This window comes from Zychaea mexicana, assembly GCF_025766255.1.
Source record: "Zychaea mexicana strain RSA 1403 chromosome Unknown BDB00scaffold_132, whole genome shotgun sequence".
Lineage (NCBI taxonomy): Eukaryota > Fungi > Mucoromycota > Mucoromycetes > Mucorales > Lichtheimiaceae > Zychaea > Zychaea mexicana.
This window is the reverse complement of record NW_026516795.1, coordinates 52,193-113,301: the sequence shown is the minus strand read 5'-3', so window position 1 is coordinate 113,301 and position 61,109 is coordinate 52,193. Positions and strand designations below refer to the sequence as shown.

The window sequence follows — 61,109 nt, the reverse complement described above, 5'->3', positions numbered from 1 at the left end:
CCTTGGGGAACCCATGTTGGCGATATATTTCTCGTAAAAATAGATGAGCTACATCTTCGGCTGTATCTGTTGTGTAGCATGGTGCGAAATGTGCTCTCTTGGAAAATCGATCGACAATCACCATGATGGCATCATACCCATTCTTGGTTACTGGTAACTGGGTTATGAAGTCCATTGATATCGATTCCCATCGACCTTGGGCTGGTTCCAATGGCTGGATCAAACCTCCTGGCTTCTTGTTGGTACCCTTGTTCCTTTGACAGCTGTCACAAGCACCAATGTATTGACGAACCGACTTGGCGATGTTGGGCCAATAGAATTGGCGTTCAATCCTTTCAATAGTTGCATCTATTCCTCGGTGGCCTGCTGATGGTGCATCATAGGTATCATACAAAATGTCTTTCAGGATCTGTGGCATCCTTGGTACTACTAGCTGACGATGATCTTTTCCTTCAGGATGGCGGTACAACCACTGGTCTACTAACGTGATGTTTGGTACATCGATGCCACAACGGAGCTTGTCCCAAAGATCCTTAGTGTACTCGTCCTTGTCGTACTTGTCCTTGATCTCAGCTTCTATAGTATCTTGCTTTTGGACCCGGTAGACTTCTTGTAACTCCTTGTTGGCATCTGGGTTCGACGGTTTTGATGGAGGACGCTTGCTCAAAGCATCGGCCCCATGATTCTTTTCTCAGGGGATATGATGGACATCCCAAGAGAAGGACATAAATGTCTCTAACCAATGAATTTGTCGTTTATTCAGATTGGTGTTGGTCTTGAGAGATGATAGTGCCCGGTTGTCTGTAAAAACAGTAAACTTCTGCATATCCAAATGATGACGCCATTTCAGTAAACAATGCTTGAGCGCCAACATTTCTTGCTCATAAATGGAATAGTTCAACTCGGCTGGGGTCATAGATCTTGATGTATAAGCTATAGGGTGCAGCTTCCCATCTTCTTGTTCTTACGATAGGATACCTCCAATTGCTACAGTTGATGATGCATCGGTATGGACAAAGAAACGTTTCGTTGGGTCCGGCAGTGCCAGCACTGGCGCAGAAACCAAACTTTGTTTCAGTGTATCAAAAGCATGTTGTTCTTTCTTGGTCCATTGCCATAGAGTATCCTTGCGTAGCAACCGAGTCAGGGGGTGTACAATGCTTGAATAACCCTTGATGAACCGATTGCTGTGGACCAAACCATGACTTCCCATAGATGATTGGGCCGTCGTGTCTTTTGAGTTTCGCCTGAATCGGCTGGGCAATCGCCCCACCCAGTATACTCTCGTGCATATCTGGCATCAAAACCAGCCTTGCCAATTTCTTTTCACCATCCAACTCGTTTCAGAGATCTACAATCTTATCTCGCTGTGCCATTCCCCATAGGATGTCACCCGGCCACTTTCCATCCTTTAGTTCCCTGTACACTCTGGACGCTTCAACCATGGCGCGGTCATAGCCTTGTTGCTTCGTTTGGTATCCTTTTGCTTTGTACTGGGGTCCTGGGTTTGCTTCGGGATTCGACATATATGTAAAAGCGAGATGCTGTTGCTGGTGAACACTAGGAGACCTAGGGTCTTGTGGTTGCTCCATATGGTCCACCCCAGGCGATGTCACAGGAGACATAGAATCCGAACGAGCAGACCCAGGGGAGCTTGGCAGAGACACCAAGGGAGTAGGAGGGGTATGCCCTGTGGTAGTAACCTCAGGTGCACCCAAGGAGCCCTCAAGAGGTGACATGGACCCAAGGCGGAGTTGGTAGTCAGTTTCATCACTAGCCAGCTCATCTACCTCTTCAGCATACTCAACCTCATCATCAGTCTCTACCAAAGGACGAACACGAGCACCAGCCAAACGACCAGAACGACGCAAGCCACCAGGAACTGCAACTGAGCCACCACCAGACCGAACAGAACCAGGAGGACTAGCCTGAAAGACAACAGGACCAAAGGTACCCAAATCTAGGACACCACTAGTAGGACCAAAAAGTGGCAACTTAGGAGGAGCCAAGGAAGGGAACACCTCACTACCAGAACGCAATTGGCCCAAGGAGCAGACCAAACCCATTGGCTCACGATTGCGCCGAGACTGGAAGACCCGGGACAAATACCAAGAAGGCACCTGCAGCTCAGGACCAACAAGGATGTTCTGGCCTAGGAGCCAGACATGACTACGGGGAACATCCTTACCTAGGAGGTACTGCTGATCAGCACAGTGACCTCTCTTGTTGAGTCTGCACTGATCACAGTAGTGTGGCGACTGTTCCACATCTTACAAGCCACCATCAGGCATAAAGTTAAAGCAGATCCGTGACAAACAAAAGCAGCGCTAACAGACATTGGCTGGACGTTCAAAGCCATACGAAATCTCTGGATGCAAATTGGTAACATGACCAGTGATGCAAGTGCGTCCAATGCAGTCTCGAGCAAAGGCAGGTTGAGTAAGACCACTAGTATGAGTAGTGGTGCTAAGGTGCGAAGTAAAGACGGACATTGGTTGATAAGCAAATAAGTAAAGGCAAGGACTAGAAGTAGATAAAATATGCAACTGGAAAAAGAAGCAAGGAAATGGTATACCCCTGCTCAATGTTTGTAAAAATTTTACAGCGGTGTTTCACATTAGGTCACCGCTAATACCTTCACCCCCGCAATATTAATGCATGTTTATTCTCCTACCCCCATGATTTTCCTCATAGCACCCAAGTACCCCCGATGTTTCTCATGACACCCAAGTACCCCCAAAGTTAAAAATCTGTAAACCCTATCACCTTCACCCCATCATACACTTCCCTGTTCCCATTAATATTATTTTACTGTATTCATTGATCGTTGTAAATTATACTCCCTAGTATTAGAGGGGGAGAATGTTACCGACTAGGTAGCAGTTAGTCAAGGAACCTGGGCCCCGGCCTGGGTTGTACAAAGCTTATTAGACCCAGCAGTATATAAAGGCTGGCTGGGCTGGGAAAATAAAAAGTAACCTCTTTTCCACTGAATCATTCACTGACCTGGATAAACGTTCCCTATAGACAAGGCCCTAGTCTATAACATTCATCACATGCAATTGCCTTTTCAATTTTATAACCAATACAGTCATGTTTAGTAAACCATTCTAATATCTGTTCTTTTGTTAAATGGAAATTTTTACAACTATATGTGAACAAGCCCTTATGGTGCATACTGACTTAAATCGTCACTGTCGAAAATCGAGAATTTTTGAAATTCCGCTGGTAAATAGTATAGCCGATACTGTGCAAGAGCCATCATTAAGTGAGATGAATATTATATGTAGAATGAAGAAGTATTAGGCGTCATGGCTCATTTATTTAGTGTGATATACAATTTAATCATTTTTTCTAAGTGTTCGGTGGGATTTAAATCTTTTCGAGGTAAACTTTTCAACAAGCTTAAAAGCATCGTTTCCAGCTTTCATATCATTGTATGCGCGAATATAACGCCAGCAGCGATTGTAATAACGGCGGATTTCTAGAGGCTTAGCATCAGGTGGAGAGACTTGATCTAGAAAGCTATCAAGGTTATCTCTTAGTGACGAGAATGTATAATCGCATTCACTTCTTGCAATGCGCTTGGCAGCACTCCAGTATCTCTCGATCCAATTAGTTTCGCAATGGTACTTGGGATAAGAGGCGAACAAATGACCAGCCTTGAGAACAGTCTCGTGTAACGCGCTCTTCTGCGCAACAAAGTCGGGTTGACCCTCTAACATATGGTAAGGGCAACAAGTGCGATCAGCATTCGGTGGCTGATCGCAATTGGTTTTCCAATGCTTTTTTTTTGCCTCAAATTCCTTCCAACGTCCTAAGCCACGCTCTTCCAAGATGGTTCTAATGCCCTTCAAGGTCCAAATGCGCTCTTCTTTCACACCGCTTCTTGTCTTCTTTTTCTTGATCTCAAGAGTGTAAAAGTTCTGGATGACCAAATTCCCATCTGGACCGACGTACTTGCCAGGCAAAATCACGCGTTCTTCAATACCCTTGAGGACTTTATCTTTCAAGCCAAAACGGCTCACAAGTTTCGCACTTGCTGCATAAGCATTATGATTGCTTGATTGATCAAACAAAAATAGCGCTTGACAGCCTGGATGAAGTGCTTCAAACAATGGTATGGCGTCTTCTTTCAGTTGCTCCATCATATCCTTTGACGTCCAATAACCGTCACGGTTGGCACCAGCGTAGAATAGTCTGCGAGATTTCCAGTTTTTAATCCTCATGGTTCCATGGCAAGGGCATTGGAACTCGCTGACCATAATGGATCCTCCTGGACTCTTTTTACGGATGGGATTTTCACCCTCATACAGCCAGAGGTTGGTCTTGCAGTCATTCGAATAAAAAGTTGATTCATCCTGCGTCACCATGATGATCTTCTTTTGGTCGTCTGGTAGAAGAGGTTGTTGCTCAATTGAAACGTCGTCGTCGTCGTACGTTTCCATAAAGCGGCTGTATTCAACCATTTTAGCAGCCCACTCTTGTCGGTACTTAACAACATCATCGCGCTCATGGCCATCGTAATAAACATCTTTTTTGTTGACTCGGTAGGTGTAGCCCCATTCAATCAAGTAATTTCGAAGTACTGAAGGCGAGATGTGTCCTGGAAGAGCAAGAAGGTCTGGAATAGCGACTTCGTTCAGATATTTGAGCATTTCGGGAAGTCCTCTTTTCTCTGGCTTAGTCCTTTTTAACCATTGTAATGCTGCTGCTTTAACATCTTCGTCGCTCAAAAACGAAAGGCGTTTGGTGTGTTTTCCTTGCTGATGAGATGAGATTTTACCGAAGCGAAGATATTCTTTGGCATATGATACAATAGCACGGGGACGATAATACTCTGATGGCTCAATCCATGCAATTACAGCTGCCGTTTTGGATGCTTGCATTATCGACCGGCCGTTCAACAGCTCTCGAAAATAGATGTGAACACCAATATGCTTTCGCATTTCATAATCGTTAAGGTCTCGTTTATCGTTCTTTCTTGCATTTGCGATTGGAGTGACGATTGACGTAAGGCGTTCGAACCCTTCCTGGATGGTCATCAAAGGGATGATATCATCCACTATGGCTACTTCGTCATTGTGGTCGTCGTCATTTCCGCGTCGCTGATCCACTGATACTGAGGAAAAGAAGTTGGTGATTTCATAGCTGCCCTTTTTCTTCTCTGTAGCCATATCATTTCGGTAATACTTGGTAGTTCTACCAGTACCCCAGTATCTTCCGCTTCTGCGCTTCGATCCCTCTGCTACATTATTCCATTCAATAGGAAAGCTGGGAGGAGGGGTGGCCAATGCTACTGTTTCGGCTTGCAAAGAGGCAAGAATCTCAAAGTCGTTGGGTTCGGTTTCAACCATGACTTCTGCGATCGGAAGCTCGACAAGTGGTTGCTGAATTGTTGGGACTAATTGTTGAAAACGGCCATGTGTTGCTTGCTCTTTTGCCCGTTTTTGTTTTTTATTTGGAGGAGGCATGCTTGAAGTGGTAATTCAATTTAAACAATGTTTGAGATTCGATGATTATATTCAGTACAATCTGAGCTATAGGAACTATCTTCTTTTATACCAAACTTTCAAACATTGTTTAAGAACTCAGTCTTAACGGAGAAACAGATCTGAAGGTGAAAAGCTTATCAACTTCTTTGTCAGCAAGGACCCTATTGGTGCTCTGCTGTAAGAATGTATAAAAAAACTTTTTATGATGGTGTGAGATGTGTTCTTGGACGGCTGTTTCATACTTGGTTTCTTTACTGGGTTATATGAAGGATTAAAATTTCAGTCCAACTAGGTGCATGTGTGCAATTAGATCCTGGTGCTGTAAAGAGAAACTTTCTATCAAGACATTTTCTGTACCAGATTTTAGTTTACCACATTTGAATTAGTGAAAAACCGTAATAACGCGACATGCGCCCTAGCAAAAAGTGTGAGCTTTGTGCAACCATGAGTCGTTCAGGTTACACACTGCTAAAAGTACACTTCCACCTTTCGAATCTCACCTCATGGCCATCAATACCCCTTGTCGAAATCTGGGACCTCTCTGCTAAAATTTCATTTTCCGACAAAACTTCAAGTTGTATCAGAGGCTCGAGAAATGCTTTTTTTCAAAAAGTAAAACGCAAGATCTGTTCAGAATCCATCAATAAACATATCTTGCGTTTTAGTTTCTGTAAAAAGGCAAATCTGCCAGCTCTGATACGATTTGTTTTTTTGGGTCGGTAATTGAATTATTTTGATGGTTAAAGTCAGTATGCACCATAACATCAATTCATTCGTTCAAGGCACACGCTGTGGTAGTTGCCAAGGATAAGCCATTTCTTATAAATAGTGAGAACTTTTGTTATCATAATAAACCAGTTTCAATTCCTTTCGGGTCTCGTTGACTTATTCTGTCTCTTTTGGTTTATTGGATATTACACTGAGGATAACCAAGTTTTTAGTGGCTCCTCAACCAGATTATGTTTCAACGATCTGCCATATTCATAGGCTTGGAGCGGCGTGGCCTAACATAGTAGAGAATAAAATGTCAAACCACAAAATAATTAATAGAGTTCCCGGGTAATAGCTTTTTCTTACTGAGCACCCACCGCCACAATTGCTGCTATCATTTCCTTTATTCTTACCAGCTTTGCAACATCGTCGAGAATACTAGTGATTTCTGGAGATAAGGACGGGAGCAACGGATCCCCAAAAGCCTCAATAGCATCAAGCTGTGCCTCGGAAAAAACTGATGACAAATTGTCATCGCCCAAATCTAGGATTAAGGATTGCGTAGGACTACGGAGATATTCAGAACGCATGGATGATTTAACGCGTCTCACAACTCTTATACGTACTGATGGTAATTGCACTGCAACGCGTAGTCCATTACGATTCGATCTACAACTAATGGTTGTTGACCTTGGGTTGATGCCTCACCATCATTGCTGTCTTTAATCACCCAGAAGGTGCCTGAATCCAATTTTTCCAAGTTCTGCCTTAAAGCGTTCTTATCTTGGGTAGACAGCAGAACTCTCAAACTTGTAGCTATGGACTTTGTCGTTGTTTTGTCCGACGGCGTTATTGGTGTTGCAATTGGTTGATTCAGCGTACCTCCACGCACAAGTCGTTAGCATATATTTACTGTGAGCGGCACGCGTGACTCAAGAGCATGATAAACTCTCATTCGGGGAACTTCCTCCACAAAGAAAATTTATATATACTTACTGTGACGCTCCCATATCTCAAGCTTAATAGCACCCCAATCTGGCTTCACTCTTTTCTTGATCTTTGCAATAATAATAGTTAGTAACATAAGTTTGGATCCATTGTATGTATTGGTCCCTTACCAACTCAATGTCGTGCTTCTTTGCGACTTCTTTGAACACCTTCACCCATTTATCTTCTACATTTTCACCGAACTGTGTGTGTTTCAGTATGAGCACCCTGTTGGTTTCAACGAAGCCTACAATGGCTCTGAGCCAAGCTCATCTACCGGCCAGCCAACGGGCTTCTACCGATCAAGCTGCAAACTTGGCGCGCACACTGTATGGCAAGGTAGTTGTGTCAAAACACAGCAAAGAAGCTGCTTCTCTGGATGCTACTTCCGTAACAGGGTCAAGTTCCCCCTGGTCCTCGCCTGTCGCTGCTAAAAACAACAAGGGAAAGAAGGAGGTCTCTGCTGGCAAGGTCTGCCGAATTCATGGTGCTGGCCGCCATTCGACAGAAGAATGCCGCATGCTGACAGGTTTTAGCAACAATGGTTCGTCTGGCAAGGTTTCGAAGCACACGAGTGCGTCGTCGTCGTCGTCTGGTGTGGTTCCGAGTGCTGGTTCTGCTGGTTTGGGAGGCTTGTCGTGGCCATCGTCAGATGGTAAGAAGTGTTTCCGCTGTGGTGCCCCTTGGGACAAAACGCACAGATGTCAAGTCAAACCATTTGGCTATTCGTTCAGCAACTTTGGCTTCCGAGTCATCGTCTGCTTCTGGCTCCGCACCAGTCACCCCGGCTTCTGAGCCAATCCCTTCTCTTCCTTCCTCGGCTCCTGCGCCGATCCCTGCTGCTGTTGCCTCCGTGGCTCATACGGCACCATCACCATCTTCTGCTCCGTTCTCGTCTCTTTCTTTGTAAGACTCGGTCATGGAAGAGGTCGATGCTTCACTTCACAAAGCTTGTTATGATTGTAAGTTTTCACATGATTTTTCACGTCATCTTTACAAGAATACTAAAGCTTTTTATGTACCGGTTACTATACAGGAGTATGAAACCTGGGCGTTTGTTGATCCGGGTGCCACATTTTCGGCAATCACTCCTTCGCTGCGGTCGTTTCTGGGTCTGTCTGTCACTCCCATGAAAGGAAAAGGTCAACTTGGCTGCTCCTGGCCCGAGCATTAGTAGAATTGGTCATACAAACGAAATAAAGATTTTACACAACGGAATCACTGCCTCACATTCTTTTGAAGTCTTTGAATTCAATGCTGATGCCGAAGTATCTATTGGCTCAGATCTCATGCCTCTTATTGGTATTTACTTGAAAGGGCTCGCCTCTTGCTGGCACCGCTCTTCTCGTCCTAGCTTGCCTGAACCAGAAGATTTACCTGTACCAAACAATTCTCTTGCTGGTACACCAGAGCAACACAAACAATTTCTTGAATCTATTCAACCTTACATACAGGAAAATATAAACATTCCTCCTTCTGCTTTTTGCACTCTTCCCGAATCGGTTGTTCGTATTCACACACCTGAAGGAAAAGTTGTAAATCGGCGTCAATATCCTTTAGCAGACAAATTGATTCCTATTCTTCAAACACAGATAGATCAATGGTTAGCTGATGGTATTATCAAACACGCTCCTCCTGGTAATGCATGGAACAATCCTATGACATTTGCACCCAAAAAGGATCCGAAAACAGGATTGCCTACATCCTATCGACCTTGTATTGATACTAGGGCAGTTCATGAATATCAAATATCCTGTATTAGTAGTTTATAAGAAAGTTTAAAAAATAAATGTAGTTTATCCAGTTGGATACGTCAAAACGAGGATCGTGTAATCGTGTAATGACTACAACTACACGATTACAGAAGGCAGTACACGATTACACAAAAGGCCATTTTTGGTAATCCTGTATAGTGACTACTGAAGGTACACGATGGGTGTCTCCTTCTTCATCATGTAACACACACGGCTCGCTTTCACTGAGCGTCTGTCTCTATTTCTCTTTTATATATTAGATACTCTATCCGAAATGGAAACTAGCATTACATCTTGGCTGTTGGAATTGCTGCAGGAGAAGCAATCCGAAGAGTTATGGCGTGACATTTGTACGGCATTGATACAACCTGAATCAGCTACTTACAGCGAAGATCTCGAGGCATTACATGAACAAATCACTATGGCAAATTCACATAAAATGGGCCATATCGATCGCCCTTATTATTCGGCAATGGCACGTATCTTGACGTATTGTTTTGAGCAAGGTGAGCTACCCGCAAACCTTGTTCAGAATCCCGTCAACCTTCTTCAAGTCACCAATAAGGAACGGTAAGAAACTACTGCTAATACGCTTATGCTTAGAGCGCGTGCGTGCACAGCTTTCATAGTAACATACCTTACTTGCTGATAGATTAGATATGATACAATATGAGCTTTCCACTTTAGAACATTCAAAGGAAGGTCTTCACCGCTTACTTTTCGAGGTATCTATACCTAAAACCGTTAATAATATACTTACTTTGATTCTTCACTTTTGTTGATAATAGCGCTATCCTCATATTTCATCGCTATGATAATATATTTTATTAGAAACTTTTACCGGAAGATTGGAGAATATTTCTTCAAATACGAACGACCACCGGCGGAAGCACTTTTCGCGTCATGCCGCCGAGTCTTCGAGAATGTTTTGAAACCTTTACACGAGTATATCAAAAGACAAATGCTAAACCCCGTCGCCATGGCCAGCCTTATCAACTGACTGTAGGCGCGAAAGCTTTGAGTAAGCATGGCATCGTGATCGTCAAGAGCAATTTTGGGGCGAGGTCACTGGATGTAAGCCTTCTTTTTCTTTAGCGGAAAAGAAAAAGAAAAAGTAAAGTTGATCTAATAGTGTTATACTGGCTCTTTGCCTGGTTTACACAAAATTTGCAACAGCAGAGGCAAAGAAAAACGAACATGCAAATGAGATCCTGAAACAGATTCTAAGTGACCCCGTATGGATCAACTTGCATACTTTGCCGGTAAGTTTAATCTATATGCGTGCTGCTGTTTGCGAGTTTGACACCAGATAATCTTATATAGCATGACCGCAACGTGTTTGAGATCCGTCAAAGTCAAGGATATGGGGTTCGCTGGACAACTGAAGGAGATGGAGTTTGGGGGTTTCGAGGGTTTTTGGAGCCACAGATGGAGGATGGCCATTCATCAAAATGGGTTCACTGATGGTTACATGACGGGTGTACACCTTTCCAAAAGAGATACCGTCTTCTTTGGCTCAATTGGGATATATTAAGCCTGAACAATAGTACAACAGGAGATGAAGAACCACATGCTTTCGCTAAGATTACTAAGGATGACAGCTCGAGAATCATCCTTTAGAAGTTAATGCTATATTCCTTTTTTACGTTTTTATGAACGGAATTCATATTTTGATATACTGGATCTAAACACACTATCTTTATCGTATATGTGCATATAATGAAATAAAAAACAAAATAGAGGGATCAGCGTTATGATAAGCACTAATGCATATGTGCTTACATAATTTTATCACAAACGGGCCTCAAAATCAACAAGAGCAGTGCTCAGCCGCGTTAGAAAAAAGTAAACCGTGTCATGAATACTGTATCGTCCGCTGTATCTCCTTGCTCGTCGTAACTGGTTACACCGATCACTGTATCCTTATTAACGTAGCGATTGTAAACACACATTGGCACCCTATCATAACCAGAACAGCGGTAACAAGACCTTGATACGAAAGTCTTTGGACCTACACTGATCTTTATGAGACATGCACGCTCTTTTGAGTTTTTGAAAAGAATCATCCACTTTTTTTTGCAATAGCTTTGCACAACCCCAAAAATCGCTTGGCACAAGTTCTCCATAATTGTTGTATACAATAACAGGTTCCGCATCATTCAAAGAATTGAAACGTTCTCCTGCTATTTTCAGAGCTTTCAGGACGGCTTCGTACTTTGAACTCGTATTAGAAAGTCTACTCATTTTTCATTCACCAAGTAGCTGACTTGGTTTAACGGGCTTAAGTTGGTTGTAGACTTCTTCGATTTCATGATAGCAACAACGGATACTTAACTTTTCTTCCATCATCATTATCAAAAGGTTAATGGATATTATTCAAAACTAACATAATTAGACCGCCTTGCTGACCACTGCTGCCTACTAATACCGTACTACATGGTCTCGGCCAAGCATGCCATCCGCTGACATATCTGGATATTGATGCTGGTGAGAAGCAGGATACTGAAACCATGGCGGAGATACTCTCGGCTAGTACCAATCTTGTGAGCATACTGTAAATTATGCAACAGCACTATGGACACAATATGGCAGGCAGTTTCTCGCTCTTATCGTTGAAAAATAAGATTGAAGCATCATCCACCCAAAAAGCTGGTGTTGCACACCGGTCTCATTAGTGTTTGGGCCTTTTGAGATCTTGCATGGGCTTGGAAGGTCGTTTTAGGTGTCCGGAAGGCTACAAACGATTGTATTTTTCGGATGATAAGTCAGTACTGTAACTTGTTATAATCTTAAGCAGTGATGATACATTCCATATTCAATCTATCTATGAGTATTACTAGTATACGTGTATCAGTAGCAGTAATGTTGAGAGACAGTAGCATGAGAGATTGGTGGCAAGACCCAACAAGTTGGATTATGTAACTTCCCTAATGAGCTTATGTACTGGGCCTTTTATACTGCAAAGAAATCAAGGCAAACATCATTTAGTTTGGGTTGGCGATCTGGTTCGTGTATATGTGAATATGGAGATGGTCTGTTTGCTTTGCGATACGGTTTTTTATTTTGCCACCAGCAATTTGCAATCATTGTTGGTATAGTCGTGAAGGTAAACCAGCTGTATTGTTTTTGAGAGCACACATGCGAATGCACAGCCTACGGTTTTCTCGACGACTCAAGCACAAAAAGGCTCATTTGCAACTACATAACTGCTCCAGAGAAAGCACCAACAAGTACCAAGCGCAATGGCAGTAGGAAGATGTAAAAATAAAGATCGCGTTTATTACAATCGTCACTCGATCTGCCCAATAGTTACAATTACATTATTTAAGAAAGTACAATAAGAAACCAAGTTTATTTGATGTTGCCTGACAAGTCGACCGACTTTTATGAATCCTTCGTTCCTCAAGGGAGGTTGCCCTCCCTTGTTCCCCGCAAGCCTCAGTTCCCGGCAGAACCTACACCTCTCCCTTTCTTGTCCACAAGCCTCAGTTCGCGACAGAACCTACTCCTCCACAGTTCCTACAAATAAAAGAAATATGATAGCACAAAGGTCTGTCAGCGGCGAACATATACGTACCCACAAGGGAGGTTGCCCTCCCTTGTTTTCCGCAAGCCTCAGTTCCCGGCAGAACCTACACCTTTCCCTTTCTTGTCCACAAGCCTCAGTTCCCGACAGAACCTACTCCTCCACAGTTCCTACAAATAAAAGAAATATGATAGCACAAAGGTCTGTCAGCGGCGAACATATACGTACCCACAAGGGAGGTTGCCCTCCCTTGTTTTCCGCAAGCCTCAGTTCCCGGCAGAACCTACACCTTTCCCTTTCTTGTCCACAAGCCTCAGTTCCCGACAGAACCTACTCCTCCACAGTTCCTACAAATAAAAGAAATATGATAGCACAAAGGTCTGTCAGCGGCGAACATATACGTACCCACAAGGGAGGTTGCCCTCCCTTGTTTTCCGCAAGCCTCAGTTCCCGGCAGAACCTACACCTTTCCCTTTCTTGTCCACAAGCCTCAGTTCCCGACAGAACCTACTCCTCCACAGTTCCTACAAATAAAAGAAATAGCACAAAGGTCTGTCAGCGGCGAACATATACGTACCTCTTTGCACACACTCTCGCTTTCAGTTTTTGAGGAAGATAAAAAACCAAGATGAAACAAAGAACTTTGCAAATGTACAAAAGATGAGCAAGAGCCAGTCGTGCACGACTAGCTCCCTTCAACTATGCACACCCACAGGGACACTCGAGCGGGATGAAAAATAAATGAAAGGTAAAAAGTGATAATGAAAGAAACACTGCAAATGTACAAAAGATGAGCAAGAGCCAGTCGTGCACGACTAGCTCCCTTCAACTATGCACACCCACAGGGACACTCGAGCGGGATGAAAAATAAATGAAAGGTAAAAAGTGATAATGAAAGAAACACTGCAAATGTACAAAAGATGAGCAAGAGCCAGTCGTGCACGACTAGCTCCCTTCAACTATGCACACCCACAGGGACACTCGAGCGGGATGAAAAATAAATGAAAGGTAAAAAGTGATAATGAAAGAAACACTGCAAATGTACAAAGATGAATATGAAGACTAAAGAAAAGAATAAAGGGCAAAACGCGCAGTCGATTCTTTTTTTTCATGAGCCCGATAAACAAAATGACGGAGCTTAGAAATTTTGTTGTCACTACTGCCCTAAGGAGCCAGTGAACTGCAGCAATGTGAAGAAGTGCCTTGATGATAATTATCGTTGTAGTCTGACGACTGTCATGCTAGTGTCTTTTTCTTATGGTGCGTATATGTTTGTTTCACTATGCGGCTCCGCTTGCCGTGCTCCGCTCTGATCCAACAATTGTCGGCGACGGGTCTGTGCGCTTTAATGGAACAAAGAACCGGCGATATAAACAGAGTATGAAATCTGGGGATCATGATGATTTTTATATGTGAAGCAGCAATACTATTGATACTCGATATGACCTTCTTTTCTTAGCTGACGATCAAGAAACGGCCGCTGCCAATTTCATCAGCGCAATTTATAACGGTTTGACAATCTCTTTTATGAAACGTGGGGATCGTGATGATTTTTATAAGTGAAGCTTACCACCTATTCAAGAAGATGCTTGGACTTTGGAGGACCATGCTGCCATGTCCAGTGACGATAACCCTGTCGCCACTACTAAAGGAGAAAACAACAACAACTATTATACCTCGCCAACAATGCAGCAACAGCATCATCCATAACGTGTCCATCGCAATAACACGAGCCAAATTTAATTTTATACGTAGACAAAGTTTTTCTATGCACTGGTCTTTTGATTATGTACAGTGGTCCCCCGCTTTTTGCAGCCCCACTTTTTGCAGATCCTCAGTTTTTGCAGATTTTTTTGGAGCATACCCGCTCATCACTTAATAAAATTGCAGTTTCCTCACTTTTTGCATTTTGCAGGCCAAAAATGGGGACCTGCAATTTTCCGCTATTAACTCGAGAGCCTGGGCCACAGAGTCTTGAACCAGTGACATCTACATGTAATGTTAATAGATAGCGTCCTTTTGCTCGTCAGTAAGCTTCGGGTATTTTGCTTTTACCATAGTGATGTGGAGGTGTCGATAGTGCAGTATATAAACATCAAGAATGAGACGACAGCCTCTTATATAAGAGTTGATTTATAATAAGTAGCCTCAGTACAACACCGATATCTTTTAATTGGTTTACTATCATTTACACTTGATTAACATAATAGACTCAGTCTGTGTAACATCTCATACTCATCCTCACTTTTTGCAGTTCCCCACTTTTTGCAGTTTTTTCCACCAAAAACCGCTGCTGCAAAAAGCGGGGGACCACTGTAGCAATATTTTTATTGTGTAGAAGGAGGCCCTTCTTTTTTATTATATTTTGGCATACGTCACCGGTTTACATGAATATATATTCTTGTGATGCTTCTCGCCGATCAATGGAAATTGCAGTCATAAGTTTTGTATTGTAAAAAAGGTAGACACAATTTCGAACCTGAAATTAACGCAATATGTACAACAATATCAGGGATTGCATCTGTTAGAAGTCCCCTCTTCCATAGTTGCTGATGAGGACTTTGAACGCGCGTTTAATAAGTGGGATCTTGTAATACATAGCCTAGTGAGTCATAATATCGACGTTTTTTTTCAGAGCGTGATGCCCCTCCGTCTTTGCAGCTGCTTCGAGTGCCTGCACAAACTTGCGACCAAACGCCGTTGCACCGAGCTTGTGATAGACTTACTTGGTAATCGACTGAGTGTGTCCACACTACTATCATCTTTGGATCAAACTACTGTTAACGTATATATCCGATCGGGTTTCCCTTATCATCATCCCCTACATTTGATACTTTCGCTAGTGTTGATATCAAAAGTAGCGTCAAGCAAATCAAAAATTATAACCAGAAAACGGACAATTAATGTGATGGTTGACTTTTCAGATGCTGATCCTTCCAACAAGAAAAGAACAGATCTAAATGACACGCACAGATAACGATGACAACATCTCCTTGACGACACGTCCATATTATATTTCCAAGAAAGTACCCTTATTCTTTTGTTGTTATGACGATATAGTTTCAATTCATCCACACACACTTCAACTTACTCATATATATTCACATATATTACTCTCAACCGTTTCCCAAAGGTATTTCATTCACCATTTTTCCTACTCAAGGATCAACTCTACACGTTTTCTTATCTTGTCGAGATTTTATACACCATGTCCTACAATGACGATAACAATACCGCTGAATTATCTGCTATAACATTATCCCGTCAGCCATCCATGATGTCCAATGACGATATCTTATGTAAGATTTTTAGCATGTCATAATCCATGAAATTATTTACGATATTGGCATTCTGTACAATAACAATAGTAACCATAATTACCATATCTTTAGGATGACGAAAACACTATCACTGAAGGCGGCATCAGCTAGTATGTTATCCTTCCAAGGATCCATGATGCAAAGGGAAATGTCAGGTTGAATGCCATTCCTTTGGGAGATGAGTGACGCGTTGCTCGGCGTGCCCTGTGTGCTCGTGGAACATGGAAAGACCTGCGCAAATAGGTGACGCTGTCAACTTCTTTTTGGGTGGGGTGTCCCTGCACAGGCTGTTTGTACCCTGCCACCCCACTGAAGGTACGAACAGGGGAAGCAATAATAGCTCGTATCATAGATACAACTGAGCACAGAGAGAACGACAATGGTACTACTGTACGCTTCTCAAATGGCTGTCAACGTCATTGTCAATCGAGTAAGTTTTAGACTTTTGCTGCTTGTTAGTCCATACGTTCTATACTCGTAGTCTTTTTCGAGGCAAAAAAAGCAGTGGCATGTATCCCTCATACGGTACGTAGGCCCTGACTGGATCGGCTTACGTAATATCGCATATCGTAACCCTCTATTTTCAAGGGCACATATTTTCGACACCGACACGTTTGCAAGCGAGCATGACTTCCATTGTATATACGACGTCTAGAGTGCGACATTGCATGGAAACACAACAAAATGATTTACTGATACGTGCACACAAGACAGATGCTTGTGCAGTACTGTAAAAACAAATCAAGACGGTGATGATTTTCAATTTTTTCACAGCTCAAAGCTGAGGGCTTTTTTAAATGGTAATTTATTTTCATTATAAGGAAAGGGGAGGGGAGATGCGGAAGAAAAGACTATGTATGAAAAGTGTTGGGGAGAGGGAGACTTGGGACGGGAAAGGCACAGCTTACATTGCGACGATGCCTGAAAGCCAGGCACCAACGTTCTCCATTCTCTCCTCCTGAGAGACGTCCACCGGTGCTGCTGCTGCTTCTTGTTCTTCTTCTTCGTCATCGCTGTTGCTGCTGCTCTTGCTGCTGCTGCTCTTGCTATTGCTACTGGCACTGCTACTGTTGCTGCTCTTGCTACTGCTGCTCCTGCTGCTGCTGCTGCTGCTCCTGCTGCTGCTGCTGCTGCTGCTGGCGCTGCTGTTGGTGCTAGTGGCGGTGGTGGTTGCGTTACGGCGATGGCGGCGGCGACTCTTCGCAGTCACTGTCACTTTCTTGACACGACCGTCCCGGCCTATTTTGATCTTTGTGATTAATTTGCTTATGTACTTGTTTCCACTGACCTTTGTAATGAATTTCATCTTGAATGTAGCGAAAGAAGGAATGAGGGAAAAAAAAGGGAAAAGTTATTTGGGCCTTTTTATGTCTTTCTGGGGTTACACAAACACCATTCGGGTTACACACGCACTCTCAGGAGACGGCCAATCTATTGTTATTGTTCGACTTGTTCACCACGTCTCTGTCTGTCACTTTGCTTGTCGTTGCCACTTTCATGACGGAGCCAGCACGTATCTTCATTAGCTTGCGCTCGAAGTTGAAGTAAGTACATTTATACTCCCAAGACTGAAAAAGTGAGCAGAGAGTAAATAATGAGAGAGGAGCGTTTATATCTTATCAGTGATTCTATAGTGGATCAGCTGACCCCCCGAAAAAGGAAGGGATAAAAAGAAAGTTGACAGCATCACCTGCCAACCCAGGTCTTGTCAGGTTACACAAGCACACTGGACACGTCGAGCAACGCGTCGCTCATCTCCTAAAGCAATGGCATGCAGCCTGACATTTCCCTTTGCATTGTGCACCTTCCAGGCTACATGTACACACTAGTCTCGTCTTTGTACACGGCTATTTCAAAGTGTTATGGTTCAACCATCTCGGCATTCAAGTTGAGGGTGGCGAGAAGCGATCAAGTCGTGATTTGCCGAGCTCGGAGACCCTCCGGTACGACAGACACCCAACGTGTGCGTGACGCTACGAGACTGACTGCTGCATAATACGGTGAGAAGCAGCTTCTACATTGATACTGATGACGCGAATAAAAGAATAGAATGACTCACGCACCTGAGATAGCAGCAAGAAAGGTCAATGCCAGTGTTTTCATGGCAACGATGGGCAAGCTAATTCTGGCCACTTTATCTCCTAGATACTGTATCCAACGCGTTGCTTAGAGCGTCATCACCATCGTTGATTCCCAAAAGAAAGGTCAAATGGTCGATAAGCCGGAAAAGGAAATTCATCCAAGATATATAAAAAGAGCCTCTTCCTTCTTTTTTTCTTTACCTGCTTTCTATCCCGTAATCTTCTACGATGACCAGCAACAACAGCTACAACCACGCCACCGGCTATTCCTCATGGGACCATTAGAAGCTAACTTTACTTCTTTAACTTCTATTAGGCCCAAAAAAAGTCAAAAAACTCTTTAAAAAGTAAGTATCTCATATGCGCCACTTGTTTTTTGCACGCGATCACTGACAGAGTTTCTCCTATTCGAACTTATTGTTTACAAAAAAAACAGAAAAAAGTAGTTGAAAAACGCTCTATGATTATTGGTAAGCTGAGGACGCTGCTTTAATGCTGACACAAACAAGGCTATTAACATTGCTATCGATTTGAATAGGTCCTCCTGTCTTCTTTACCGCTGTTCTCGTTTCTCTCCAATCCGTATCCGCTTTTTTTTCGCCCTCCTCTGGTTCCTTCTCTTCCGCTTTCCTCGGTGTTCCTTTGTGGTGTGTGGCACCTCTGGGCCATGTTTGGGTGCATGTAGGGTGCGCGCTCGTTGCGCACGGCGGCTTGGTTGGGTTGTGGTTTCCGTAAGTGATTAAAAGAATAATTTTACACTACTATCACGCTATCATAAAAATGATATACTGATGAAACCGAATAACATCTACAGGTTCTGTGTGGTACGGCCACGGTTCTCGCGGGTGTCTGGCGGTCTCCGCCTTCGTCAGGCGACGGGGAGCAGTCCGAACATCTCGGTGGATGGTTTCTTCAAGGTAAAGGAGGTAAGGGTTCGGGTTGACAGTGGCATTGGCGGTGGCATTGGCTACAGCCACCGGGGGTGAAGGGGTATGGGGGACACACGGGGATAGCGATGATGGTAGAGCCGGTGGTGGGGAGGGGAGCAACGCTCTGGTTGTGTAGGCAGCAGGGACATACCATCGAGTCACATGTACAGCGGCGGTCTTGACAGCAAATGACAACCCAAGGCGTCGAACTTGTATAGTAACGGTACTTATTATATTTTCTTTCATACCTACGACCATCTTTATTAGAAGAGGCTTACTAACTGATATATCCTTTTTCCTTTCCTTAATACCTTCTTCGTATCGCATTTACCTCGGATGTGATGTGAAGAAGGCGAAGAGACGCCAGTTATTAGGAATTTATTCCTTTCCGTTGCCATACCAGTCAGTTCCAGCTCATGTGGAGGGTGTTCCTGCAGAAGCCTTGCAACCAGAGCAGTGTTGTTCCCTCAATCCCCGCCACCGAAAGCTCAACCGGAGCTATCCTCGCACTTTCATATCCTTGATCCCCTACCGGTTGTAGTCAGTGTCGCTGCCATGTCAGTCCAGCCTCAATCATTCGCCTTTGCTTTGGAAATTCCTGAAGCTGAGGTGTCCGGACTGGGGTGTCTGGCGTGCGGTGTGGTGGTACGCCGCGATGGGGGAGCTTCAGCTTTCCAGACTAGCCGAGTAAAAAATCCGGGGGTTGCGAGAATCCCCTCTTTGGCTTGATTACGTCGATCCGTGTGGTCTATATGGATGACAAGCAGTCATGGCGGTTATACTGCTTTCGATAGCGTCGAATTTCTAGGCTAGACGAGTAGTGTAAAGGAGGTCCTTCACTTGGTTTCGATTCGAGGATTGCCAGAATCCCGTCTTTGGCTAGATCGGTCTCTTGTCAAAGTGAACCCATTATCATCCAATGTTTGGCGATTTTTTTTTTCAAAGTAACGTTGCCGGTCTCAAACAACTACAGCCATGTGCGCTCCCAAGACGTTGGTTTACAAGCAAGGACGCCTGGTATGCAAATCAAGAAGGCGCATATTTATCTACTACTGTATTTATGGCGATATGACGACAAAATCTCTCAAGCTCCCACTGGATTCTATTTTCGAGGCATACGCTTGTCGTTGACAGATCAATCGCAAGTTGTGGTGGTCAGACATTTGCACTACTTATTTCGAGCAGACAAATCAGCAACATGTATTATCATATCGTCGTACGGATTATTGTATTATGCCCAAGCAACTACGGACCAATCTCCAACAAAAAATCTTCAAGAGTTTATTTTGTGCGGTCACCTTCAAGATATCGAGAAGCGGACAGGACCCGTCATCGTCATCGTCGTCTTCGAGCTCTACTGTGGCGACCAACTACGTGCAGCATTGAATGTTGTGTCTCAACATGACACCATGATAGAATCAACGAGGATCATCATCGCAGCTCGTAGTAGCAACATATAGCAGGAAATTGTAGCGACGACAAGATATCAACGCGGATAACGATCCAATGTAACTGTATCAGACCATCAAGTTACACATGGCAGTATATACCTGCACAAAGCAACATATTTATAGCCAAAGGCAACGTCAGCGTTAGCAGCTTCTAATACGGAGGCAGCAAAGCGAAACGTACATAAGCGGGAAAGAATTGGCAACAGTGCAAACGGCAACTGCTCAAATGAATTAACGTCAAATCGAGTGGATGTATTCACACTGCTTGTAATTACAAAACAGTGTTTACTCATTCGACAACAGCATAGCAACATTACGAATTGCATCGGCAATAACGACGTCCAAACACGGTGACAATACTGTAATTGCAGTTGTAGGACAACAATCTGAGCGACTCTACATCAAGTCAATTTAATTGGATGACAACAGAACAACGAGGGCTCATGGGAACAACAACAACAACAGCTCAAAAAGAAGGAAGCAGGATTTAATATGGTGATAATCGGGAATGGGTCGAAAATCTGGAAGGCTGATAATAGCACAGCTAGCAACAGTACAAGCTGGTCAACATCATTTTACTGGCAAGACAAAACTTTATGCGTCCGCCGTTGTGGCGATGAGCAAAAAAACTTGGGAACAAACGGCTCTCAATTTGCGAAGAAACAGATTTATCATTGGATTACTGCGTGGCTTCGAGTGTAATGACAGCCAAATACAAGGAGAGGCGATAAACAGCAAGAAATTATGATGATGGGACACTCTATCATTGGGTTCGACAATGTTGGCATCAGATCACGACAAGTACGTCTTTTCGAGCAAACAGAAACATTACAATGACTCCGATATATCTCTACGTAAGGCAACAAAACGCTAAGCGGCAACATCAACTCAGTGAAGCTCGTTTATCTGCATCGTGATGACAACAAAGCAGGATTGGCAGCAAACCTGAGCAACTGCAACTGTCAAAGAACTGCTAGTGCCGACAGTTCATCATCTGCCAAAAAGATACATGGAGTTGACAGCATTGCTTAGTTAATAACAAAATGCGAGCGACAACAAGGACACTGTTTGGGATAGTCAAGGAGTATTCAAGTTAGCTTAAATGTCATCCGTGTCCAGCTTTTCTGTGGTGGCGGCACGGAGCTGAACCTCAAGCCAATGATGTATTATACCGAGTTTACTGACACGGGTAGCAGCAGTTTGAACAGGGGTCACAACAAAATCAACGAACAAATATAAAAACAGAAATTTAGGAATAGCCAACACACATACGACTGTTCGAGTGGGACAACGCCAAATCAATGTAATATAATTTGTATTCACATTTTCATACACATTTGTAATGTAAGGCGGAAGAACAGAGCGTACGGGGACAAATCTGAAGGTGCTCCGCAATTGAGGGCCTTGGTGTAGTTTGCTTTTTTAATTTTGGCATGAGTTCACAATTAGAGCTCTCTCCTTTTTTAAGGATTCACGATGACACGGGGCAACCATGTAATCGAAGCCAAACTCAAATGATTAATCTAGTGCATACGCGTCCTACCATTTGTAATATTCAGTGTATCTTCGTAACGTTTAAACAAAACATCAAGTTGCACCTATTTGATGAATGAGCAAGACCATCATATCAACTGTCTTTGGTATAGACTCTTGGATTCGAAACAATTGCACATATCTACCAGATTTATTACGGCAGAGGGCCATCACCGCATATGGCTTTGCACATCCGTTCATCGTGGAGATTATTATTGGCCCCGATAACGTCATGGGAAAAAAAAGCGGGTATCATATAGCAAGTAAACCCCGGTTTCATTGACATAAATTGTGTGAAAAGAGTTTTTCCAGTACTTGTTGTGTTTTGTGTGTGCATTTATACTGTTTCAAACGGTTGACAAATATAATGCAAGGACTTATATACTATAGATGTTTCCAAGAGTAACGAAAGATTGATATCATACGTGGGATGAGTCTTTCATACTCTTGTTATCAACAGTAGTACTATCATCCGTCTTTTGATGTATCTTTTGTTCTCCAAAGATACAAAGGCAAACAAAAAGAAAGCACCTTTATACAGTAGCCACCAGTTGTTGTTATCTCCATCTTTGACTATCTGTCCATAATAACAACGTAAGCGTATATGCTCTTTATACCACTAACAGTTCACCACCCGGTAAAAATGGCTCACTGGGCAAAAATGCTACCTGTATCTAAGAAGATTTTTATGATATACTGTATACATGGATAAATCTTGTCAAAGAAGTTGTTTACGTGCATGACGTGCGTATCACCCAACAATATCTGGTCTTATATTCCTAATCCCGGGAAGGATCACAAGAAAGCATTATATTCAGGTATATGATAAAAACCTCCTACGATCGTACCTATGGTGCTGGCAGATGTGCCATCTATGCAAACGCTCTCTGCCCGCATCTAGCATGGTTAGAATTATTGAACTTTCCCTGCTTTAGAGTAAACAACACGATGACCAATGGAGGAAAACAACTGTACCATTGATTCACTGCACCAACGATACCAGAAGCTCAAGAACAACGATGACCCACCGAGCGACGCAGTGGAGTTAGTGATCTCCCGAAAGCGGGACGAAGAACTGGCACTTTGACACAGCTCAACCAAAACCATCCATAGTCTCTGGCCATCCAGGATAGTCGACGCTTTACATTTATCTGATCGCTTCTCCAAGAGACCGACGTCGCCTCATCAGATGGAGAATGCATAGGTTTTCATCCTGTCCACTTGAGGATTCGTTGTGGAGCACCCCGTTCGGATACATAGTACTTCGCGTGCTGCGTGAAACCGACAAGTTGAGCCTCTCAGACACTGACGATGGCTCGAATAAACCGGCACCCGAAGAAGCGCTAGACTTGGGCAATGTGGCATCATCATCTCCACATCCCTCATATCACTCATAACACCTATAGACAACTCTTCTCTTTGCCCCCTCTCATTCTTCACCTCTCTCTTCCTTTCCTGTTTTTACACCGTAACCTCTCCTTTTCCAGTATCTTAATCCGGCTTGACTTTTTCCTTCTCTAGAAGGGGGTTTTCAGTTAAAGCATCACCTCTCTTCTTATGTTCATAATTTCTTATTCACCGCACCGCAAGGACCGACAAGAAAAGCGTACCCTCATTAGCCTTCCAATAACTTTAACCTACATGGCAAAGAAGCTCAATGAGACAACGGTGCTGCGATAAATATACGATTTCATTAAACGATCCAGAAAACCAAAGAGAGGACAGTATAATACGAGGGGAAACATTGGCCTACTATATTTGGTTTGATTATATCGACTAGAGAGAGCTTAACAGTAGCAGATTTATATTGTAAATAGACCCAGTATGATAGCCTGCAGAACCCTCGAAAAACAAGAAATACTTGAGCACAAAGACATTGAAAAGATCTAGTAGATAGTACTAGCATTTCTCCAGGCCTTGTATCCAGTTTGAAAAAAGCTATAGAGCACATTTAGCTTAATTCTAGTCCCAACAGATATGCAGGTCTATGTACCGGCACACTTCTTAGCCATGTTAATGATGCACTTGTACTTCTGTTTCCATAATGCAAAGAAGACTCTAAATCAAAACCATATGGATACTCGGATTAAAAAGAACTATAAAAAGAACCTGATCCGTTATTGTGCATAAATATTTACAAATATTGGCAGAAGAGAAATGTTTGTGCTGTTCTCGGTGGCGTTATATGTAGTTACATGCACTGCATGATGTCTGATTTTTTTTATATATTTGGATATATAAATATCATTGCCTGATATGTTCTACCGGTGAAGGAAAAAAGAAATGTATCTATACAGGGACGGCGGCCCGCTAACGCATGCAGCAAGAAGAACGCTCATCATGCCTTGACACGGTTTTCGAACCAACCATTGGAAAAAATGAAAAAGAAGATGAGGATAACGAAAAACGAACGTAAGTGTGTGAATCGATAAGAGGAAAGAGGGAGAATAATGGAAGAGTAAAAAGTAGTTTGTAATAAGAAGGGTATATCAACAATTTAACAAAGGGAATGAGTAGGGCGAAAGGTATGCAGCACATTCGTTTGCTATTATTGAACAAGAGTTCCATATCTCTGCATGCGGTCCTTTTCAACAGCTTCAATGGCATCGGATACTTTGCGGTATAAATGCGACTCCCCAACCAGCTGGAGCAATCCAGACGCTTCAAACAACTTCAAGGCTCGGTCCCGCACCTTGACAAAGTACACCGCCACGTTACGAGCATGATACGCTTGTACGATCTCCAGCAGAATTTGAACCGCACTATCATATCATTACATGTCCACGAATTAATGACCGCTTGCAACGAGGGACTAAGAGCAACCACCAGCATACACGCAAGCGCGAAACGAGATTAATAAAGTTCATACCTCGCATCAATGTATGGCATACTGCCGACATCAAAGATAATGTACGAAGAGTCACTTAGACGCGGGGTTTCGGAGGGATGGATCGACATGTCGCCAAACAGTTCCAGACGGCGCAACCTGTCCTTGAGCTGACCCGTGTTGGCAAAGAACAGGGGCTCTTCCACACGCACAATCAACACATCCTCCAAATGCTCAATCTCGTCCGGGTCATCACGGATAGGCTTGAACTTATTATTGGTTCCTTTGACGCGACCCTGTAAAAGGAAATTGATGTGGTGTTTAAAAGAAAAATCCAGGGGATATCCATAAACATATACGCAGCAGCATAGATCGGTGCCGTGTAAATCCAACAAGTGCTTACCATAATAGAGATGCGTGGGTAGCTGGTTTCCCTTATGGTCAGGAGCAAAGATAAAGTTACAGCAATCAAGGTACCGAACTCTAAGGAAATGATCATGGTTGCGAGGAACGTAACCAGCAACAGGCCCAAGTCTCGCCACGCACCGATCTTGAAGATGAAATGCAGGTCTTCAGGCAGCTCCGCCAGCAAGAACAGTACGGCCACGAAAATGATCGACGACAATACAGCCTTGGGCAGATAGTAGAAGCATGGCAACAAAAACAAGATAGCCAGCAACGCGATCACGCCTGCAAGCAGACCGGCCATCTGGGTCCTTGCACCTGCCTTGTCGTTAATTTTGCTCCGTGAAATCTAAAAAGAGCGAACAGACCTCGTGATGTGAGTCGTGCGTGTGTTTGTGTGCGCGCATGTGTAACATTTGGTTCACAACGTACGGAACCATAAGCGGGTATGCCTTGACACAGTCCGCTGACAACATTGGCAACTCCGAGCGCAACAAGCTCCCGATTGGGGCTGACGGTGTAGTTGTGGCGACTCGAGTACTGCTTTGCGATGGCGACCGACTCGACAAATCCAATGACTGCAATCATGGCAGCTGTAACTAGCATATCTTTCATGTGTTTGTTGTGAGGGAATGACGGGATCGACGGAAGCGGAATGCCCGACGCTTCTGTTGCTTTTCCCAAGATATCCAGTCCGTCCTGTTCCCAATCAAAATATTCCGTCATCACGATCGATGCAATAACAACTATGAGCACTTCGGGGAACAGCTGGATCCATCGTTTGTTGGGCATCTTGGCCTTGATCACGCGCATGCTCAGCAGGATAAAGACGGAGATTCCAGAAACACACGAGGATAACGGATGTGCGTGTTGCACGTTCTGGACAAGGAAGACCATGCGTTCAATACTCGAAGATGCTTCATTGATGCCCTAATATGTACATATTCGTTGAGAAAAAAAAAGATATAAATGTATCTACTGCTAGTTACTGGTAAAGATTCATAGCACAACTTTAAAAATTACCCATTCAGTGCTCCGGTCCACCAGGCCCATTAGGATGATGCTTTGCTGCACCATCACAACTAGCGCCACGCCAGTAATGAAGCCGCGCAACAGAGCTCGACTCATAAGACTGTCCAGAAACCCGAGCCGAAAGATACCGAGCAGAAACGTAAACAGGCCCACAAATAGAGTCATCAAACAAGCCCATGCAAGTGGATCAATTTCGGACGAGTGGAGGTGCTGCTGCTGAGCGATCGAAGAACCAATAAGCAATGCAAGTGGTGCCTCGGGACCTACGGACATTTGCCTTTATTGACAAATAATTTATCATGATCCGTCGTCGTCGTCGTCGTCGTTCGGTAGATGGACATAATTAGCAAACCCGAAGCAGTAAAACCTCGTGTGGGTGTTTTTGTGTGGTTTTTTTTTAAGGTTCTAACCTTGACATGCCAAAAATGGCGTAAGTGATGGCTGGGAATGCAATACCCGTCAGACCGTGTATAGCATCCAATTTACACAGCGCCGTGGCGTACGACAGTCCCTGAGGGATGAGCAAGCATGACAAGGTCATGGCTGCGAGAAAATCACCCAGAAAAAGCTGGAACTTGTATTGTGGGAGCCACTGTAGTATCGGGAGATAGTACTTGGTGCGCATTCGCAGCAAGCTCCAGAAATCCTTGGGTGTGTTATCATATGGATGGGCCGATGGCACTGTAGGATTATCATATACCAGGTAGTAGTAGTAGTAGTTAAAGCTATCTGTATCTATCGCATATCTTTTCCCTCCTTCTAACGCCTTTCTCCGCTTATCTCTCAAAAGACATACATGGTGAGGCAGTCATATACCGTGGAATAAGGTCCTCGTTGTGAAGTAGAACGCGTGTCTCGGAGGCGTTTTGAGGCAAGGTTTCTTCGTCAGTGTCCTCGTCCATTCGGAAGGATCGAGTGCCTAGATTGAATACATGGGGAGATGTGCGAATGTAGTGTTGGAAAGAGAAGAAAAGCCCGAAATGAGGTCAGTGTTTACAAAGAAGTCGGTGGTGGGCTGTCAATACTTACTGCTGTCGTTGGAGAAACCGCGGTCAGCAGACTTGTTCATGGTGTTGGCTTGTTGAGTAGATAAGAAGAAGAAGAATAAGAAGAGTGGTGGGGTGGTCGGTTGGAGGAAAGGGACGATAGAAACAGTGAAAGAGGAGAGGCAGAGAAAGAGAAAGAAAGAAAGAAGGGGATGCTGGTTCATGCCAGTTAGTTGGCACCTCTCCTCTTTTTATGTGTCCGCTTGATTAGCAACCAAAAGGAAAAGCATTGACGATAGTGGGTGAGTGAGCGCTGATCCGCGGGGGTCCATATTTTTGAGTTGGCGGGGGTGGGGGAGGGAGGGAGGGAGGGAGGGAGGGGGGGAAGGGCGGTGTGGGTGGCCTCAGAAAGAGGGGGTAGGTCTGCCCCAATTTGCACTCCCGTCTTCCTATTGTCTTGGTTGCGGTTGTTGGAGGAGTATGCCACCCACTGTGCGCATGCAAGGGTGATGTAAGTACTACGGTAATACGACGGCCTGTTGAAATCCAACAAGACAACCCCATCCCCCCCTGCACCCACTTGCCAAATACGATCTCTTTTCCACTCTTTTCGCTTGTTGGACTGTTTGCCGTCTTTTTTTATTTCTTCTCCCTCCCGTAAGTACTCTTTCGTTCGTTCGTTCGTTCTCTTTCTCTCTCTCTCTCTCTCTCTCCATCATCGATCGAATAAGCTACTATTCGAAAGATATGGACTACTTTGTCCCCGAGAAAGGACACACGCCACCAGCAACACCACCTCCCAACGGCTTTAACGGCGGAATTTCCCAATTCAACGGCGGCAGCAACAATGGTGCCAGCAGCAGCACCAATAACCAGCATGGCAATGGCAACAAATCCCGGCCCACACAACGGTTCCGCTCGTCCTACGTTGATGCTTTTATTGGCGACAGCCAGCAACAGCAGGCAGCTGCGCACAACAGCCTCGACAAACGACACCTAGAATATATCGGCAACGTCACAAAGCACTTTCAGCACTTGTCCCAGGACCAAAAGCACTTGTTTCTTTCCGAGATCCTCAACTGTTGTGACACCCAGCTCTTGTCATTTATTCACAATCTAATCGCGCCGCGATTGAAGATTGACTTTTTAAAGCAACTCCCTATTGAGCTATCGCTCCACGTTATCTCATTCATAGACGACCCAAAGGACTTGGCCAATGCGTCTCGCGTATCAAGTTTCTGGAACTCGCTGTTAAAGGACGAAGCCACGTGGAAGTCCTTGTGCTTGAAGCATCGGTATCGACGGCGGTCTTCATTCTTTGACTTGAACTCAACCTGGCAGCATCAATTCCAGCAACAAAAGCGGCAGCAACAGCAGCAACATCATGTCTCGTATCGCGATTACTTTTGGCACAAGTACAATACCGAAATGGCTTGGAGCCAAGGGACGGGCGAATTGATCCATTGTGAGAACGACATCGGTCGGGCGTTGGTGACCAGTCTGCAGATGGACGACCAGTATTTGGTGCTCGGATGCGATAATCAAAAAATTGAGGTTTTTGACAGCAACACTGGCCAGTATTTGCGCACATTACAGGGGCATGAAGGCGGTGTATGGGCCCTACAATTTGTCAAGCGCCCAAGCGATGGCCTGCGTATCCTTGTGACAGGAGGTTGCGACAGGTATGGGGGGAGGGGGGGGTTTGTGGAGGAGAGGCTTGCTTTTGTTCTCCCTAGAACGCGTGATCTGGATGCTCGGTAGAGTTTATTACTAATGTTCTCTCGTGTGATACAGAGTTGTCATGGTCTGGAACCTAGAGACGGGGCAACTGGTGCACTCATTAGCTGGGCACAGCTCCACAGTGCGCTGTCTGCGGGTACACACAGACGGGCAAAGGGCTGTGACGGGATCTCGGGATGCCACGGTCAGAATATGGGACGTCGAGAACGGAGTTGCACAGCATGTGTGCACGGGCCATCAAGCCAGCGTGCGGTGCATGGACATCCACGACAACCTGGTCGCTACGGGTTCGTACGATGCCACAGCAAAGCTGTTCGATATTCAGACCGGAGAGTGCCTTTTCACCTACTTTGGTCATCACTCGCAAATTTATTCCATTGCCTTTGACGGAACACGCATTGTCACCGGAAGCCTGGATTGGAGCATCAAAGTATGGGATCCAACCGATGGCTCTTGTCTCGGTACATTGACAGGCCATACATCGCTTGTGGGCCATCTTCAACTATCCACGCCGTATGAGTCCTCGCCCCTGCTGGTCAGTGGCGCTTCGGACGGCTGCTTGCGGATCTGGGAACTCCGAACGTTTCGTTGCAAGCATCAGATCTCGGCACATGACAGCTCCGTGTCTTGCTTGCAAGCTGATCAAAAGCGGATTTTGAGTGGTGGTAAGCTTCTGTTTGTTTCTGAAGATGCAATAGTGCGCATAGCTTGAGCCATTGAGACTTTTTCGTATCTTATGTAGGCAGCGATGGTCGAGTCAAACTGTGGGACCTTGAAAACGGACGGTTAATCCGGCAATTCTCGGAACCAGCTAGGACGGTGTGGAAGCTGCAGTTTACCGACGCTAAGGCTGTGGTTGTCTCCCAAAAGCCCAGAGCGGATACGATAGTCCCTGCGGATCCTAGTCTACTAATAGCTAATGTAGAAACAACCATCGAGTTACATAAGTTCAATGTAAATAGCTAATATTTTCCCTTTCTACCCGCACTCCTCTTCGTTCCTCTGTTCTTCTTCCTCTCGTCCTTGTATATCACGAATTCTTCCTTTCTTGTACAAAATGCACGTTATTTTCTCTTGTATGTAAGAGATATAGCAAATGTTTTCGGAAATCGACTCGTTTCGCATCCTCATCGAATGAAGAAATGTCTACGATAGCTCAGTTATTCATGAGAGAAGCTAAGCATTGCAGAAAAAAAAAGAGAAGAGGGCAATGATGTCGAGAAATCTGTTCGGGATGCACATCACTCGTATAAAAGGCTATCCACGGTTGTATCACGTACGACAAATTCTTAGCTGGTTACCACGAATGCTCGCACCTTCTTTTTAAAAGGATGCTCTCCTTATCACAAGATTGATCGATAAGATATTGTATGTATATACTGGGTAAAAGAACCTTCTGCTATGACGTTTGCAGGGGCCTATCTTCACCCTGTAATAGACACGTCAGCTATAGAGAGTGAATCTCACACCATCATCACCTTTACCCTCCTTCTTGGCATATAGACAAACAGCTGCCCGAAAAAGTAAAAAAGCAATTTTAACGTGTAAAATACATTTTAAACGTAAAAAACGTTATATGTGTCTCCAAGCCAAAACTGACCTCCGCTTAAAGTGGAACTGATTATGATGCTGCTTTGGAAAATTTGTATCATGCCAACAGTGACATTTGACATACCACCACGACGTTTCCTTACAGTGAAAGAGTGAATGAGCCGAAAGGCTTGTGCCATGAGCACACGAGCCATTTTCCCTGGAGAATTTTCATGCTTACCGCATACAGTAACCATGATGCAATTGTACTTGTTTGATATTTCACCGGCCGCATCATCTCTCTTTTTTTTTACATGATGGAAGCGAAAGGAACGATCGTACATGTGGCCATCATAATGGTTCTTGTGTGTATGATATCTCTATGAGCATGTCCACTTGATGCTGACACTTGGCTCTCTCGAGGGAGACGTGAGTGTTTTCCGTGTAAACAAAAGGCGAACGGACCACTGGAGAGCGAATTGTGGGGTCCCTCATTTCTTGGTCATCCATCATCAGTTAGATTTCATCATCGGTTAGCCGCTGATCTGTTCGGGATTTGAATGCTGGGGTAACGCACGCACGCACACACACAACCCGTTGACATGCCCACGCCCGAGCCTCGGGTCCTAGCGTTAAAAGAGAGAGAGAGAAAGCTTCTTCTTCTTCTGCGTTTCTGATTTTTTCTTCCCCTGTTTTCCACTTTTTTTATTGATTCCATTCATACCATGACCACCAATCAAATCGTCGACCTTGCACGCGCTTCCCGCCTTGCTTCTGTTAGCATGCAGTCCGTGACGGACGAGCAAAAGAACGAAGCCTTGTTACGCATAAAACAAGTACTTTCTGAACGACAGGAAGAGATCTTTAAAGCTAATGAGGCAGACAAAAAGGTAATGTACAAAATAATACGAGGAGATCAAGGAACGTTGAAACCCCATTGTGTTTTTTTTTTGTGTTGTGGGATCGCTTTATTAACAAGAGAAGCTTTTGTGTGGAATAAAAATATACAGACTGCAGAAGAGCAAGTCAAAGCAGGCAAACTATCTGCATCCTTGTTCAAGCGATTGGATATTTGCAACGGTGACAAGTTTGCTACCATCTTGTCTGGCGTAAGCGACATTGTCCACCTCCCCGATCCGACCAAGAAGGTAACGCTGGCCACCAAATTGGACCAGGACTTGGAAATGTATCGCGTTACTGTGCCTGTCGGTGTGCTGTTGACCATCTTTGAAGCTCGTCCCGAAGTCGTCGTCAACATCTCATGCTTGGCCCTCAAGTCCGGCAATGCTGTTATTCTCAAGGGCGGCAAAGAAGCTACACAGACCAATGCAGTTCTTGCTCAGGTCATCCAGGATGCTCTGGCCAGTCTTCCCAAGACCAATGGTATTCCAAAGGAGGCAGTACAGATTGTCGAGACTCGTGAGGATATCAGTGCATTGTTGGATCTGGACCGTTACGTGGATTTGGTCGTGCCTCGTGGTAGCAACAGTCTCGTCCGTTATATCCAGAATAATACCAGGTAAAGAAAAATGGGGTTTTGTCAATGCCTTTATTGCTGTCGCAGACCCCGTCATTGAACATACATGATAGAATTCCAGTCCTTGGTCATGCCGACGGTATTTGCTCAGTATACCTCGATAAAGAAGCAGATATTACAAAGGCTTGTCGAATTGCAGTGGATTCCAAGGTAAAAATTCCATGGATGGTTAAAGGAACTAGAATAAATGGGGCTAAACATTGTCGTCCAGACAAACTATCCGGCTGCATGCAATGCTGCCGAAACGCTGCTGGTTCATGCATCTCTTTTAGAAGGCAACGATAAGTTCGCAAAGGTCGCAACGGCCTTGTTGAATGCGAATGTGACACTCAAATGCGAAGAGAATGTCCGATCATTCCTCCAGTCAACCGTTTCTGCTGACCTTCAAGCCAAGGTTGTTGCCGCTGTCCCAGAAGATTTCGACACTGAATTCTTAGACCCTATAATGGCCGTCAAATCTGTCAGTGATGTCAACGAGGCAGTGGAGCACATCAACGAGCATGGGTCCAAACATACCGACTGTATCGTGACTGAGAATGAGGCTACATCCGATTTCTTCACTACTCGCGTCGATGCTGCAGGTTGCTACTGGAACGCCAGCACACGATTTGCTGATGGTTTCCGATATGGCTTTGGTGCCGAAGTGGGCGTAAGTTTCTTTCTACTTGTTGCAAAGTAAAAAAAAGCTACTTGGACTCTGAAAACTTACATGATTAATGTGTGTGTGTGGGGGATGATGTTGAAAATTATTAGGTTTCCACCAACAAGACCCATGCTCGTGGCCCTGTTGGTTTGGAGGGTTTGGTGATTTACAAGTACAAGATCCGAGGCAATGGCAACATTGCTGGTGAGTACGGCTCCGGCAAGAAGCAGTACCTGCATGAAGCCATCGCACCCGAAAACTACAGCATCTAAAGTTAGTTCACCCCTTACTTTTGCTCCTCCTCTTCCTCTTACCTGTTAGTTTACCATCAGATCCATCCATGCAAGCTGTATATGATTTGCCTTCCTCCTCTCTCGCTCTATTATTACCCGACAAAAAGTAAAAAGGATCAGTCATCACGATATTTTATGACGTGGTATCATAATTGCTATGGACTTTATTGCTATTATTGCATTAGGCAGTATAATACTGTAATTAAGGCGCATGTATAGCAGTCTTGAACAATTCACTTTGCACAGCATCTAAATAATAAATGTGCAGTAATTATGTGGCATCAACAATAATCAGACAAACATATTACTGTATATATGCCATTACAGATGCAAATGGGTAATATTCAAGCAGGTCGTATTGCCTCCTCTGCAGTAAGTAATCGCTCATAACACGTGAAACTTGTGATACGCTTAGCGTTCAACTTATAGAAGCCAGATATTAATGTTGCGCGGTCGCAATACCTTATACTTGATATACTAATAAAGAGACCGAGATATATGTATCCCCCTTGCTACAGATAGAAAGCATCGACACCGCCTTGCACTCGTTGGACGTTTTCCACTAAAAGGGGACCGAGAAAACATTTGCTGAGGAAACCGGAGCTTCTAGATAATGCTCACTTTTTTTTTCCACTTAGCCGTTGTGTGGTTTTACCAGGCCAGTGCGATCAGCAAGAAGATTGAAGCTGCAAAAGCTATTCACCTCCCAAGCTCCAAGCGATGCAACTGCTGACGAAGCTGTGGCGGCCCGCTGTGGCCCTGGCCGATAAAGGGAGCTGTTCGAACGCATGAAGGCAGGTCATGCCGAAATGGTTGCCAAGTATGGCAAGCGCGTCAAGGATTTACTTTTAAGTTATTATCTTCGCAAAACGCATCACCTGGCAACACTTCCTGTCTCTTCTTAACGATGAAGAGGGTTTATATCGTCCTTTTATTTGGTTCAAGACGCGGATCAGGTATATAGTACACACATTAATAATTAGTAATTTCCTGTACGCTTAGGTAAGGAAATGTTGGAGAAAAACAATTGCCAGACAGGGTACATCGTTACCCAAAAGTCTGAGGATTATAAAAGCTTTGACGGATGATCCTCTAAGCTCAACTGAGTATAACGAGAGCATCGATGTCGTTGAGCAATCGGGCTGCAACATTCAGGCAACTTGAAAAAAAGGAACTGCGGTGTAGAGAGACCCTGTGTCTCTTTTGCGTCTGCAGCAAGGTGACTCCTGCTGATGCAACTGGATCAGGCAACCTCTCTTTTTTTTTATTTTTCGTCAAGAAACCATATACTAAAGACTCAATGCAAATGCTGGGATTGCCTTTTTGGAGAAGGCAGGAGCGGGCTCTGCTTATAAGGTACTTATCCCAAGCATTTATGTGAATGTCAAACAAAGCCTTTGACGTCGTCACTCAGTTTCCAAAGCCGTTAGAAGCGACATTGATGCCTGTCATCAAGACCTTCGCTTCTAGGTACAGCAATTGGTTACATTTTATTTGATTCTTAATCACTGATCAAAACTATTCCACTACACTGAGCTCTATAGAATAGATGAGTTGCAGATAGATGCAGCGATAACTGCGATATCAATCGATGTATGGAATGGAGCTTTATCTATTACAAGGCAATGTGCATGTGGTAGGATTCACTTTATCCATTGTGGCTTTTAAAGAATCGATATAGTGACCCATAACCGTGCCTTTGCTCACAAGCCCAACGTCTTCTTTTTGTATGTATTCGGTGGAGGCTGAGGAAGCATGACAGGCTGCATTTATTCAGAACTTGGGCAGATATCGCGCCTAGAATGGTTGTTGTTTTTTGCTCGTGCTTTGGGAACGGTGATCGCTACCAAGGAGCCTTTCTTTAACCATGCCATACTACGTTTCATTTTAAATTGAAGCGCAAACTCATCAAGGAAGACACAATTAGTCGTCTGTTTTTCCCCAACGGCGACACAAAAGAAAAGCGACAGAACATGGAAACCGCCGACCAATCACCAGTTCCCCGCTCATTCTTATGCGCTTTATGCATTGAGATATCTAAAAGCACCTATTTTATACCGACTGTACGAATGTGCTTTTTTAACTATAGTAGATGGATCAATTAGTGCATGTATCAGCACAAGCCGCCTTCATGAAATTGCTACTTTCTCTTTTCCCCACTTGCTAGTCTGTATAGTTGAAAATGTTAGCAGCAGAATATATGTAGAAAGAAAGAGAGAGTGTGTGTGTTCTATTATTCATTGGTGCTATTACAATCAATAATGAGCCAATATTATGCAGAAGCTGGTGAGGAAAGAGAAGCGAAAATTTGTGTGTATGCTTTTTTTTTTCTCGCAATAGAAGAAAAGTCGGGGGGGGGGGTGTGCCTTGCCGAGTGTTTATAATAACAAAAGAAGTAAAGAGGTAAAAGTTGGGAAATAGGGTGCGTGTATAGTTAGTGAGTGCTTTGTTATGTTTGTTGTGTTTGTGGTGATTGAATGATGGAAGGGTAAAAGAAGGATAAACCTTTCGGATCCCACATGATTTTTTTTCAGTGTGTAGGTTGTTGGATATTATGATTTAAACATGACTAAAAGTGCCACACGTCACAAACGCCATAAACACATGCCAGAATCCTCGATGCTCTTTATGCGGTCCGTCGTCGTCGGCATGGTTTTGTATTGGTTGCACAGACGAGTCAAGGCCAATTGGCGTGCAGGATGATGATAGATGATGCTGTTGCTGTTGCTGCTTAGCGTCCAAATCGGGTTGTAGTTGTTGCTGTTGTTGTTGTTGTGGTGGAGACAATGCATGCTGGGGCATTGCAGGAAGCGTGGTTCCGGTGGTCGCCGTGTTTGTATTTACTTGTGGATGAGGGGATGCTTGTGATGCTTGTCGTTGATGGTTGTTGTTGTTGGTGTTGTTATTGTTGGGACTTTTTGACCGACGCGCTTGGCTGCCTGGAGACAGTGCGAGCCTGGATGTTGCCTCGCGACCATAATGATGTCGTTTACTATCGCTAGTCGAGCGATGCTATATGGTGAAAATCCAATTAGGGACTCTCTCCTTCTTTTTCTTTTTCAGCCCATGTTTTCTGTTCATGGATGCATGAAACCTTTCTATTGAAGAAAGTTTGTCTTTTCCCTCTTTCTCTCTCTATCTCTCCTATCAGCTCCCTGTCAAGGGCTCCGTGTTTGATGCACACTCAACCTGGGGAGAAGAGAGTGATACAAGAGAGAGAGAGAGAGAGCTTTGATGAAGCCTAAACCACCGCAACCCCCCCCCCCCCGCCCCCGCAGCCACACATAGCTGGGTAGACAATATAACATCCCCAGTGGCGTTTCTTGAAAAAAAAAGAGTGGATACTTGCCTCGTACCCCTTGCCATTATTCAACATCATCCAGTCATAAACGCCATCGTCTGTTTCTCCCATACGGCGCAAGACTTTGTTGAATAATTCGCGAAGAAACTCATAATCCGGGCTTTCTTCGAATCCGAGTTTTCTTACATATTGCAAATAGATGCCAAACTCCTCTACATTGTTCAGATAAAAAGAGGGCTGCTAATTAGCTGTTTGTGTTTTTTGATCTACCGCATACACACACACACACACACACTAACACACAGGGAAGATCTAGGATGTAAAAGTTACAGCGCCCACCCCTCCTCCTTCGACTTGCTTTTTTCAGAAAAATTTAAAATTGTTATAGCGCCCCTGAATTGAAGATCTTGTACTTACCAGGAAAGCTATCGCATAGATCCTTGATGGCGGTTGTCTGTTTCTTCTCGCCAATCTTCTCGTACTTTTGCTTATTCGTGGCAGCTTTTAAACCTTGCCACGGCAGCGAGCCTCTCAGGAAATACATAAACACATGCCCAAGTGACTCGAGATCATCTCGTCTTGATTGCTCTACGGAAGATCGAGTGTGTGTGGAGTAGGAAAAAGACAGAAGGCAGCAGGGGAAACGGGCACGCCAACGGTCATAGTAAAATGATGTGTTAGTTTGCTGGTAGGTTGCCATCATCCAAGCCCAATCATCCGCTGCTTGACTGAATTAATCCCGTCCCCCACCCCCCCCCTCCCCGCCCCGGAGAAACTCCCTCACAACCCCCTTTTCCCCTCTTTGATTTTTGGAGACCCGCTGAACGATTACATACCTCTTCCCAAATGGGTATTGATACTCATGTAACGTGCGGTACCCGACAGACTTTTGCGTTCACGGTAAGGGATATGTTGCTTTGTTTTAGGGTCTCGGTACGGTTTGGCCATGCCAAAGTCAATCATGTAGACGGTATTGGCATGTTTACTACCGGGTCGTCCGATCAGAAAGTTGTCGGGCTTGATATCTCGATAGATCAAATTGCGTTCGTGCACATTCTCTACCCGAAGCAGCTATTTTGTGTAATGGTTCAAAATCGGATGGTTGTTCAGCCTTTTGCAGTAAAACCGGGCAGCAACACATGCTTTCTGCTCACTATGTTATATAGAGTAGAGCTTTTTTTTTTGATGTTCCGTTTCTCCCGCCCGACCTACTGACACACACAAATGCACATACATAGAGGAGAGAGAGAGAGAGAGAGAGAGCCATCTACTATTGCTACCACTGCTACTTAAGAAGAAGAAGAAGAAAGAAACCACCATGTGCATACCATTTGTTTCGCTAGCATGGCCACCGTTTTGACGGAAAACTTTCGGCCGCACATGTCAAACACGTCCTCGAGACTGGGACCCAGTAAATCGATCACCAGGATATTATGTTGCCCTTCTTGGCCAAAGTAATAAGCGCTCGGTACGCCCGCTAATTCGAAAACAATGGCGTATCGTATGCGTGTTTGGTACAGATCAATGTGCAAAGAAAAGAGAAACGATGGTGTGAGAGATCCAACCCGACGACGTAGTTCATTGTGAAGGATTGTTTTTTTTTTTTTTTTTTTTTGCATAATTGAATTGTTACGTTACGTAAACCGGAAAGGATCTTATAGGTTCGGTATTCATCTCGCAACTGAGGAGCTTCTGACTTGCGCGCTTCGAACTTGATAGCAACCGACTGATTGTTTAACAGATTGGTGCCTGAATGAAATATAGATAAGAGATAAAAAGAAAAAATAAAAGGGAAAGCAAAGTAAATGGGAGGATTGTTGTTGTTATTATTATTGTTGTTTTTATTATAATTGATGACAATGGATGCTATTTCAATATTCTCTCTTTCTCTCGTATCTTCCTGTGTCTTTTTTTCCAAGGGAATCATCAAAGAGAGACAGACAGACAGAGAGAGAGAGAGAGAGAGAAAGTATAATAGAGAGAAAGTATATCGCACCTTCGTACAATACACCGAAACTGCCTTCGCCTACTTTTTTGCCGACTCGGTAATGGACGCCCACAATGTTGGTTGACGTCGCTGACTTTGTAGAGGTAGATGGCGACAGCGTCTTGCCAGTGCCGGGTATCGGTGCTTGATGCCGAGTTGTCATGGCAGCATGCGAAATTCAAGATAGAGAAAGAGGAAAAGAAGAGAGAAAGAAAGAAAGAGAGAGAGAGAGAGAGAAAGATAGGGAAAAAGAGAGGAAAAGGGGAAGAAGAGGTAGGTTGTGGAAAGAAAGAAAGACGGGAGGATAGAAAGAAAAAAGAGGGGCCGGGGGATAAAGTAAAACGGAAACCTGGGGGCACGTGTTTGTGTGTGCCAAAGATACTTATTTCTGTGGCACCAATTCAATGCAACTTCAGATTAGTCTTTGTTGCAAAGTTAGCCTAGTGTCACTTCTTGACCAAACAGCAGCAGCAATAGTAATAGTACTCTATTATCATCTCTAAACTGCTACTGTCACATCTTCTTTGGTATTCTTTTTACCTGTTGTTCCCCCGGGAAAAAGGTGAGGGAATCATTACACGCACGGGCGGAGTACCTAACTTGTAATGTGTGTGTGTGTGTGTGTGCTGTATGCTTGGGATCGGCCTTGTCCTTGAGTAATTCGAATCAGAAAATCTATCAGCCGGCCAAAGAGAGAAAACAGTGTAGGTCCGATATTGAAATTTCCCATCTATCTCTCTGCCCGAACTGATCTATCCCGTTGAAACAAAAATTTTGACATTTGACGGGAATTTGACAGATGGTCCCACCTTCTCTTTCTCTCATACTTATCTCTCTAGTCCGCTTGTTTTTGTTGCTCCGCAAAAACCCTTGGGCAGCATCATACCCTTTCCTTGTTGCCACCGTGATATCATCTTGGTTGCACTGAAAATGTTTACAAATGGCATGAAGCACACACATCCAATGGGTGCTACTGTGTAAGACTATGAGTAAAAAGTCAAAGTTTTTTCATGCTATACTGCTGCTTGTGCAGATTCCTGTGCGCCAAAAAGTCCTTGATTTGAAACATGCAGTCGTCTACAAAGTATGCATACATGCTGTTCTGCAGCATCATCTCCAAACAACATTGTCAGCTAGCAAGCAAGCAAGCAAGCAACAGCGCGCAAAGTAGGGCGTGATTTGGGTTGATAAAGCCTTTTATTTTAATAGCCCGAGTTACACAGCACGTTGTTCAGCCTTCTTTTTGCAACATGTGTACTTTGAACCCAAAGAAAAAGATTAAGGTGATTATTAGGAAGCGAGAGACTGACTACTTGGTGAAACACACTTACCAGGCTACGTAGCTGTCGTGCCCTATTATAGCACGTTTTTATATGTCCTCATTTATTTCTTATGTAGGACCCAAAAAACTGGGCATGTATCATAGTAGTAGTAGTACTTGATATTTCATCATACCCGGAAAATTTTCCACTGCTTCAAAAGAAGTCTGTCTCTTTAAAGCATACTTTGAACTGGAATGAACTACTTCTTTTAGCGGCTAGCACACAAAACATGCTAATCTTCTTTATATATTAGAATGCATATAAGCGAGTGTACAGCTCGTTTTCTTCACTGCTCCCTTCCTTCATTCTTGATGATAATGGATGTAGATCGTCATTAATAAAGCATCCTAAGGTTGGTTGGTACATGATAGAACGCATTCTTTAAACAAGCATACAGAAAACTTTCTTTCACTCCCTTTCTTCGCCTTTGATAATGCGAATCATTGCACTTTAGAGCGTATATTATTTATGAGGCCATCTTTTTTTTATTATTTGTTTTGTCAGCTAAACTTAACCGAAACAAACACACCTACATACAGTAATATTCGTGGATTAACTGTGTAGCATATATATATATATATATATATATACATTGTATAGGACACATACAAGGCCATTAGAGTGTCAACGAGATAAAAAGTTATAGAGATGAAGCAAAGAATTTAAAAGGTATTATGTGAGCAGTAAACTCATTGCGTTGCATCAGAAACACTCTTACTGCTGATGGGTCCTTTCTTACTTGATTCCAAACAAGTAGTATTTTTACCTGGCTGATGATAAAAAAAAAGTATGTTCTCACTAAACAAAAACGATGCGAGCAGCTTAAATAGAGAGAGAAAGAGAGAGTAAGCTCAATCGTATCTATCGGACGGCAGCGGGTGGCCAACGCGATGCTCGCTGTTTTATGCTGCTCCGCTCTGTATGCGAAATGGCACTGTAGTACGTAGCTCATAGCTATGCAAATAGGGCTACACTCGTACTTGCATCGACTCAATCTTTGTCGAACGCTTCTATTCCTGTGCTAAATACACCGCTAAACACGCTAGTCATCAAGTGCATTGAATAGCCATCGAAAGTATGTGAGCATACAGCGCTACCCCAAAACAACATGAGAACCCCCCTTGTAACAGTCAAATAAGAAGCATATGTACGCAGCGAGCTTTATTTACAATGTATCGTCAAGTGGAAGGAGGTAAAGACTAGAATATCTAATCCATTTTCTTTTCTGGAAACTTTCCGCTACGGAGGTTTTCTTCCGTCACATCAAGCTCTTTGCCAGTTCGGGCCTTGTGAGCATGTGAAGCGCGCTCTGCGTCGTCCAGTGCTGTTTCTGTCTCGTTAATATGATACTGGGCATCGTCGAGGAGGTCTTCCTCTTGTTTCTATCAATAAAGAAATTCCCCATTTCAGCTCACACATTCATTGACATGCTCTTGCTCCTTCCATATTGGTCAAAAGAGTATAAAACCAAGCCCTACCTTGAGTGAAGCAGGATCTTTCTTGGTTTGATATTTAGATGACATTTTTCGAAATAAAGCAGTTAAGCAGGCAAAAAAAAGAAGTTGTGTAGTGTGAATCTTTTTTATATATCCATGATCTTAACACAAAAAACCCATGTTTCAAAAATTATGACGAAATTGTAAAGTTTTTTAAATGAAACATTGAAAGTATTTGCGGTGGTTGGTGGGGGGAGGGAGGGATTTATTTAAAGTTGCTTCATGATGCACTGCAAAAAAGCATATTGTACAATTTGTAGGCCAATAGGCAGAATGGTATATACGGTAACAGCAACACATACATCATGCCAATGTCGCGGATAGGGTTCTTCAAGCGGATCGGCAGCTGAAGCCTATCTCTTCCGTCCGGGAACTGACCTTTATCATAGTAATGAGCCAGCATCTCATCCTTCTCTGCCCATCGGTCAAAGAGCCAGTTTGCAAATGCCTTCTCGTCGTGTAACGGAAGGTCGGGTATCCGAAATCTCCGGATGTAGACGTGGATCTTCTTTGGGAACACGCCCAAAGAAAAGATGCTGCGGATGGTATAGACCTTTTCTGGGATATCCGTCGCCTTGACTCCTTGGTATCCAATTGTAAAGTCATACATCCATTCAGGATCGTCGCCCAGTGTTTCGAGTATCAATTTCAGACCTGTGGATCGTGGAAGAAGTGTAAATCGATTGTCGTTCTAACATGCATTGTTGTCAGTTTTTTTTTTTCCTTTCCTTGACGTATACAGCGTTCACACTTCCGCTCATCGTGGAATTGGGTTTGTCTCTATAGCCCGTGCCCTTTTTCTCTTTTTTTTTACCATATCATTCTTCTTCGCAAAGGCTTTCGATCGTTCGCGGGTACTCTCGGAAATGACTGTTCATGTAAAATGATATCAGATGACACATGCGCATACACGTCGTAATTCGGTTATACTGATTTACCGGTGCCTTCCGGGAACAGGAGAAGCCATGTGGGTATCTTGTGCCGTTTCGACCGTTCCAAGTTGTTGACGATAGTCTCCTTATCCACAGCCAGCTTGCGTTTCAGGAAGATAAAGTCGACGATGGTCATGCTCTGTAATGTAGAGTAAATTTGAGAGACGTTAGCTACGTGCATATTAAGCCCAAAGGTTAAGCCACCCCTGTGGATTCAGTTACCCTGGGAGAAAAAAACCAAAAAAAACCTTTAGTAACATTCTTACACACGCGTCATAAAAAAGTGCTCTTCCGACATAGAAAGTTTGAACTTACAAGCCAAAGACGGGCAAGTATTTCAGCGAATGCTTGAGAATAATCTTCATGGAGCCGTGCGCATTGGCAGCAAATGCTACCAGCCAAATGTATAGCCAGTCTGCATAAATCTGGGGTAAATTAAGAAAAAAAGGCAAACAAACAATACTACCGTCATCAGCACCCTCCTTGAGAGAAGCCTTCATACGCTTTCCAAGCAAAAAAGAGACAAACATGTTCTTTACTTCTTACCTGGTGGTTTGACGTGACAAGAATACGTTTTGGGAACGTTATGCCAGTAGCATCGCCCTGTTTGTTCCGTTGGACCATACGCTCATCACACGAAGAATCGACGGTCAAGACAAAATCGGAGGGAGCAAAGCATTGAATGAGGCCCGCAACCAAATGGACCCACAGTCTCAGAATGTAAGCGAGCGAGTCATGAAATGCAGCGGCAGAGAATGGTAGGAGGAGGAATGCGAGGAACTGACAGAATAGATTAGCGCAAGTGTGAATAAAGACTGCCGAGTTGGTAAAGACGAGCTTGGCAGTGGCTCTCGGAGTCCATAACGCGGCCGTTGCCATGACGAAGAAATGGAGAAGCAGCAGCAGCAGCAGCAAAAAGACAAGTGAGTGTGCAAGACTACTGAAAAAAAAAAAAAAAGACAAACGAAAAGAAGAAGAAAAACAAAAAAGATATTAAAGCTCGTTCATTCTGTGGTGTAATCCTAGGTCTGGCGCGTTTTGCTTTTCCCATGTGACGGCCTGAGTGATCGCTCCACGTGAACCCAAATCAGCGTATATGTGTCTGCGTGGTTGGCTGTGAACTATTCTGCGTAACCTAAAGCCCGCTGTGCATATTCTTACGGATGGAGAGTCGGCTTATCCCGACAGCAGAAAGGCAATCGTCGTACCTGAGACTTAAATTGGACCGGGCGGGCAGGCGATGGGTCCGTCACGCAAAAAAAAGCCCTTTATTCATATTTTCTCAGCCATGCTTCTGGGCCATCTCCCACCTCCGCCCCCGCCACGCTTTAATGTCGACCGCATTGTTGGGGAACTTTAAAAACAGTTGGACTTGAGAGAAGGGACAGGTCCCCGAAACGCACGGGCACCATATTGTGTTGTCACATAGAAAATAGACAAGCTGCGATCGACAGGCTGACTGTACCCGCTGTGCTGTGGTGTATATAAAAAGACAACTGTTTTCTTCCATTCACCCAGCTGCCTTATTTTCTTTTTCTTTGTCCCTTTCCACTCTTTATCTTCTTCAATTCCACTCCTTTCCCTAATCTTTTTATCTGTCACGCACCCACTACTACTATGCTTCCGCTGACAAGAGAAAACCTGACAAAGCTCAATGATCTGATGGCTGCCGACGACGACGATCATCCGTCATCACACGATATGATTGAACGCTACTACGACCATCGTCACCACCCTCCTATGAAGGCCACCAGATCATTATCAAGCCTTTCGCTATCCGATGAAGACGACGACGACGACGACGACGACGGCGGCGAATTCTACTTTGATTACTGCTATGACGAAACGCAGCAGTCGCATCATCATCATCATCAGCAACAACGTCAACAACGCGCATCAACATGGTCCGCTGGATCGGCCAAAAAGTTCCTTGCGCGGCATGGAACACGACTTGTTCCTACTGCGCATCATTCGCATCGGAAAGAGCATATTGATGGTAGCAGCAGCAGCAGCAGCAGCAGTCACAGCAGCCACAGCAGAGGGTTCTGGACAAAAATGTTCAAACGAAACAAGAAGCGATCGCCATCGTCAGCAAAGCAACAAGAAGAAGACGCAGAGCGTCAACAACGACAACGACGACAACGACGACAACGGCCGGAAGCTAGCATTCCGCGCTTGTCAGGCACTGCGCCAGTCTGGTACAGCCAATTCACACTCAATCCGCCACCCCCATCTCCCGACCTGGTGTCGACTTACTCATCATCGCCACGCGCCTAGAACTTATCATGCCTTTTAACTTCTCTCTCTCTCGTTCTCTCTCATTTCCCTCGTTTACCACTAGTCTTATCGCCCCCCTCCCCATAGCATCTTTCTATCTATTGTTTTCAAGTACGTACACCATAACTAAAACTGATACCCAATCCATCTGCTCCTCTAAAATTGTACAGTAAAGTTCTGTTGCTGTTGTTTTTTTTGTTTTCTTTTTTTTTCAACGGCGACACAAAATGCATGGAGAAGAGAAAATCCGACTTTGCTCATTATAGTATCGCCGCTTCGTGCGGTCTTTTGTGCTGGCTCGCGTGGTCATCATCGTGGCGTAATATGACGCTTCAGTTGAAGCAGCAAAGCTTTGCAATTGAACTCTACGGCCAGAAGTGAGGCTCTCAAGGTAGTGTGAGAGTCAACTATCACAGGGCAAGTCTTTGAGGAGAAATGTACTGTGTAGCAAATAGGGCCTGTACCTTTTCTCATTGTTAAGCCTAATTTATCTCAGAGGCGTCTCGATCTTCTTCACTAGTAGTCCCACCCACTCCCCAACCCTTGGGCTTGGACTCAGTTCGCTGTGATATTCATTCAATGACGGGAATGAGTGATAGTAACAAAATTCTGGATCCAGACGTTCTTGTCGATGTGTCATATTCAACCCGTTTCTATAGCTAGCTGACTAGTAGTATTAGTAGTAGTAGTAATAGTAGTAATAAACCGGGAAATAATGCGTTCCTCCACCAACAACAACAATAATGTAATATGAACGCCAAAGATGAAAAGGAAGACTATGCCATAGCAGGTAATTCTGTTCCACAATGCGTCGTTTCATCTGAAGATCGCTCTCTCTCTCTCTCTCTCTGTGCCCAACAAGCCAGGAGGGCCATTTGACGCGAGGCAAAAAAAAAAAAATGTGCCTAATTACCATTTACAAGACCCGTGTGAATGGATTGATGCTCACACCGTAAATACTGAGTGTGTGGACCCCCCCCCAGACGAATGAATACTTTAGAATTCTCCGTTTATAAAAATCGGTTGTCCAGACCCCTTCGGCTTACACGTAAGCTGGGTCGTCATTGTACTGTACTATTGCGGAGACACCAACTCCGAAGGATGAAAAACAAGACCTTTCATCTCAAAACACGTCAAATCCTACCTTACCCTATTTGAGAGAAACGCGAGTGGGGGCCTGGTTTGGAGCGGTGTTATAGGATGCCAACCAGTACGGCTCAGCACACACATACACACACACCGGCCCATTCTTTTTCCCAATACTCGGTCACCATGGGGATCGTAAACCAGCTAATAATGATGCTGATCTTCATGACAACGTGACGGTGAAAGGATACGCGCCCGGTCAATGAGAACAACTCGCTGAGTCTAATTGATATGAGTGCGCTTTTCTATTTCTGCATCAACAAAAAGCGGAGGATGATTGTTGTAAACAATACTGCCTTTTTCGGTAGAGCGGCTTGAAAAGAGTGAAAACTTTTTGAAATGCCGTCCCGGAAAAGCAGAAAAGATCTTGCCTTGTTGCACTGCATGTCTCGGTCAACAATGTATCACGGTGGACAACAGCATCGAGCAGAGTACTGCTGCTGCTCTCTGCTGAGTTTTTCCTTTGCTTTCCATGCAAAAGTACCAATCACCGGTTTTGCATGTGGCGAGTTGTGAGCGAAGAGAAGCGTTGCCCTTCTTTGACATCCGCCTATGCATCATGTTCATGCATAAACAAAAACCTCTTGGTTCTCGTTAGACGCCGACTCCCAGACCTCTTCTTCGGTCTAGACATATGTTATGCAAAAGCAGCATTCCGATAAAACCTTCTTCCGAAACCTAAAAGACAAAACACACGTCGAATAGAAGTTATAACGAGGTTACATACATATGTCCCCCTGTTTACTTTGGGCAAAGATGATATATACACACATACTTCTTCTCCAAAAGGTCTATGGCTGAAATTAGAGGTATGTATCATGACAGAATCTCTAATAGTGATTTCAAAGGGAGCTTTAAAGAGTGTTGACGCAAGGTATGTAAGAGAGACTATATTAAAGGATGTACTCGAAAAAATGTTGAAATAACTGTAAGCTGATCCTACTATCATGAGTGATCTTAAGCCGGGGAAGCCACTGTATTCGGCTGGCAAGCGTCTTGATACGTACTGTAGATCGTATGTTGCGCGAGTATATCAATTTCCACAGATTCTGGTAAAGATGAAGCAAACACTACCGTTGCAGTTGTTGCTACAGTGATAAAGAGATGAGAAGGAAAGAAAAGTGTCACATGAACGATCTCAAGACGTTTCCTTTGGTAATATTGCTTTCTTAGCATTCATACATATATATATATATATATATATATATACTATTATTGAGTATGTACTAAGACTAGTGCTTTACATTGCGTATACTACTATGCACTATCAAGACTTCTTGGAGATGATTTGATAGCATACAATGAGACAATCCTGCCAAAGTATGCTGACATGTCAACTGTAGACCCGAGTTGCATAAATATTATCCCAGTGCTTTGTTCCTCCTACGGATTGTGTTATCATAGTAGTACTGTAGAGTAAGACCAGCTGAGGGGATAGAAGCGAAAAGTAATCACATGGTGCCATGGTCGTCGAGCATCCTGAAATCGAGCACTGACTTTGTTGTTGTATTTGTGCTCACCGTTGTCGCTTTTGGTATCCTTTTCCTTACCTCTTTAGGCAATTGTTCGAAGCATCTACAAAGGTCACCAGTCGTATAATGTACGTGCATTATGTGCTACTGTATAAAGATATATTGATAAATGGCTGTTAATCATTTGATTTTGTTGTTTGCTTGGATATGTACATAAAGACACCACGTACAATTTGTGTTATGAAGTACTGGACTGACACTGTTGGCAGTGTTGTAAATGATATGCGCCTGATGTGGCACTCTTATTACCAAAAGAAAAAAAGCTGAAAGAGCAAATCAGAAACATGGTGTCGTTGATTATATCACAGCTACTAGTGTTACACTTTCTACCTTTTTCATTACGATGGAATATAGGGGTAATACGAGGTAGTCTCCTCTATGACTACACATCTTCAGACAGTGGTGGTCAGAATCGAGAGAACACTGTTCCTGTTGTTTTGATTGTGTGTAGCCCGAGTTGCAGCATGGGCCCTGTGAGCAATTTTCCTATTCCTATTAAGAGTACCCAAGTATGAGGCATTTATCTCGTCTCTCAGACGTCTTCATGCAAATGCCAAAGGAGCACTGTGATTGCTGTTTACGTTGCGTTACCAGTTCGCTGTCGAGCACTCGGATCTCTATAGAGCAATTACTAGAGAAATTGCATAGAACCTTGATGCTTGTGATGATAAAGTACGAAAGAAGCAGACGCAAATTAAGAAGCGTATCTCCTTAATCTTCGTCTCTTATCGATGAAAAAAAAAGAGAGGAGCATTATTACTATCCAAACGCGCGTTGTGTCATGTTACAGCTCAACCAGCAGAATTCAAATTTTGGAGGGAAAAAGAAAACAAAAGAGACAAAGACGGTGGCGGCTAAGATACTATAGTGAAGAAGCGGGAGAGAGAGAGAGAGAGAGAGAGAGAGAGAGAGAGGAGAAAACAAAAAGGAGAAGAATGTAGCATGTGCGTGATGATATGGTTTGGCCCAGTGTTATGAAGTTGGACATCACTTTTTTGGGAGTGATTGATAATGCAGGTCGGTCGGTCATTGATTTAGCGATGCATAATATGTCGCGCGTAATAGGTGGGTGGGATGGTGGGGGGGGGGAGAGGAGGCTTTGCTGTGTATAGGCAAAAGTTTTTCATGTTCCCCACACACACACACACACACAAACATAAATAGTATGATGGAGACAAAGAGAGAGAACAGAAGGATGATGATGATGTTGATGGAACAAACTTCAACGTTAACCCGGACATTCATGTATGTGTGCGTATGCAATGGTCGCTGCTGCTGCTGCTGCTGTGCTGGGCTGGGCTGGGCTTCGTTTCTCAGGGTCGCTCTTCTGGGAACAACTACTTGTTGGATTGCAAAGAACCAAATCAAAACCAGAACATATAAGAGTTCTTCTCTTTTGGGAAGCAAGCGTGGGAGATAGAGAGAGAGAGAGAGACTGTGTGTGTGATGCAAGTGATAGAAAATTGATAACCCTGATAAGGGAGGCAGAGCGGGTCCAAGCACGGCCGAGCCTGAATAAGATAACAGCCGACGAAGCAAAGGTAAAGAGAAGAAAGAAGGGGATAATAATCACGTTGTTGTTGTAGTAGTAGTAGTAGTAGTAGTAGCTGTGCTGCTGCTTCGTCGTCGTCTTGTTCCTTTGTTGTTGTTGTTGCTGCTGTTGTTGTTATGTGGTAGCAATCCGTCTATAAACATAACACACGCCTGGTTTCGTCTCGCCTTTCCCTCTCTTTTCTCTTTTTTTTTTTCCCACTCGATGCAATTTTTTGTATTCCCTCTTCCTATTTTGCTTCAGCTTCATAACTAAACCCACAGCTCCACCTCCCCCAAAAAGCAGCGATACCCTAACGAACAAACGATCACACACACCAACAATGATATTCTGGCCTCGACTGCTGGCGATAGCTCACGCCGTTAGCAGCAGCACCGAGTCGTATTTGCCGCTTTATTTGTGGAACGAGCGTGGACTAGACCCTTTTGTCATTGGCATGTTGACAGCCATTGTACTGATCTTTCGGCTCATGGCATCCTGTGTCTGCATTTGGTGGGTCGATCGCTCCGAGCCTAACACGCATATCCGCTTGTTGATTGGCTTGACGGTTGTCGGTACACTCGCGCTGGTGGGCGTCTTTATGTCACCGGACAGTTACTTGATAGTCTTGGTCTGTCTGATGATGGCCAATGGCCTGTTTTATCAGCCGCTGGAAGCACTTGTCGACAGTGCCACTATCAAGTTTCTGGGCGACTATAAAAGCTGGTTGTATGGTACGTTTCCAAGAAAAGAAAGATGCGCGGACGGGGGGGGAGGATCCACTCTGCAAAAGTGTATATACATAGCCGTGTCCTGATTCTTCTTGCCTCTTGTATATCAAAACTCTCATCTACACAGGGACCGAGCGACAATGGGCGAATGGAGTTTTAGCCTTGGCATTAGTATCGATCGGCTGCATAAACTATTGGTGGTGCAACCTTGATTACACCCTTGTTGGCGCCGTCTTGGTCGGATGCACTATGCTCTGCATCACCCTGACTTTAATTTACCGACACAACGGATTCATCCAGATGGACTACATGACAGACGAGTATGACGATATGGTCGACGGTTATTACGACGATATTGGCAGTAATGGTGCTGGCGGCGGTGCTACGTCTACTACTGTTGCTGCCCCTCGGTTCCTGAAAAACGCGCTATTCTTCCAGCCGCCGCAGCATTATTACAATGATTCGTTGCTACATGCATACAAGCCATACAGTCTGTTTGGTGAGCCACTGTCACATATCTCGGAAGAGGACGCCTCCATGCTCCGTCGAATGGCCAGCAGTAACAGCCACCAGCTGATACGACACAATAGTGGCCACTCTATCAGCTCCACTACAACCACCAGTTCGGCTGCTGCACTCGCCGCAAGTGGTAGTGTACCCATCACTATGTACGGCAGTACTAATACGACCACTACCCAACAGCCCTTTGATTTCTTCTCTTATCCTTGGAGACGTCAGAACAGCATATCGCAGCAGCAGCAGCAGCAGCAAGTACAGCACGGCATGCCTCCAAACGTAAATATGAATAGCGCACTCCCCTATCAGCAACAGCAGCAGCAGCAGCAGCAGCAGCAACAGCAACAGCAACAGCAACAGCAACAACATCAACCACAAGCAGAACAAATAGTACAGATAGTACAACTTGCATCCTCGGCTGAATTGTCACTACTACCCTTGCCGCCACACAACACCCCAATGTCGGTCCTGTTGTTGCTTCATGTGGATGGTGGTGGCACGGTGGTGGATCAGCTGATCCAGTGGCAAATTCAAAGCATGTCTTTGACAACGCTCATGCTCGGAATTGTCAAAGGTATGATGAATACATTACTGTTCATCTATCTGTATCAAGTCCTTGGTTTAGCCATGTGGATGATTGGAATAGCAGCCATGGTACCTGTGCTTTCAGAAATCCTTGTCCATGCAAGCGCTCGTTGGGTAAGTGCTCTCATACTAGATTCGATGTAGTTTGGGAAACCCCGATATGTTACTGTGGGGGGTTTTCAATTTGTATATCTTGAGAAAGATTAAAAAAGGCTTAATGATGAATATGTACTAGTGGATACCTCGATTTACTGTGACCATGACCACCACCATGGTCCATGCGGCGTTGATCATCTGCTCGTTTGTCTATAGTTGGTTACGTACCGAATGGACAGTGCTCTGGCTCCAAGTCATTGTCTTGCAGCTGCTCCAAGGCATGGCATTTCCATTGGTGTGGCTTGTCATGACACAGCGTCTGTGTGCTTTACTATGGACGGATGAAGATCAGCGAGTTGCTCAAGTTGGCAAGTTATCGGCGTTGTTCAGCAGTATTGGGCCTGCTATAGGAGCATTGTTGGCTGGGTTCCTGCTGTCGGGAGACGATAGCGATGTCGGTAGTAGTGTAACAGCAGAAGCGCTCTTGATGGCTGGATATACGCTGGTGTTTCGCTGCAACATTGCCTTGACAGCAGCAAGTTTTGTAGTTTCCTGGGGTTGGTCATCCACGGATTAATCGAGTACACCCCCCCCTCTCTCTCTCTCTCACACATATTTCTCCATTCTTTTCTATTACAAAATTACATTACATACATGAACCCTTTTTTCTCACACACACACACACACACACACACATCATTTAAAAATAGTACCTTATCAACCTTCTTTTCTATGTAGCATATGTCTCCCCATCCCTGATCATGTCCTGTCCTCCCTAGCAAGTTGTATATATAAATATAAAGTTACCCATAGCGCATCCTTCGCACAAAAGCAGTTGAACAATTATGTGGATTAGGTTATTTTCATTTGGATATACATATCTACCAAGTGTGCTGTGTTAAGTGATTCCCGATGAGGAAACGGGGGTGGAGAAATTGTGCGTGTGAAGGTGGAGGGGATGTTGGGAAAGATTGTTTCTTTGTAAGTAAAAGAATCTTTCGCTCCCTCATATAGAACAACAAGATAATATAGAAAGCAGGTACGCGTGATAAAGGAGAAAAGATAGAAAATAAGAGTAGTAATTTTTGGTTTTTCGGGGCATTCACCGAACTTAGTTCTTCAAAGCAAAGTTCAATGTTTCCTTCTGAAGGTCGTCCAAATGATGCTGGCAGATCTCCACAAAATGATTCGTGTTGTGAGCTGAGCAATTACGGAAAAAGTCCAAGAGATAGCCCTTCATATCCGTTTGATAAATAGGATCGTCCTTCAATTCCGGGTTGTTCTCTTCATAGTCGTCATCCAGCTCAGCAAGCATATCTAATAATTCATGCAAGAAATGTCATCAGAAATTTTGGTTCTTCCACCCTGCCAACACCAACACATTTTAAGTGTAGAATCTACTGAAAAACTAGCATAAAATTGATAATTATCAATTTTAATCTTATTTTAGTAAAGACACATTACCTGATAGATACTGGATATCGGCAAGATCAGTAGAAGGCTCATCCTCCCAATCCTAAACAAAACATTAGTATACACGTAGCTTTTCTCGGGTTTCTGGTTGTTCTTATAGTTTGTACGTTTTATCCTTACATCATCACCCACGGACTCCACTTCTTCAGCCTGGCCACTTTGGTCTGTAGTCATGTTGTTCTGCAAATCATCAACCAACAGGCGGATAATCTTGGCATGTACAGGAATGGCAGTGTATTGCTCGGGATCTTTCACAATAATGGTTTGTACAAGTTCGCGTGTGAGTCTGGATGCGCATTTGAGACTTTTGTGTAATCAATGCTGGTTTTCAGCATGATGGACTTACTGCGCTTGGCTTTGGATCGGGTCACAATACCACCTTCAGGGTTAGCAACGATATCGCCACGAACGGTCAAGTTCTGAAGTCGAGGGTCGTTGATCAAAAACAGCTTGGAAAGTGCAATTGCGCTATTTAACCATGGAACAAACACGTGATAATAAGCATACTGATCGTCTGCGTCCTCCCCCTTTTTCTGGGTGTCGTATCAACCATGCTTCATAACGCGTTTTTCCTATTTTCTTACCTGACTTTAAGGGAGTAGTATCCTGAGAACGAGCCAAAATAATCACACCACATGGGCAACAGGATCTCCAGACCACTACGACCCTCAATGTTTGTAGCACAAAGGAATTGGAAGACGGTATCCTGCTGCTGAATAAGTAAATGGGCGAACACTAGCACCAAAGACTATACAGAAAAACTGCGTGTTATTTAAAAGCATTTCGAACACGTTTCTCAGCCTATTCCTCATTTAAAAATAAAAAGAGCCCTGAAAGTACCTGAACGAATGGTTGATAATCGGTGTTTTGGAGACGGATCAACACGGCATTCAAAAGCTCGGGAAGGACACTAGCAATGTTATTGCCGGCCTTCCTGATCAGGTTGACAATCAAATCGCCTACAAAGAGAGCTTCAGATGCAGAGTTTTTGGGCTCCAACAAACGAGCAACGAAATGGATCACATAGTCAAGACCCGACTTTCCAGAGCCGTCATTCCATTGGATAATATGGTCACAGTCCTTGATGATGTATTGCTTCAAGCACTCTTGGACGCTCTGCAAGACATCCTCGTCTTCAGCATTCCAGCCAAGCTGCATCACAATAGGGAACATTTGGTCCGTGAATTCGTTCGGAAGAGGTGAAGGACCGAATCGGACCAAAGCTGTCAATAAGTCAACGACTGACTATATACAACCAATTGCACAGAGAGAGAGAGAGAGAGAGAGAGAGAGAGAGATGAGCGATTACGAGATAAAGCTAGTCTGTTTACCCTAATATACAGTCAAACAAGAAAACTTACAGCAAGGACAGGAGGTACGTTGCCAGGAGTCTTGAAAACTTGTTCAAAGAAGGGGAACGAGCGAGCACAAAGAGCGGGGAAATAGGCTGGATTCTCAGCAAAGCTCTCGAACAGATCCAGAATATAGCTTGTAATGATGGAATCTGTGGGGAACTTCTTCCATGTCTCAAGAACAGCAGGCGTCAGCACATATTCGTACTTGGCGGCAACTTCTTCGTTAATCTTATACATGAACAAGGACCCTACAATTAAGTAACCATGTCTTACTTCAATTTTTCCTCGTAATGACAAATGTTACCTTGACAGCAGAGCACAACGATTGCAACAAGAGCATAAGAGACTCTTCAGAAGCGTCAGGCAACAACTGGCATGCGCCTTCCAGAATGTTCACTTGGTATGGAGCCGAGTATTGAGGATCCAAGTCCTTGCAGTAGCTAAAGAAGTATACATTGATTACGATAAGTTTAGTTACACAAAAAAATCTGTCGGCATGATTTTTTTCTTTGTTTGTCATTGGAAGAGTCACTTACTTGTTCAATGCTTTGAGAGCCGAGATCTTGACAGGGATGCTACTAGCAGGCGATTGCAACGCAGTGACGGCAGCCATCACATACTGACCTGCCATTTCAGTAGGGAGAACCTTGGCAAATTCGGATGCAAAGACGAAGGCTCTACCTTGTAAAAATGGGAAAGCGGTCTGGTTCATGCTTTCCAGCACGATATGATCAAAGAGACTCTTGAGATCGAATTGGACAGACCGAGATTCGTCCTTCAAACTCAAAACCAGTTCTTCAGCTGAGCGACCAATGGCCAACAAACAGGCTTCTTGTATTTTCCACCATGAGTTGTTGCCTTGAGCACGAGCAGCGTTGGATTCACTAATATGACGCTGGACAGCTGTTTGAAGAGCAGCAGCAAATGGATCGGGAAATGCTTCTTGCAATGGCTTTTTTTTTTCAAGAAAAGTATCACTTGGTTAAATTTCCTCTTCATATTTTGATCTCCATGCATCCTTGCCAATCCAAACATACGCATATGTTGATATTTCGCTTACCGTAAGCACATCCCACGACGCGACACGAGCACTATAGGTGAATGTGCCATCCTCCTCATCCGCAACATATTGATTGGCATCCGAAGACCATGTTTCCATCTGATCTTGAGTGATTTGCATGTATACAATCAGAACGTAGATAACTTCTTCAAATAAAGAAGTGGGGGTGTTGTTTGTAACGAACAAGTGTTTAAGCGACTTCTTGGAGCACGCAGATTCCATGAACTCAAAGAGAGCATAGAGCAAGCTTTGGAAACCGATCTCGTTACCGTCTGAGTCCTGGAATGATTCGGCCACATCATCTGAATCAGATACGAATTCGGCAATGTATCTATCACGCAAGTTGTAGAGCTCGCCCCAGATAGGTTCCATCAATTGAGGCAGGATATCTCTGACATATTTTGAGTACTCGCCGCTCACAGTGCGAATACACTGCAGGTGTGATAAATATAAGAAAAGAAAGTTGATGAAATCAGTCTTCGGTAGATCTCTGCCTTTTTGTATGTGTCGTATGATGATTTTAAGTGAGTATCTTGATAAATTACTGTCGACACTTACTCTAACTACTTCCATCTTCAAGCCATATTCTTCAGTAGCCTTCTTGGCATCGTCTTGAACGTGATGTGCAAGAATGGTATGGAAAGCTTGCATCCATTGAGGAAGGATGGGAGCGATAAACTGGTCAGCAGCAGCCGGGTTATCGTCACGAAGCGTATCCAACATCTGGACACAGCTATTGAAAATGCTAACTGCACGACCACGGGTACGGAACGAGTACACCTGAATGACCATATATGCATACATACACGATAAGAACCTCTGTTTCTTGTTGCCTCCTCGCTATCTCCTTTCCTGCAAAGAACTTACATTATCTGAGGTCAAAATAGTATAAAGCTCGGGGATCAGGACAGGGCCGACCTGAGGCAACTGCTGAATGCTGATATCTCTCTGGACCATTTCGAGCAGCACACGCATAGCGCCATGGACACCATCCACGCTGTTTGATTTGAGGTAGCTCAGCAACACATCAAACAAGTTCGGCCAGTCTTCGGGAAAGTCATCGTGTGCAATTTTGGAGACAACATAGGCCGAAACGACGCGAATCTTGGACTCATGATCTCCGAGACCATGGACAATAATTTCACGAATGGCGTTTTTGCACTATTATATAATATAAAGGAAACTCCCCGATCAGCATTCATTCAAGAAATAATAACATGCTTATCACGAATGGAATCCTCCATTTGCCTTCGTTACACACTCTCTTCATCGTATTATCAATAAAAGTACCTCAGGAGAAGGTTCAGGGCCCTGGAAAGTCTCGTCGTCGCGAGCAGCCCAGTGGGTCGTTACATAGGTCTTAAGGGTCAATGCTGCCAAGTAATTACTGTGGTTAAGGATTCATTTTGCTGTTTTTTTTTCATATACGATTGTTAATTTTGCACGAGCGCGACAATAAAACAGCTTTTAAAAAAAGGATATTTGACGATGAGGCACCGCAAGTTCCTGCGAAACAGTCAATCGAGCCAAGCTCACAGGGAATTCTGTATTATTTGCGGTTAATATGGGGAGAGGTGGGAGCTGATTATGTTAATATGTATAAGGATGATTCACGGTGTAAATTTTCTACCTGGAGAAGTGCTTTCGAGTTCTTTCAAACGTTGTTCTGCAGCAGATCGAATGGCGCCATCGGGATTGCCAACTTGAAGCAAGGTTTCGTAGACAGCCTGATCCATTTTGGTTGTTTCGAGATAAGCAGTAACGAAAAAATGGAAAATGAAAAAGAAAAGAAGGCACGCGTCGCGTTAAACGCGTCGGGGTTAAAGTGGCCGGACGTGAAAGGTCGGCGAATCACCGTTCGGAATAGTCTTGTTACGTCTCAAATAGGGCTTGCGGGTAACACACTCAATGAGAGAAATCATTGACGGCTTTGAAGTAACCGGACATGGCAGCGAGTGAGCCAAAGTAGGATATAGTCTAATATACACCATATAGAGCGTCTGTAAGAGCCTATCACATCTCCGGACTGGAAAATCAAACGTGAAGCAATGTCCTCATCGTTGTAGGGCACACCCTATTAAACCGGTAGCTTATTATCGGCTGTGAACATTGTGTAAGTGGTTCACGGATTTTTACGACAGTGGTAGGCTCCAAGATGGTGTTTTAGAGTGAGGCTCTGTAAAACTCGAGTGCAATTTAGCTTTAGATTAGCTTCGTGAAGTTGCTTTGCAAAAAGCGGGGGACCACTGTATCCAACATACGTCGCTGGAATGGTCAATGAAAAGATTATAGATGAAGGGCCCTTGCTGGTATAACAAAGATATATTCATGAGCATCGCGAAGTGCGTACAATATGGGCCGGTCTTCTGCTACATCGATTGAGACTTGGTACGGAAACAGGTATGTTTTACAGTTTTTGCAGAACCGTTGTATGTACGTTTCTACCAAGCTTCTTGTGCTTTTAACAACTGATGTCGAAAGTGGGTACAGGTATGTTAGAATGTCTCAAATATTTTCAAACGTGCTTCAAAAGCGTTTAAAACGTTGGGTCATTCAACCGTGTCTAGAGAGGGAGGGCTTCGGAGAAAGGAATGCTAGCACTACCGTATATACCCAAATCTAACTGAGTACTGATACTGTATTAGTGATGCATATCAGTATCACAAGAGGAGGAAAAGAGTTCGTTCACTCGTAATAGAGTATGATGTAGGCGGTGGTAGAGTGGATGAGCTTTATGCTATAGCGTTGTGCTTTCCGAAATCAAGATAATCCTGGCGTTTAATCAAAGGAGCAGTGTTATGGTATTTTGCAGCTAGTAGCTACACAAAGTCCGACATTGGTATGAACAGAAGAAAAAATGCAGATGCTCTGGGTCTCTTGAAGCTTGTTGAGTTATTATAAGACTGTATCATTTACGAATCCATACTATCTGAGAACCCGATGGTTGAATATTCGATACTAAACCCAGAATGCTGGTTAAAAGAGCTGCACCATGTTTTTAGATGTCCAGATGCTGCCTTTATAAATCCATCTGTCCAGCTGCTTCTTTATAGGGTGCAGACCGAGATGACCTACGTTCTGTCTTTGTATTTGTCTGAACAAAATACCGAGTAAGTTTTCTATATTTCGACCGATATGATATGAAGTGGCGCGTTGCAAGTGCTGAATGTTGGTGTGCTGGAGCTGCAAAGCCAGTAACAGCCCCGCTTCAAGCTGCAGTCAGCCTACTTCACCCTCGCTGTATTCATTCACTTATTGAACTGAGCCTGGTATACCATAAAGCTTAATGGTCTTCCCAGTTTACGAAAGTCGGTTGGATTATATGTACAGTGCGTCTCAAAATATAACTAGCGTCCGAAGTTCGAGATATCTTTGGATCAATAGCAATATTGAACTCATTGTACACTGTGCTCCTAAGTGTAACCAAGCAATAGTTACTTGGGCTAAATTCACGTAGCAACTTTGTAGACCCAAAATGGTAGTTACCCCAGTCGAGGCAGTAACCAATAGGACACACTTTATTCTTATCATTTTCAGTGAATGTATACCGAGGCCACCGAGTGATGGATAAAGTAAAGCAACAAGTGCACAATATGCGTTGATAACAGCAGTACGTCAAACGAAAGTTTGACGGAGATAATTATGTTTGTCGCCTTGCGATAGAATAGATAAGTTATGTCGCGAAACCGAGCACCCACACCCATATTATCTAATGGCCTCTGTTCTGTTGAGGTGACACAAAAGATAATCGAATCGCAGTGTACCAATTATGCTAGATGCTTCCAAAAGAGCGGCAGTATTGAACTTTAATTTTGTTTTGCTTTCCTAATTGCTGCCTCTCACCCCCCAAAACTCTTGTGACCCACCCTCGTCCCGGAAGCGAGTATGCCCAAAAGAAAGCATAGCGACGAACCACCTCCCAACGATACAAAACGCCTTGCGACCACTCCAACCCAAGTAGCGAGTCGCCTCGATCTCCGTTATTGCATGCCTGGGAATGTCGCCCGATCGACGTTTGACAAGTGTTCGGCAGATCTTGGACGATCAGATTTCCAGGGTGCCATTACCGGCGCAACTTCCACCATTGATGATCTACACGATAGCCTAATAGCTTTGCTTGATATTCGCGCAATTTCATACAGTCGCACTATGCAGTTCGACAAGGCTTTTCAAGATGCGAGTTTAATGATCCGATACGCACCATTAAGAGCAGCAGGCTATTTGCGGACTGCAGAGCTGTACTTGTTACAATGTCGCCAGTTAGCAGCTATGCGCATATCTCAGCAAGGCATCAAGTCGGTGCCGACCGACCGATATGATGAGCAGAAGCAGCTTCAGGATTGTTACAATGCAGCGAAAACACGGCAAGAAAAGCGTATCAATTTCATCACCAAGTTGCCATATGACCTGTTGTGCCAAGTGATGGATCATCTCCCAATATATAATCTGGCTCAGGCTCTCCAAGTATGTAGGGACTGGCGGGACCGCATGTCTGTATACCCGAAGCCATGGGCCAGTATATATCTCATGGAAAGTGGCATAGGCTGTTCTGAGAAAGGGGATGAAATCAACTCGGTGATGAACGTATTGCCTCATGTCAGCAGAAACGTGGAAAAGATTCATATCACATGTCTGGAGAGCGAACAATGCGAGAAGCTATTTTCAATGATAATCAAAGGCACATTTAACAGACTTCAGCGTCTTCAATTAGCAAGTAAGGATGACAAAATATTGTGAAGGATGAGAACGCCAAGCTGGAATTAGTTTATTAAAACATCAAGCTCTTTCTTCACCATATTTAGTATGCACAACGAGCAATTACTGCCGATTTATGCTCGCTTTATGGCAAACGAAAGACACATTACAAGAACTATGTATCGTAACCGTCGACGAGAACAGTCCAGTAGCGCCAATCGGTGTGATACTTTCAACATGTCGAAACCTTCAACGACTCGAATGTCGACAACACCGGATTACTGCCACCGCGGATGGGATTGGAGCAGTTTCAACATCACGGCCCAGCTCTTTGCTAGAATTAGATCTGGCTTTCGCTCAAATTGACACTGCTGTACTCGCACCTATACTTCGCTGTTGCCGCAAAGTCCGAAAACTCAACATTCACTCGTGTCAGATTGAAGCGATCGATCTAATGCGTGCATTCTGCCCAGACGTGAAGTCATTCACCATCAACGTTACCGCACATGATACCCCATCAACCGAAGAGGACAACCAGCATATCATATCATCATCATCAGCCTCAAAAAGAACCACCGAGCCATCGATGGGTCTCACCCATATCATGATGCATCTAACTCAAGAACGAACTGCAGACAAACCTATACGTCTATTAACTGATAATTCCAACACGCTCAACAATTTGTCACTGACACTACCGATTGACAATATCCCAAACCTGGTACAACATTGGAGCCCGCTCAGGTCATTGGTTTTCAGCAAATTGATTAGACTGGATGTGACATTCGGCGTTGTCCTCAGCGATGTGGTTGCTACTGTCATTCGACACGGTTGTCCCATCTTGGAGGAGCTTTTTATCGGTAACACGGAATCTATCAGCCTGGATATCTTCCAAGCTATATCTCAGTTGAGGAGGTTGAAGGATTTGAAGCTGGCTGAGATACCCTATGTAAACGAGCAAGGCATGATTCAAATGTTCGAAAGCTTTGCAGGGCGTCAACAAGGACAAGAACGAGCGTGTACTCTACGGGCAATCGAGCTATCAGGGAGCGAATTTGAAGTGTCGGATGCGATTTTGCAAGCTCTTGCCGATATTCCCTCCTTGGAACGAATATATATGTCAGAGCTTACAACAATGGATCGCTACGCTTTCGACAGGTTCGCTAGAAAGCTTCGTGAACGATCTCCACCCATTCATACCCTTCATCTAAGCGATTTAGAATGTGTATCTGAAGAAGCAATCATCGATCTCAGTGCTGTAGAAAGCTTGCGCAGTGTTGAGCTATTTGGTTTAAGACATGTGACATCCCAAAGCATCGAGAAATTATATTCCAACAAAACGATAGCATTAGAAACTGATGTAACGTAAAATAATAAAAAGAAATTCATTATGTCAGAACGTTGCGACCAATTCAAATAGCATTTGACCAGATTGAATACACGGAATATGCTCTTATTGTGAAGTATGTACATATATACTTGAAAGGATCTTATACAACGAATCATGCGCCACTAGTATTGGCTAAACAACATAGTAGTAGTAAAACCGAGGTATGAAGTGTATTTTATACTGTATATCGTCTATTACATATGCTAAGGAAAAATATCGCCCGTGTATGTAGCTGCTTCGTTTCAGCTTTTCCATTACAAAATGTTCTGGGCCTGCTTTGACGACAAGCGGTCATCTCGGTGTATGTCCCGATCTAGACCAAAAACAACATAGCGGATAATGTACTCCGTTGCACAACCACGGTCGTTGTTGCTGCTGTGCACCTCGGTCGTGGTGCCAGGAACGGAGAAAGAGTTTTTTTTTGGCTTGTATGTGTATGTATGCTTTACTACTAGGCTTTCCATCACGTGTCCAAGTGAATATTATCATTATTAGTTACGCAATACTGGTGACAAAGACGTTTGATGTCCATATCATAACAAGTTTATTATGATCACTAGCAAAACAAATAACATGTACATGCCTCATAACTTGGCATCACAACACTATTTACCATGCTGCTTTTTCTTGCCGTCACTCTTTACTGTCCATATATATGGCAACTGAAGCTGCCCGATATAACGTAAGCACCTACTACTAAGTATGTTGTCAGTATCTGCTTACACCGTGAATATTATTAGATAATTATGTGCCATAATCGAGTTTTGCTTACGAATATTGTTGTGCTTCTCAGATTGCTTTGGCCGCGCGTGGTCAAGCGATAGCCGACCTTCGAATTAGGGAAATAGACAGTAATATAATTTACTGATTATCAACAGTAAGAAAATGAGAAGTTGGAAAATTT

The 61,109-nt window shown here is 44.0% G+C and overlaps 14 protein-coding genes across 14 annotated transcripts; 7 read left to right on the top strand and 7 right to left on the bottom strand.

Annotated features, from left to right (window-relative positions):
• Nucleotides 1–1,343: 1,343 nt before the first annotated feature.
• On the bottom strand, nt 1,344–2,492 carry BDB00DRAFT_878340 (uncharacterized protein; the record flags this gene model as incomplete). Its single annotated transcript, XM_053127721.1, has 2 exons — nt 1,344–2,188; nt 2,333–2,492. The coding sequence occupies 2 exons, from the start codon at nt 2,490–2,492 to the stop codon at nt 1,344–1,346; spliced, it is 1,005 nt and encodes a 334-aa protein (XP_052973934.1).
• Nucleotides 2,493–6,409: 3,917 nt separating this feature from the next.
• On the bottom strand, nt 6,410–6,796 carry BDB00DRAFT_878338 (uncharacterized protein; the record flags this gene model as incomplete). Its single annotated transcript, XM_053127720.1, has 2 exons — nt 6,410–6,499; nt 6,620–6,796. The coding sequence occupies 2 exons, from the start codon at nt 6,794–6,796 to the stop codon at nt 6,410–6,412; spliced, it is 267 nt and encodes an 88-aa protein (XP_052973933.1).
• A 649-nt stretch (nt 6,797–7,445) lies between these two features.
• On the top strand, nt 7,446–10,411 carry BDB00DRAFT_878337 (uncharacterized protein; the record flags this gene model as incomplete). Its single annotated transcript, XM_053127719.1, has 10 exons — nt 7,446–7,848; nt 7,928–8,099; nt 8,230–8,305; nt 8,396–8,909; nt 9,107–9,118; nt 9,208–9,517; nt 9,600–9,672; nt 9,779–9,968; nt 10,124–10,209; nt 10,271–10,411. 10 exons carry the CDS (start codon nt 7,446–7,448, stop codon nt 10,409–10,411), a joined length of 1,977 nt encoding a protein of 658 aa, XP_052973932.1.
• Nucleotides 10,412–17,290: 6,879 nt separating this feature from the next.
• On the top strand, nt 17,291–20,263 carry BDB00DRAFT_878335 (uncharacterized protein; the record flags this gene model as incomplete). The annotated part of the gene is made up of 8 exons (XM_053127718.1): nt 17,291–17,337; nt 17,428–17,505; nt 17,623–17,736; nt 18,560–18,605; nt 18,689–18,791; nt 19,345–19,490; nt 19,612–19,625; nt 19,777–20,263. 8 exons carry the CDS (start codon nt 17,291–17,293, stop codon nt 20,261–20,263), a joined length of 1,035 nt encoding a protein of 344 aa, XP_052973931.1.
• A 3,702-nt stretch (nt 20,264–23,965) lies between these two features.
• BDB00DRAFT_852825 (sulfate transporter family-domain-containing protein) lies at nt 23,966–27,384 on the bottom strand. Its single transcript, XM_053125585.1, has 7 exons — nt 26,848–27,384; nt 26,462–26,732; nt 26,043–26,328; nt 25,452–25,949; nt 25,018–25,368; nt 24,657–24,910; nt 23,966–24,549 (listed from the first exon to the last, which is right to left on the bottom strand). The coding sequence occupies exons 1-7, from the start codon at nt 26,951–26,953 to the stop codon at nt 24,336–24,338; spliced, it is 1,980 nt and encodes a 659-aa protein (XP_052973930.1). The 5' UTR covers nt 26,954–27,384; the 3' UTR covers nt 23,966–24,335.
• Nucleotides 27,385–27,884: 500 nt separating this feature from the next.
• On the top strand, nt 27,885–29,743 carry BDB00DRAFT_885133 (WD40-repeat-containing domain protein; the record flags this gene model as incomplete). The annotated part of the gene is made up of 4 exons (XM_053128387.1): nt 27,885–27,948; nt 28,038–28,719; nt 28,832–29,442; nt 29,520–29,743. The coding sequence occupies 4 exons, from the start codon at nt 27,885–27,887 to the stop codon at nt 29,741–29,743; spliced, it is 1,581 nt and encodes a 526-aa protein (XP_052973929.1).
• Nucleotides 29,744–30,936: 1,193 nt separating this feature from the next.
• On the top strand, nt 30,937–33,182 carry BDB00DRAFT_852806 (glutamate-5-semialdehyde dehydrogenase). Its single transcript, XM_053125584.1, has 5 exons — nt 30,937–31,197; nt 31,318–31,826; nt 31,898–31,994; nt 32,056–32,493; nt 32,598–33,182. Exons 1-5 carry the CDS (start codon nt 31,033–31,035, stop codon nt 32,757–32,759), a joined length of 1,371 nt encoding a protein of 456 aa, XP_052973928.1. The 5' UTR covers nt 30,937–31,032; the 3' UTR covers nt 32,760–33,182.
• A 2,839-nt stretch (nt 33,183–36,021) lies between these two features.
• Nucleotides 36,022–38,231, bottom strand: BDB00DRAFT_774097 (kinase-like domain-containing protein; the record flags this gene model as incomplete). The annotated part of the gene is made up of 6 exons (XM_053120133.1): nt 36,022–36,293; nt 36,499–36,669; nt 36,918–37,152; nt 37,410–37,558; nt 37,720–37,830; nt 38,078–38,231. 6 exons carry the CDS (start codon nt 38,229–38,231, stop codon nt 36,022–36,024), a joined length of 1,092 nt encoding a protein of 363 aa, XP_052973927.1.
• Nucleotides 38,232–40,540: 2,309 nt separating this feature from the next.
• BDB00DRAFT_933340 (uncharacterized protein) lies at nt 40,541–40,960 on the bottom strand. The gene is made up of 2 exons (XM_053129116.1): nt 40,869–40,960; nt 40,541–40,772 (listed from the first exon to the last, which is right to left on the bottom strand). Exons 1-2 carry the CDS (start codon nt 40,911–40,913, stop codon nt 40,599–40,601), a joined length of 219 nt encoding a protein of 72 aa, XP_052973926.1. The 5' UTR covers nt 40,914–40,960; the 3' UTR covers nt 40,541–40,598.
• Nucleotide 40,961: 1 nt separating this feature from the next.
• Nucleotides 40,962–42,704, bottom strand: BDB00DRAFT_852792 (acyltransferase-domain-containing protein). Its single transcript, XM_053125583.1, has 5 exons — nt 42,365–42,704; nt 42,133–42,243; nt 41,825–41,957; nt 41,701–41,756; nt 40,962–41,577 (listed from the first exon to the last, which is right to left on the bottom strand). The coding sequence occupies exons 1-5, from the start codon at nt 42,695–42,697 to the stop codon at nt 41,107–41,109; spliced, it is 1,104 nt and encodes a 367-aa protein (XP_052973925.1). The 5' UTR covers nt 42,698–42,704; the 3' UTR covers nt 40,962–41,106.
• A 4,250-nt stretch (nt 42,705–46,954) lies between these two features.
• On the top strand, nt 46,955–47,396 carry BDB00DRAFT_107480 (uncharacterized protein). Its single transcript, XM_053116077.1, has one exon. It carries the CDS (start codon nt 47,058–47,060, stop codon nt 47,286–47,288), a length of 231 nt encoding a protein of 76 aa, XP_052973924.1. The 5' UTR covers nt 46,955–47,057; the 3' UTR covers nt 47,289–47,396.
• Nucleotides 47,397–49,818: 2,422 nt separating this feature from the next.
• Nucleotides 49,819–50,990, top strand: BDB00DRAFT_852778 (uncharacterized protein; the record flags this gene model as incomplete). Its single annotated transcript, XM_053125582.1, has 2 exons — nt 49,819–50,250; nt 50,372–50,990. 2 exons carry the CDS (start codon nt 49,819–49,821, stop codon nt 50,807–50,809), a joined length of 870 nt encoding a protein of 289 aa, XP_052973923.1. The 3' UTR covers nt 50,810–50,990.
• Nucleotides 50,991–51,085: 95 nt separating this feature from the next.
• On the bottom strand, nt 51,086–55,488 carry BDB00DRAFT_107511 (armadillo-type protein). The gene is made up of 13 exons (XM_053116078.1): nt 55,382–55,488; nt 54,988–55,281; nt 54,679–54,900; nt 54,121–54,552; nt 53,597–54,012; nt 53,365–53,500; nt 53,067–53,288; nt 52,546–52,950; nt 52,290–52,453; nt 52,052–52,173; nt 51,826–51,953; nt 51,697–51,748; nt 51,086–51,549 (listed from the first exon to the last, which is right to left on the bottom strand). The coding sequence occupies exons 1-13, from the start codon at nt 55,388–55,390 to the stop codon at nt 51,344–51,346; spliced, it is 2,808 nt and encodes a 935-aa protein (XP_052973922.1). The 5' UTR covers nt 55,391–55,488; the 3' UTR covers nt 51,086–51,343.
• Nucleotides 55,489–57,956: 2,468 nt separating this feature from the next.
• BDB00DRAFT_933335 (uncharacterized protein) lies at nt 57,957–60,223 on the top strand. Its single transcript, XM_053129115.1, has 2 exons — nt 57,957–58,834; nt 58,923–60,223. The coding sequence occupies exons 1-2, from the start codon at nt 58,006–58,008 to the stop codon at nt 60,182–60,184; spliced, it is 2,091 nt and encodes a 696-aa protein (XP_052973921.1). The 5' UTR covers nt 57,957–58,005; the 3' UTR covers nt 60,185–60,223.
• Nucleotides 60,224–61,109: the final 886 nt, after the last annotated feature.

Bases quoted from the DNA above. Each gene is read 5' to 3' on its own strand.
- BDB00DRAFT_852825 (XM_053125585.1), bottom strand. From the start codon at position 26,953: ATGGACGAGGACACTGACGAAGAAACCTTGCCTCAAAACGCCTCCGAG. The intron at 25,950-26,042 runs GTAATTTTTAAA...TGTACATATTAG, and splicing joins TGGACCGGAGCACTGAATGG to GGCATCAATGAAGCATCTTC. The intron at 24,550-24,656 runs GTATGAACTTTA...ATGATATGATAG, and splicing joins ATGCCATACATTGATGCGAG to TGCGGTTCAAATTCTGCTGG.
- BDB00DRAFT_852806 (XM_053125584.1), top strand. From the start codon at position 31,033: ATGACCACCAATCAAATCGTCGACCTTGCACGCGCTTCCCGCCTTGCT. The intron at 31,198-31,317 runs GTAATGTACAAA...AAAAATATACAG, and splicing joins CTAATGAGGCAGACAAAAAG to ACTGCAGAAGAGCAAGTCAA. The intron at 31,827-31,897 runs GTAAAGAAAAAT...CATACATGATAG, and splicing joins TATATCCAGAATAATACCAG to AATTCCAGTCCTTGGTCATG.
- BDB00DRAFT_933340 (XM_053129116.1), bottom strand. From the start codon at position 40,913: ATGTCATCTAAATATCAAACCAAGAAAGATCCTGCTTCACTCAAG. The intron at 40,773-40,868 runs GTAGGGCTTGGT...CTTTATTGATAG, and splicing joins AAGATCCTGCTTCACTCAAG to AAACAAGAGGAAGACCTCCT.
- BDB00DRAFT_852792 (XM_053125583.1), bottom strand. From the start codon at position 42,697: ATGGCAACGGCCGCGTTATGGACTCCGAGAGCCACTGCCAAGCTCGTC. The intron at 42,244-42,364 runs GTAAGAAGTAAA...AATTTACCCCAG, and splicing joins TTGTCACGTCAAACCACCAG to ATTTATGCAGACTGGCTATA. The intron at 41,757-41,824 runs GTAAATCAGTAT...TTACATGAACAG, and splicing joins CCTGTTCCCGGAAGGCACCG to TCATTTCCGAGAGTACCCGC.
- BDB00DRAFT_107480 (XM_053116077.1), top strand. From the start codon at position 47,058: ATGGTGTCGTTGATTATATCACAGCTACTAGTGTTACACTTTCTACCT.
- BDB00DRAFT_107511 (XM_053116078.1), bottom strand. The intron at 54,013-54,120 runs GTAAGCGAAATA...GAAAAAAAAAAG, and splicing joins CGTCGTGGGATGTGCTTACG to CCATTGCAAGAAGCATTTCC. The intron at 51,550-51,696 runs GTAATGTGTCTT...ATGAATTATTAG, and splicing joins CGATATCCAGTATCTATCAG to ATATGCTTGCTGAGCTGGAT.
- BDB00DRAFT_933335 (XM_053129115.1), top strand. From the start codon at position 58,006: ATGCCCAAAAGAAAGCATAGCGACGAACCACCTCCCAACGATACAAAA. The intron at 58,835-58,922 runs GTAAGGATGACA...CACCATATTTAG, and splicing joins TCAGCGTCTTCAATTAGCAA to TATGCACAACGAGCAATTAC.